General features: G+C 59.1%; 1 protein-coding gene across 7 annotated transcripts; it reads left to right on the forward strand.

Moving 5' to 3' along the window:
* The first annotated feature begins 2722 nt into the window (after positions 1-2722).
* Positions 2723-39423, forward strand: LOC139826765 (uncharacterized). 7 transcript variants are annotated; one of them, XM_071803156.1, is made up of 5 exons: positions 3100-3775; positions 5489-5565; positions 5957-6328; positions 10480-10539; positions 38784-39423. In XM_071803156.1, the coding sequence occupies exons 1-5, from the start codon at positions 3722-3724 to the stop codon at positions 38875-38877; spliced, it is 657 nt and encodes a 218-aa protein (XP_071659257.1). In that variant the 5' UTR covers positions 3100-3721; the 3' UTR covers positions 38878-39423. The 7 variants fall into 7 exon arrangements, 5 of the variants coding, with proteins under 5 accessions (XP_071659257.1, XP_071659256.1, XP_071659259.1 ...); XM_071803155.1 differs by having other exon boundaries at positions 6052-6328; XM_071803158.1 differs by lacking the exons at positions 10480-10539; positions 38784-39423 and adding an exon at positions 8925-8961.
* The last annotated feature ends 31990 nt before the right edge of the window (positions 39424-71413 follow it).

The raw sequence follows: 71413 nt of genomic DNA on the forward strand, positions 1-71413 counted from the left end.
CAAAGGGGGTCCCCAGGATGTCACAACAGGCCCTGGGGACAAAGAGGGCTCTCCTGAATGTCAAAATGGGCCCTGGGGACAAGGGGGGACCCCAGGATGCAACAACGGGCCCTGGGGACAAAGAGGGGTCCCCTGAATGTCACAAAGGGCCCTGGGGACAAGGGGGTGTCCTGGGATGTCACAATGGACCCTGGGGACAAATAGCAGTTCCCTGAATATCACAATGGGCCCTGGAGACAAGGGGTGTCCTGAGATGTCACAATGGGCCCCAGTGACAAAGGGCGTCCCTATGGTGCCAAAATGGGCCCTGGGGACAAAGGGGGTCCCCAGGAAGTCACAATGGGCCCTGGGGACAAAGGGAGGTCCCCAGGATGCCACAATGAGCCCTGGGGACAAGCAGGGTACCCACGGTGTCACAATGGGCCCTGGGGACAAAGGGGGGTCCCGAGGATGTCACAATGGGCCCTGGGGACAATTGGGGGATCCTGGGATGTCACAATGGGCCCTGGGGACAAAGAGGAGTCCCCTAAATGTCACAATGGGCCCTGGAGACAGAGGGGCTCCCCATGGTGCCACAATGGGCCCTGAGGAAAAAGCGGGGTCGCCAGGATGTCACAATGGGCTCTTGGAAAAATGGAGGGTCCTGGGACGTCACAATGGGCCCTGGGGACAACGGGGCCATTGTGGACATCACAATGGGTCCTGGGAACAAAGTGGGGTCCCCAGGATGTCACAATAGGCCCTGGGGACAAAGAGGGGTCCCCTGAATGTCACAATGGGCCCTGGGGACAAAGGGGGGTCCCCAGGATGTCACAATAAGCCCTGGAAACAATTGGGGGGTCCTGAGATGTCACAATGGGCCCTGGGGACAAAGGGGGTCCCCAGGATTTCACAATGGGCCTTGGGGACAAAGGGAGTCCCCACACTGTCACAATAGGCCCTGGGGACACAGGGGGTGCCCAGGATGTCACAATGGGTCCTGGGGACAAAGGGGGTCCTGTGATGTCACAATGGGTCCTGGGGACAAAGGGCATCCCCATGGTGCCACAATGGACCCTAGTGACAAACGGGGTCCCCAGGATGTCACAATGGGCCCTGGGGACAAGGGGGTCCCCAGGATCTCACAATGGACCCTGGGGACAAAGGGGGGTCCTGGGATGTCACAATGAGCCCTGGGCACAATTGGGGGGTCCTTAGATGTCACAACGGGCTCTGGGGACAAAGGGCGTCTCCAGGATGTCACAATGGGCCCTGGGGACAAAGTGGGGTCCTGAAATGTCACAATGGGCCCTGGGCACAAAGGGGGTTCCCAGGATGTCACAATGGGCTATGGGGACAACGGGGATTCCAACGGTGTCACAATGGGCCCTTGGGACAAAGGGGGTCCCCAGGATGTCACAATGGGCTCTGGGGACAAAGGGGGTCCCCAGGATGTCACAATGGGCTCTGGGGACAATGGGAGGTCCGGGGACGTCACAATGGGCCCTGGGGACAAAGGGGGGTCCTGGGACGTCACAATGGGCCCTGGGGACAAAGGGGGTCCCCCGGAAGTCACAATGGGCCCTGGGGACAAAGTGAGGTCCTGGGAAGTCACAATGGGCCCCAGTGACAAAGGGGGTCCCAATGGTGCCACAATGGGTCCTGGGGAAAAAGGGCGTCCCCAGGATGTCACAATGGGCTCTGGGGACAAGGGGGGGTTCTGGGACATCACAGTGGGCCCTGGGGAACAAGGGGGTCCCCAGGATGTCACAATGGGCTCTGGGGACAAGGGGGGGTCTCCATAGTGTTACAATGGGGCCCAGTGACAAGGGTTGTCCCCACGGTGCCACAGTGGGCCCTGGAGACAAGGGGGGTCCCCAGGATGTCACAATGGGCTCTGGGGACAAGGGGGGTCCCCACGGTGTCACAATGGGCCTTGGGTACAAAGTGGGGTCCTGGGATGTCACATTGGGCCACAGTGACAAAAGGGGTCCCCATGGTGTCACAACGGGCCCTGGGGACAAAGGAGGTCCCCACGGTGCCACAACGGGCCAGAGGGACAAGGCGGTCCCCATGATGTCACAATGGGCCCTGGGGACAATGGGAGGTCCTGGGATGTCACAATGAGCCCTGGGGACAAACGGGGGTCCCTATGGTGTCACAATGGGTCCCCAGTGACAAGTGGGGTCCTGAGATGTCACAATGGGTCCTTGGGACAATGGGGGGTCCTGGGATGTCACAATGGGTGCAAGGTTTCAGTTGTAGGGTTTAGGGGTGCAGAGTTTGGTAGGGCCGAATTTGGGGATGCAGGGTTTGGGGTGCAGGGTTTGGGAAGACAGGATCGGGGTGGAGGATTTGGGGGTGCAGGATTGAGGGGCAGGGTTTTGGTGCAGGGCTTGGGGTCAGGATCTGGGGTGCAGGGTTTGGGAAGAGTATTTTGGGGTGCAGGATTTTGGGTGCCGTGTCTGCGGGGCAGGTTTGGGGTGATCACTGCACCTTTTCCTTTCTCCAGGTGCAGAGCCCGTGCCTCACTTGGTTCCGTCTGCAAACAGCGCCCATCCCAGCTCGAATCCCCCTGCCCCTCTCACCCTGTGCAGCTCTTTGTGCGCTGAGCTCCGCACTCAGCACCAGCGGGTGCGGCTCCTCCCGAGGGGCTGGGGGGAGGGGGCGGGGCCAAGGGCTGGTTTGAGGGGGCGGGGCTGAGGCGGCGAGCTGCGATTGGCCGGCCGGGCCGCAGCGGCCGTTCCCGCCTGAGCCTTGGGGCGGAGCCAGAGCGGGAGTGCGGGGGGCGGCCGGGCCAGGAGCCGCCCGCAGAGCGCCCGGAGAGCGGGCTTCGGGGACTCTGCCCGGGAACGAGCGGCAGGAGGAGAGGAGACGGCCCCAGCGGTACCGGGTGAGCTTCTGGCTGGAGCCTGGGAGCTGTTCCTCCCAGCGAGGGCTGTCGGGCACTGAACGGGCTGCCCAGGGCAGGGCTGGAGCCGCCATCCCTGGAGGGGTTTCCACAGGAGCTCCTGAGGGCCGTGGGCAGTGCCGGGGGGTTGTGCTTGGACTCCAGCACCTTCAAGGTGTTTGACACCCAAAGGGATTCTGTGGCACACTCCATTTTCACATTGCCATGGAGCCCGGAGGTCCCAGCGGGGTTTGGATCAGCGTGTTCTGGAACATTCTCAGTGGTCGGGTCTGTGTGCAGAGTGTGGTGGGAACGAGAAGAGAGGAGTGGAGAGAACAGTGGGGAGGTGAAGGAGCAGGAGTGGAGGTGAATACCAGAGAGAGCGAGTGTGTGCGGATCAGCAGTGATCACCCCAAACCTCAGGGGTGAATTGGAGAAACTGCCGGTTTGACCCGGAAGGATGGAGCCAGAATTTGAGGGCAGAAATCAGTTGCCCCAGGTCCTTGGGTCTGGAGGTTGTGGTTTTGGGCTTCACCTCCCGTCCGGGTACCCCGGGGTGACAGCGGGGCCTCTCCGGTCCTTCCGCGGGCTCTACCCGGTCGGAGCAGCAAGGCCGGCGATGGGGAGGGGTTCCCGGGGAGGGCAGAGCGCGTCCCGCGGGGCTGCGGGGACGTTTCTAGGCAGGCTCCGCGCTAAACAGCCCCGTTGCTAGGGCAGCGGGGCATTTCCAGCCCGGCGCTGCGGTAGACAGCCCCGTTGCTATGGGAACGGGGGCCTTGCGGGCCGGACCCCGCGCGGCGCGGCCCCCGTTGCTATGGGAACGGGGTCCTTCCAGTGCGGGCGGCGCGCAGCATGGCGGTGCCGCCCGAGCGCGGCGCTGAGCGGCGTCCGGAGCGGGCACGGCCGGTGAGTCCCGGGCCGGGGAGCCCCGGTTCCCCTGGGCGGGCAGCGGGAGCCGCTTGGGGGGTGGCGGGGAGAGCGCTCGGGCGGCTGAATTCCTGGCGCGGCCGGCTCGGGGAGGCGGGGGTGGCTCCGGCTCTTCCCGGGCTCTCTCGGCCTCGTCTCTTGCGCTCTGGAGAAAGCGGGAACTCTCTGGCAGCGAAGAGATGGAGTGAAGAGCAGAGGCAATGCCGCTGTTCGGCGGCATTCTTTATTTCATCAGCGCTGGGCAGCACTGGTAGAGTCTTGCACCTGGGCAGGAACAAGCCCAGGTTTCAGTCTAAGCTGGGGAAGGACCTGTTGGAGAGCAGCGTAGGGGAAAGGGAGCTGGGGGTCCTGGGGACAGCAGGGTGACCATGAGCCAGCACTGGGCCCTTGTGGCCAGGAAGCCAATGGTACCTGGGGTGGGTTAGAAGGGGGTGGTCAGTGGGTCAGAGAGGTTCTCCTGCCCCTCTGCTCTGCCCTGGTGAGACCACACCTGGAATGTTGTGTCCAGTTGTGGCCCCTCAGTTCCAGAAGGACAGGGAACTGCTGGAGAGAGTCCAGCGCAGCCACCAAGATGCTGAAGGGAGTGGAGCATCTCCCGTGTGAGGAAAGGCCCCATGCCCCAGATTCTTTCCTGATTCTCCCCCATTCCTCTTTACCCCTCCAAACCCCCTCCAGCTCCGTTGCCCTCCGCAGGACTTTGCTCCTGTCCCCTGCTCAATCACCTCCATCCCCACCAAGCACCTTCAGCTCGGCTCTGGTCCCTGCGTGCTCACTCCCACCCTGTGTGACACCCCCTGCACCCTCCCATCCCTTTCCCCCTCCCCATATACACTTGGATCCTCTCCGGACCCATCTCCAAGACCCTCCCTGCGTTTCTGTGCCCCCTGCTCTGCTCCAAGCTCCTCCGGGGCCACCCAGACCCCTCTGTCCCTTCCTCTGCTCCCCGCGAGCTCGGGCAGGATGTGCCCCCCATGTCCCCCATGGATGGGACCCTGCCCCACGGTCTCACAGCGATGGATGGATGGACGGATGGATGGATGGATGGATGGACGGATGGATGGAGGGATGGATGGATGGAGGGATGGATGGATGGAGGGATGGATGGATGGAGGGATGGATGGAGGGATGGATGGAGGGATGGATGGAGGGATGGAGGGATGGATGGAGGAATGGATGGAGGAATGGATGGAGGGATGGATGGATGGAGGGATGGATGGAGGGATGGATGGATGGAGGGATGGATGGAGGGAGGGATGGAGGGATGGATGGAGGGATGGATGGAGGGAGGGATGGAGGGAGGGATGGAGGGAGGGATGGATGGAGGGATGGATGGAGGGAGGGATGGATGGACGGAGGGATGGACGGAGGGATGGACGGAGGGATGGACGGAGGGATGGACGGAGGGATGGATGGAGGATGGATGGATGGAGGATGGATGGATGGAGGATGGATGGATGGAGGATGGATGGATGGACAGATGGATGGATGGACGGATGGATGGACGGATGGACGGATCCTCCTAAAACCCTCCTAAAACCAACATGGAAATGGTGGATGTTTGCGCCTCCTTGCGTGGAAGCAGCTCCGGCTCCCTCGTCCCGCATCCCACCCTTGCAGCTCCAGCACAGACCCCACCCTGGTATTTCGGCGTGGTCAACGCTCCCATGCCAATTCTCCCATGTCCTATTTTAGGTTTCTCGCCGGCACCGGCTGCGGACGACTGTGCTGGAGCTCCTGTCCAACCTTAGACAACGTCCTCAGGGATATGGGTCAGTGCCAGGGCTGGGTTATGCTTGGCCTCCATGACCTCGAGGGTCTTTTCCAACCAAAATGAGTTCTTAGGGTTTATCCCAAATGATGGGAACCCCCGCTTCCATCTCTGCTCTTCACCAAACACCTTTTAGAGGATGAAGAGGAAGGAGACGCAACACCTCAGCATACGGAGGGTCTTCCCCAAAGGGGTGGTCTGGGGTATCCAAAACACAAGGGGTGGTTTGGTGTATCCAAAACACAAGGGGTGGTGTGGGCATCCGAAGCACAAGGGGTGGTCTGGTGTATCCAAAACACAAGGGGTGGTGTGGGCATCCGAAGCACAAGGGGTGGTCTGGGGTATCCAAAGCTCTCCTGGAGCGACTGCTGCTTCTTCTTGCTTTCCATCAGCTTCTTGATGTCTTCCCGCGTGGGGACACGCTCGTCATCTTCATCATCTTCATCATCTTCGTCATCTTCGTCATCTTCATCATCTTCGCCATCAGATTCCGAGGATTCTGGAGGAGCGAACAGAGAGAAATGGGCTGGGGAGGGTCCAGCACCGGCCCTGGCTCTTCCTGCCCAGCATCCCAGGCCCATCCCCAGCTGCTCCAGCTTCATCCAAAAGAGGTGGCGAGCTCCAAAAACTCAGTGGCTCCTCCAAGAGCGTCCAATGGGAAGAGGCCCCAGGCAGAGAAGTCGTGGGCTCAAAGGAAAGCACCACGTTGCGAGGATCTCCAGAGGATCCCTGGCCTGCTCCAGAAGATCCCCATCATCAACAAGGTAAGGTCGTCCATGTTGTTTTCAAAGGCGAGGAGGAGCTCAAGGGCCCTCAGCATCGGGGCTCGCGTGCGGTTATGAGAGGGCAAGGAAGGAAGGAAGGAGGGAAGGAAGGAAGGAAGGAAGGAAGGAACCGGGGGTTGCCATCATTTGGGATAAACCCTAAAAACTCATTAATCACTTTGGTTGGAAAAAAGCACCCACCTCCATAGGACCCCATAGGGACCCATAGAGACCATAGAGGCCCATAGGGAGCCACAGAGCCCCATGGAACCCCATAGAGACCCATAGGGACTGTAGAGCCTGTAGAGACCCATAGGGACCCATAGAGACCCATAGAGCTCCATAGGACCCCATAGGGACCCATAGAGACCATAGAGGCCCATAGGGAGCCGCAGAGCCCCATGGAACCCCATAGGGACCCATAGAGACCCAAAGGGACCCATAGGGACCCATAGAGACCCATAGGGACCCATAGGGACCGTAGAGCCTGTAGAGACCCATAGGGACCCATAGAGCTCCATAGGACCCCATAGGGACCCATAGAGACCATAGAGGCCCATAGGGAGCCACAGAGCCCCATGGAACCCCATAGGGACCCATAGAGACCCAAAGGGACCCATAGGGACCCATAGAGACCCATAGGGACCGTAGAGCCTGTAGAGACCCATAGGGACCCATAGAGCTCCATAGGACCCCAGAGGGACCCATAGAGACCATAGAGGCCCATAGGGAGCCACAGAGCCCCATGGAACCCCATAAAGAACCATAGGGACCGTAGAGCCTGTAGAGACCCATAGGGACCCATAGAGCTCCATAGGACCCCAGAGGGACCCATAGAGACCATAGAGGCCCATAGGGAGCCGCAGAGCCCCATGGAACCCCATAGGGACCCATAGAGACCCATAGACACCCATAGGGACCCATAGAGACCATAGAGACCCATAGGGACCCATAGGGACCGTAGAGCCTGTAGAGACCCATAGGGACCCATAGAGCTCCATAGGACCCCATAGGGACCCATAGAGACCATAGAGGCCCATAGGGAGCCACAGAGCCCCATGGAACCCCATAGAGACCCATAGGGACCGTAGAGCCTGTAGAGACCCATAGGGACCCATAGAGCTCCGTAGGACCCCATAGGGACCCATAGAGACCATAGAGGCCCATAGGGAGCCACAGAGCCCCATGGAACCCCATAGAGACCCATAGGGACCGTAGAGCCTGTAGAGACCCATAGGGACCCATAGAGCTCCGTAGGACCCCATAGGGACCCATAGAGACCATAGAGGCCCATAGGGAGCCACAGAGCCCCATGGAACCCCATAGAGACCCATAGGGACCCATAGAGACCCAAAGGGACCCATAGAGAGGGAGGGTTTTAGGACCCTGGGGGTTCCATAGAGACCCATAGAGCATCAAGGAGCCCCATAGGGACCCATAGAGCCTGTAGAGACCCATAGGGACCCATAGAGACCCAAGGAGCCCCATAGAGACCCATTAAGACCCATAAGGACCCATAGGGACCCATAGAGCCCCATAGAGGCCCATAGGAAACCACAGAGCCCCATGGAACCCCATAGGGACCTAGAGAGCTCCATAGGGACCCATAGGGACCCATAGAGCTCCATAGGGACCCATAGAGCCCCATAGGGACCCATAGAGAGGGAGGGTTTTAGGACCCCGGGGGTTCCTGCTGGGCTCAACTATGGCAAGAAAACCTTAATGAATAATTAACCGAATATTAATGAATGCAAAAGGCCAGGAACCAATGAGGAGTGAGCACTGAGCCCTGGGACAGCGGGGACAGGGACAGCGGGAATGCGACCCTGGGACCCATTGACCCCATTGACTCCCATTGACCCCATTGACTGACCCCATTGACCCCCATTGATCCCCATTGACCGATTGACCCCCATTGACCCATTGACCCCATTGACCCCATTGACCCATTGATCCCCATTGCCCCCCATTGATCCCCATTGACCCATTGACCCCATTGACCCATTGATCCCCATTGATCCCCATTGACCCCCATTGACCCCATTGACTCCCATTGACCCATTGACCCCACTGACCCCATTGACCCATTGATCCCCATTGACCCCCATTGAGTCATTGACTTCATTGACCCCCCATTGACCCCCCATTGACCCCCCATTGACCCCCATTGACTCCCATTGCCCCCCATTGATCACCATTGATCCCCATTGCCCCCCATTGCCCCCCATTGATCCCCATTGCCCCCATTGCCCCCATTGACCCATTGACTCCCATTGACCCCCATTGACCCCGTTGACCCATTGATCCCCATTGCCCCCCATTGACTCCCATTGCCCCCATTGACCCCATTGACCCATTGACCGCATTGACTCCCATTGCCCCCATTGACCCCATTGCCCCCATTGACCCCATTGCCCCCCATTGTCCCATTGCCCCCCATTGCCCCCCATTGCCCCCCATTGCCCCCCATTGCCCCCATTGTACCCACTGCCCCCATTGTCCCCCATTGCCCCCCACTGACCCCATTGCCCCCCACTGACCCCATTGCCCCCCATTGACCCCATTGCCCCCCATTGCCCCCATTGTCCCATTTCAGGTAAAAGAGGACATAAACAAGAGAGAAAAAACAAAACACAACACATTTGGGTACTCCTGGGTCCTTTGGGGCACTCCTGGGTCCCTCCTGAACTCCTGGGTCCTTTGGGGCACTCCTGGGTCCCTCCTGAACTCCTGGGTCCTTTGGGGCACTCCTGGGTCCCTTGGGGTACTCCTGGGTCCCTCCTGAACTCCCCATAGACCCCCATAATTTCCCCCTTAGGGACCCAGGAGTGCCCCATAGTGACCCATAAGTGACTCATGGAGCCCCCTAAGTGCGTTCGGGCCCCACTCGGGTCCCTTCGGGTGTGTTCGGGTCCCCTCGGGTCCCTTCGGGTGCGTTCGGGTCCCACTCGGGTCCCTTCGGGTGCGTTCGGGTCCCTTCGGGTGCCTTCGGGTCCCCTCGGGTGCGTTCGGGCCCCACTCGGGTCCCTTCGGGTGCGTTCGGGTCCCTTCGGGTGCGTTCGGGTCCCTTCGGGTCCCCTCGGGTCCCTTCGGCTCCCTTCGTGTATCTTCGGCTCCTCTCGGAGCCGCCTCCGCGCACGCCACGCACAGTGGGCGTGGCCACGCACCCCCCCCGCTTCCCATTGGCCGCCGCCTGAGGAAGGGGGCGTGGCCTCGCTCGCAGCCACCGCCGCGGCGGGAAACGATCGTGAGGCGGGAAAAGGGGAAGAAAGGGGGCGGGGGGAGGAAGAGGAGGGGCCGGGGGGGGAGCGGAACACGGGTTTTGGGGTAAAAAGGGGGGGATTTGGGAGTTTGGCGCCTTTTGGGGCACTTTCGGGTGGGTTCGGGCCCCTTCGGGGAGACTTCGGGTCCCTTCGGGCAGACTTCGGGCCCCTTCGGGTGGGTTCGGGCCCCTTCGGGGAGACTTCGGGTCCCTTCGGGTGCGTTCGGGTCCCTTCGGGTGCGTTCGGCTCCACTCGGACCCCTTCGGGTGCGTTCGGGTCCCTTCGGGTGCGTTCGGGTCCCTTCGGGTGCGTTCGGGTCCCTTCGGGTGCGTTCGGCTCCACTCGGGCCCCTTCGGGTGGGTTCGGGTGCGTTCGGCTCCACTCGGACCCCTTCGGGAAGACTTCGGGTCCCTTCGGGTGCGTTCGGCCCCTTCGGGTGCGTTCGGCTCCACTCGGACCCCTTCGGGAAGACTTCGGTTCCCTTCGGGTGCGTTCGGCCCCGGCCGGGACTCGGGCGCCGTTCGGCTCCGCTCGGGCGCCGCTCGGCTCCGCTCGGGCGCCGCTCGGCTCCGCTCGGGCGCCGCTCGGCTCCGCTCGGGCGCCGTTCGGCTCCGCTCGGGCGCCGTTCGGCTCCGCTCGGGCCCATTCGGCTCCGCTCGGGCCCATTCGGCTCCGCTCGGGCCCATTCGGCTCCGCTCGGCTCTTTCCGTCTCCGCTCGTTTTCCCGCGCTTTCCCTCAGAGCGCGAAACGAAGCGCGGGGACCCCCGGGGCCGCTTTTTTCGCGCTTTTCCCGAGGTGACAACAGCGGGGGCTTTGGGGACACAGCTCGGGGAGCCTCAGCGGGAGGGTTTTGGGTTGAAAAAGCGCTATTTTGGGTCAATTTTGAGGTGGTTTGTGGCCCTCCCGGCGGGGCAAGATGGCGGCTGCGGACATCGAGGGGCTGCTGGGTGAGTAATGAGGGGGAATTAGGGGTGATTAGCGCGAATTAGGGGGTAATTAGGGGGCAGCGGGGATATGGGGGGGTGGGGGGGTGTTAATTAGCGCTGCTGAGGGTGTTAATTGTTAATGAATGCAGAGGAGGAGCCGTTGCAGGAGCTGCACCCCGGGCTGGCCCCGCTGAAGGGGATTGGGGGGGTGGGAGCGGAGCTGGAGAGGGAGGTGAGACAGGTAAGGGGGCATTGGGGACAATGGGGACAGAGAGAGAGAGTGTGTGCGGATCAGCAGTGATCACCCCAAACCTGCCCCGCAGACACGGCACCCAAAATCCTGCACCCCAAAATACTCTTCCCAAACCTGCACCCCAGATCCTGACCCCAAGCCCTGCACCAAAACCCTGCCCCTCAATCCTGCACCCCCAAATCCTCCACCCCCGATCCTGTCTTCCCAAACCCTGCACCCCAGATCCTGCACCCCCAAATTCGGCCCTACCAAACTCTGCACCCCTAAACCCTACAACTGAAACCTTGCACCCCCTAATCCTGCCCTCCCTACCTTCCTGAACCCCGAAACCTGCACCCCAAACCCTGCATTCCCAAATCTTTCCGTCCTATACCCTCCACCCCTAAACCTGCCCCCAAACCCTGCACCCCAAAGAATTCCCTCCCAAACCCTGCACCTCCAAATCCTGCACCTCAAAGGCCTGGCAACCCAAACCCTTCAACCCCATCCCTGCAACACCAAATCCTGTACCCCAAACCCAGCACCCCAGAATCCTGCACCCCAAATCCTGCCTACCAAACCTTTCACTGCAAACCCCTGCACCCCAAGATTGTGCTGCCCTAAACACTGAACCCCCAAATCCTGCAGACCCGGATCCTTGCCTCCCAAGACTCTGCACCCCCAAATCCTGCACCCAAATCTCTCAGCCCCACCACCCTGCACTCCCAACCCCTGCACCCCAAAACTCCACACCTCCAAATCCTGAACCCTGAAACCCCGCACCCCCAAATCCTGTGCCCCAGTCCTGTGAACCCCACACTCTGCAACCTTAAATTTCCCCCCAAGCCCCTGCACCCCAAACGCTGCACTCTTAGACCTGACTTCTAAACCCCAAGGGCCCATTGTGACATCCCAGAACCTCCTATTGTCCCCAGGGCCCATTGTGACATCCTGGGGACCCCCATTGTCCCCAGGACCCATTGTGACATTCAGGGGACTCCTCTTTGTCCCCATGGCCCATTGTGACATCCTGGGGACCCCCCTTTGTCACTGGGGCCCATTGTGACGTCCCAGGACCCCCCGTTGTCCCCAGGGTTCATTGTGACGTCTTAGGACCCCCCATTGTCCCCAGGGCCCATTTTGACATCCTGGGGACCCCTCTTTGTCCCCAGGGCCCATTGTGACATCCTGGGGACCCCCCCTTGTCACTGGGGCCCATTGTGACGTCCCAGGATCCCTCCTTGTCCCCAGGGCCCATTGTGACGTCTTAGGACCCCCCATTGTCCCCAGGGCCCATTGTGACATTCAGGGCACCCCCTTGTCCCCAGGGCCCATTGTGACATTCCGGGGACGCCTCTTTGTCCCCAGGGTACATTGTGACATCCTGGGGACCCCCCCTTCTCACTGGGGCCCATTGTGACGTCCCAGGATCCCCCATTGTCCCCAGGGCCCATTGTGACATTCAGGGGACCACTCTTTGTCCCCAGGGCCCATTGTGACATTCCGGGGACGCCTCTTTGTCCCCAGGGCCCATTGAGACATCGTGGGGACCAACTTTGTCCCCAGGGCCCATTGTGACGTCCCAGGACCCCCCATTTTCCCCAGGACCCATTGTGACATTCAGGGGGCCCCTTTGTCACTGGGGCCCATTGTGACATCCCAGGACCCCACATTGTCCCCAGGACACATTGTGACATCGTGGGGACCCCACTTGTCCCCAGGACCCATTGTGTCACTATGGGGTCCCCCCCTTGTTTCCAGGGCCCATTGTGACACCGTGGGTACCACCCTTGTCCGCAGGGCTCATTGAGACATCCCAGGACCCCCCTTTGTCCCCAGGGCCCATTGTGACATCGAAGGACCCCCCTGGTCCCCAGGGCCCATTATGACATCCTGGGGATGCCCCCTTATCACTGGGGCCCATTGTGACGTCCCAGGACCCCCCATTGTCCCCAGGGCCCATTGTGACATCCTGGGGATCCCTGTTTGGCCCCAGGGCCCATTGTGACATCCCAGGACCCCCCCTTGTCCCCAGGGCCCATTGCGACATTCAGGGGACGCCTCTTTGTACCCAGGGCCCATTGTGACATCCTGGGGATCCCTCCTTGTCCCCAGGGCCCATTGTGACGTCCCAGGACCCCCCATTGTCTTCAGGACCCATTGTGACATTCAGGGGACCCCCTTTGTCACTGGGGCCCATTGTGACATCCCAGGACCCCACATTGTCCTCAGGGCCCATTGTGACATCCTGGGGACCCCACTTGTCCCCAGGACCCATTGTGACACTATGGGCACCCCGCCTTGTTCCCAGGGCCCATTGTGACACCGTGGGTACCACCCTTGTCCCCAGAGCCCATTGTGACATCCAGGGGACCCCCTTTGTCCCCAGGGCCCATTGTGACATCGCAGGACCCCCCCTGGTCCCCAGGGCCCATTGTGACATCCTGCGGACCCCTTTTGTCCCCACGGCCCATTGTGGCACCATGGGGACCCCCTTTGTCACTGGGGCCCATTGTGACATCCCAGGACCCCACTTTGTCCCCAGGGCTTATTGTGACACCATGGGGACCTCCCTTGTCCCCAGGGCCCATTGTGACATCCTGTGACCCCCCTTTGTCCCCAGTGCTATTGTGAAATCCTGGGGACCCCCTTTGTGCCCAGGGCCCATTGTGGCACCATGGGGAACCCCTTTGTCACTGGGGGCCATTGTGACATCCCAGGATTCCACTTTGTCCCCAAGGCTCGTTCTGACACCTTGGGGACTCCCATTGTCCCCAGGGCCCATTGTGACATCCTGGGGATCCCCCTTTGTCCCCAGGGTCCATTGTGACATCCTGGGCAACCCCATTGTCCCCAGGGCCCATTGTGACATCTGGGGGACCCCCTTGTCCCCAGGACCCATCGTGGCACCGTGGGGCCCTCCTTGTCACTTGGGCCCATTGTGACACCATGGGGATGCCCCCTTTGTCCCCAGTACCCATTGTGACATCCTGGGCAACCCCAATGTCCCCAGGGCCCATTGCGACATCTGGGGGACCCCCTTGTCCCCAGGACCCATCGTGGCACCGTGGGGACCCTCCTTGTCACTTGGGCCCATTTTGACACCATGGGGACTCCCCCTTTGTCCCCAGTGCCCATTGTGACATCCTGCGGACCCCCCCTTTGTCCCCAGGGCCCATTTTGACATTCAGAACACCCACCATTGTCCCCAGGGCCCATTGTGACCTTCAAGGGACCCCCATTGTTCCTAGGGCCCATTGTGACGTCCTGGGGACCCCCTCTGTTCCCAGGGCTCATTGTGACTTTCAGGGGACCCCCCCCTTGTCCCCAGGGCTGATTGTGACGTCCTAGGGCCCCTTTGTGTCCCCAGGGCCCATTGTGACACTTTAGAGACCCCCCCTTGTCCCCAGGGCCCATTGTGACATCCTGGGGACCCCTCTTTGTCCCCAGGGCCCATTGTGACATCCTGGGGACCCCCTCTTGTCCCCAGGGCCCATTGTGACGTCCCAGGACCCCCCATTGTCCCCAGGGCCCATTGTGACATCCTGGGGATCCCTCCTTGTCCCCAGGGCCAATTGTGACGTCCCAGGACCCCAGATTGTCCCCAGGGCCCATTGTGACATCCTGGGGACCCCCTTTGTCACTGGGGCCCATTGTGACGTCCCAGGACCCCACATTGTCCCCAGGGCCCATTGTGACATCCTGGGGACCCCCTTTGTTTCCAGGGCCCATTGTGACGTCCCAGGACCCCCCATTGTCCCCAGGGTCCATTGTTACATCCTGGGGACCCCCTTGTCCCCAGGACCCATCGTGACACCATGGGGACCCTCCTTGTCACTGGGGACCCATTCCGACACCCTGGGGAGCCCCCCTTGTCCTCAGGGCCCATTGTGACATCCTGGGCATCCCCCTTTTTTCCCCTGGACCATTGTAACACCGTGGGGACCCCCTTTGTCCCCAGGGCCCATTGTGACACTGTGGGACCCCCCCTTTGTCCCCAGGGCCTATTATTCCGTCCCGGGACCCGCATTGTCCCCAGGGCCCATTGTGACACTTGGGGACCCCCCTTGTCACTGGGGACCCATTGTGACACCATGGGGACCACCCCTTGTCCTCAGGGCCTATTGTGAACATCCTGGGGAACCTCCATTGTCCCCAGAGCCCACTGTGAGTCCTGGGGACCCCCTTGTCCCCAGGTCCCATTGTGACATGCTGGGGAGCCTCTTTGTCCCCAGGGCCCATTGTGACGTCCCAGGACCCCCCATTGTCCCCAGGGCCCATTGTGGCATCCTGGGGACCTCCTTGTCCCCAGGACCCATCGTGGCACCGTGGGGACCTCCCTTGTCACTGGGGACCCTTTGTGACACCATGGGGACCTCCCATTGTTCTCAGGGCCCATTGAGACATCCTGGGGACCCCCTTTGTCACTGCAGACCCATTGTGACATCCCAGGAACCCCATTGTGCCAAGAGCAGATTGTAACATCCTGGGGACCCCCCTTTTTCTCCAGGACGCATTGTGACACCGTGGGGACCTCATTAGTCCCCAGGGCCCATTGTGACATTGTAGGGACCTCCCTTTGTCCGCAGGGCTCATTGTGACATCCCAGGACCCCCATTGTCCCCAGGGCCCATTGTGACATTCAGGGGACCCCCCTTTGTCCCCAGGGCCCATTCTGATACCGTGGGGACCCCCTTTGTCCCCAGGGCATATTGTGACATCCTGGGGACGCCCTTTTTCCCCAGGACCCATTTTGACACCGTCGACACCCCCGTTTGTCCACAGGGCCCATTGTGACATCCTGGGGACACTCCTTGTCCCCAGAGCCCATTGTAACATCCAGGGGACCCCCTTTCTCCCCAGGGCCCATTGTGACATTGCAGTACCCCCCCTGGTCCCCACGGCCCATTGTGGCACCATGGGGACCCCCTTTTGTCACTGGGGCCCATTGTGACATCCCAACACCCCACTTTGTCCCCAGGGCTTATTGTGACACCATGGGGACCTCCCTTGTCCCCAGGGCCCACTGTGACATCCCATGACCCCCATTTGTCCCCAGTGCTATTGTCAAATCCTGGGGACCCCCTTTGTCCCCAGGGACCATTGTGGCACCATGGGGAACCCCTTTGTCACTGGGGCCCATTGTGACATCCCAGGACCCCACATTGTCCCCAGGACCCATTGTGACATCCTGGGGACCCCTCTTGTCCCCAGGACCCATTGTGACACTATGGGGACCCCACCTTGTTCCCAGGGCCCATTGTGAAACCATCGACACCCCCCTTGTCCGCAGGGGTCATTGTGACATCCTGGGGACCCCCTTTCTCCCCAGGGCCCTTTGTGACATCGCAGGACCCCCCTGGTCCCCAGGGCCCATTGTGACATCCAGGGGATCCCCCTTTGTCCCCAGGGTCCATTGTGACATCCTGGGCAACCCCATTGTCCCCAGGGCCCATTGTGACATCTGGGGGACCCCCTTGTCCCCAGGACCCATCGTGGCACCGTGGGGACCCTCCTTGTCACTCTGGCCCATTGTGACACCATGGGGACCTCCCCTTTGTCCCCAGTGCCCATTGTGACATCCTGCGGACCCCCCTTTGTCTCCAGGGCCCATTTTGACATTCAGGGGACCCACCATTGTCCCCAGGGCCCATTGTGACCTTCAAGGGACCCCCATTGTTCCCAGGGCCCATTGTGACGTCCTGGGGAGCCCCCTCTGCTCCCAAGGCTCATTGTGACTTTCAGGGGATCCCCCCATGTACCCAGGGCTGATTGTGACGTTGTAGGGCCCCTCTTTGTCCCCAGGGCCCATTGTGACATCCTGGGGAACCCCCTTGTTCCCCGGGCCCATTGTGATGTCCCGGGACCCCCCATTGTCCCTATGGCCCATTGTGACATCCTGGGGTTCCCTCCTTGTCCCCAGGGCCCATTGTGACGTCCCAGGACCCCCCATTGTCCCCAGGGCCTATTGTGACATCCTCTGCACCCCCTTGTTCCCAGGGCCCATTGTGACATTCAGGGGACACCTCTTTGTCCCCAGGGCCCATTGTGACATCCTGGGGACCCCCTCTTGTCCCCAGGGCCCATTGTGACGTCCCAGGACCCCCCATTGTCCCCAGGGCCCATTGTGACATCCTGGGGATCCCTCCTTGTCCCCAGGGCCCATTGTGACGTCCCAGGACCCCCCCATTGTCCCCAGGGCCCATTGTGACATTCAGGGCACCCCCTTTGTCACTGGGGCCCATTGTGACATCCCAGGACCCCACATTGTCCCCAGGGCCCATTGTGACATCCTGGGGACCCCTCTTTGTCCTAAGGACCCATTGTGACGTCCCAGGACCCTGCATTGTCCCCAGAGCCCATTGTGACATCCTGGAGACCCCCTTGTCCCCAGGACCCATCGTGACACCATGGGGACCCTCCTTGTCACTGGGGACCCATTGTGACACCATGGAGACCCCTCCTTGCCTCAGGGCCCATTGTGACATCCTGGGCATCCCCCTTTGTCACCCGGGACCATTGTAACACCGTGGGGACCCCCTTTGTCCCTAGGGCCTATTGTTACGTCCCAGGACCCCCCGTCGTTCCCAGGGCCCATTGTGACACCTTAGGGACCCCTTTGTCACTGGGGACCCATTGTGACACCATGGGGACCACCCATTGTCCTCAGGGCCCATTGAGACATCCTGGGGACCCCCTTTGTCACTGGGGACCCGTTGTGACATCCCAGGAACCCCATTGTCCCAAGGGCCCATTGTGACATCCTAGGGACCTCCCTTTGTCCCCAGGGCTCATTGTGGCACCATGGGGACCCCCTTTGCACTGTGTCACATTGTGATATCCAAGAACCCCACTTTGTCCCCAAGGCCCATTTTGACATCCTGGGGACCCCCTTTCTCCCCACGGCCCATTGTGACATTCAGGGGACACCCCCATTGTCCCCAGGGCCCATTGTGACATCCCAGGACCCCACATTGTCCCCAGGGCCCATTGTGACATTCAGGGGACACCCCCCTTGTCCCCAGGGCCCATTGTGACGTCCCAGGATCCCCCATTGTCCCCAGGGCCCATTGTGACATTCAGGGGACCCCCTTTCGCACTGGGGCCCATTGTGACATCCCAGGACCCCACATTGTCCCCAGGGCCCATTGTGACATTCAGGGGTCCCCCCCTTGTCCCCAGGACCCATTGTGATGTCCCAGGACCCCTCATTGTCCCCACGGCCCATTGTGACATCCTGGGTACCCCCCTTTGTCACTGGGGCTCATTGAGACATCGTGGGGACCAACTTTGTCCCCAGGGCCCATTGTGACGTCCCAGGACCTCCCGTTGTCCCCAGTGTCCATTGTGACATCCGAGGAGCCCACTTTGTCCCCAGGACCCATTTTGATATTGAGGGGAACCACGTTTGTCCCCAGGGCCCATTGTGACACCATGGGGACCCCCCCTTGTCACTGGGGACCCATTGTGACACCATGGAGACCCCTCCTTGTCCTCAGGGTCCATTGTGACATCTTGGGCACCTCCCATTGTCCCCAGGACCCATTGTGACATTCCAGGACCCCCCATTGTCCCCAGGGCCCATTGTGATATCCACTGCACCCACTTGTCCCCAGGGCCCATTGTGACATTCAGGGGACCCCTCTTTGTCCCCAGTGCCCATTGTGAAGTCTAAGGACCCCCCATTGTCCCCAGGGCCCATTGTGACATCCTGGGGATCCCTCCTTGTCCCCACGGCCCATTGTGACATCCTGGGGATCCCTCCTTGTCCCCAGAGCCCATTGTGACATCCAAGGGACCCCCTTTGTCTCCAGGGCCCATTGTGGCACCATGGGGACCCCCTTTGACACTGGGGCCCATTGTGACACCGTCGACACCCCCCTTTGTCCCCAGAGCCCATTCTGACATCCTGGGGACCCCCTCTTGTCCCCAGGGCCCATTGTGAACGTCCCAGGAGCCTCCATTGTCTCCAGGACCCATTGTGACATTCAGGGGACCCCCTTTGTTACTGGGGCCCATTGTGACATCCCAGGACCCCACATTGTCCCCAGGGCCCATTGTGACATCCTCTGCACCCCCTTGTCCCCAGGGCCCATTGTGACATTCAGGGGACCCCTCTTTGTCCCCAGGGCCCATTGTGACATCCTGGGGATCCCTCCTTGTCCCCAGGGCCCATTGTGACATCCCAGCACCCCCCATTGTCCCCAGGACCTACTGTGACATTCAGGGGAGCCCCTTTGTCACTGGGGCCCATTGTGACACCATGGAGACCCCCGCTTGTCCTCAGGGTCCATTGTGACATCCTGGGCACCCCCCATTTTCCCCAGGACCCATTGTGACATCCTGGCCACCCCCTTGCTCCCAGGGCCCGTTGTGGCACCATGGGGATACCCCCTTTGTCCCCAGGGCCCATTGTGACATCCCAGGACACCCCTTTGTCCCCAGGGCCATTGTGAAATCCTGGGGACCCCTTTTGTCCCCAGGGCCCATTGTGACACCATGGGGAACCGCTTTGTCACTGGGGACCATTGTGACATTCCAGGATTCCACTTTGTCCCCAGGGCTCGTTCTGACACCTTGGGGACTCCCATTGTCCCCAGGGCCCATTGTGACATCCCAGGACTCCACTTTGTCCCTAAGGCTTATTGTGACATCTGGGGGACGCCCTTGTCCCCAGGACCCATCGTGGCACCGTGGGGACCCTCCTTGTCACTTGGGCCCATTGTGACACCATGGGGACCCACCCTTTGTCCCCAGGGCCCATTGTGACGTCCCAGGAACCCCCATTGTCCCCAGGGCCCATTGTGACATTCAGGGGACCCCTCTTTTTCCCCAGGGCCCATTGTGACATCCTGGGGACCCCCTCTTGTCCCCAGGGCCCATTGTGACGTCCTGGGGATTCCTGCTTGTCCCCAGGGCCCATTGGGACGTCCCAGGACCTGCTATTGTCCCCAGGGCCCATTTTGACATCCTGGGGATCCCTCCTTGTCCCCAGGGCCCATTGTGACGTCCCAGGAACCCCCTTTGTCCCCAGGGCCCATTGTGACATCCCAGGACCCCCCTTTGTCCCCAGGGCCATTGTAGCACCATGGGTACCCCCTTTGACCCCAGGGCCCATTGTGGCACCATGGCAACCCCTTTTGTCCCCAGGGCCCATTGTGACATTCTTGGACCCCACTTTGTCCCCAGGGCCTATTGTGACACCATGGGGACCCCTCCTTGTCACTGGGGACCCATTGTGACACCATGGGGACCCCCCCTTGTCCTCAGGACTCATTCTCACATCCTGGACACCCCCCATTGTCCCCAGGGCCCATTGTGACATCCACTGCACCCCCTTGTCCCCAGGGCCCATTGTGACATTCAGGGGACCCCTCTTTGTCCCCAGGGCCCATTGTGACATCCTGGGGACCCCCCCTTGTCCCCAGGGCCCATTGTGACGTCCCAGGACCCCCCACTGTCCCCAGGGCCCATTGTGACATTCAGGGGACCCCCTTTGTCCCCAGGGCCCATTCTGATACCGTGGGGACCCCCCCTTGTCCCCAGGGCTCATTGAGACGTCCCAGGACCCCCCACTGTCCCCAGGGCCCATTGTGACATTCAGGGGACCCCCTTTGTCCCCAGGGCCCATTCTGATACCGTGGGGACCCCCCATTGTCCCCAGGGCCCATTGTGACATGCTGGGGACGCTCTTTGTCCACAGGGCCCATTGTGACATCCTGGGGACCCTCCTTGTCCCCAGAGCCCATTGTGACATCCAGGGGACCCCCTTTGTCCCCAGGGCCCATTGTGGCACCATGAGGACCCTCTTTATCACTGGGCCCCATTGTGACATCCCAGGACCCCCCTTTGTCCCCAGGGCCCATTGTGACATCCTGGGGACCCTCCTTGTCCCCAGAGCCCATTGTGACGTCCCAGGACCCCCCATTGTCCCCAGGGCCCATTGTGACATCCTGGGGATCCCTCCTTGTCCCCAGGGCCCATTGTGACATCCCAGGACCCCCCATTGTCCCCAGGACCCATTGTGACATTCAGGGGGCCCCTTTGTCACTGGGGCCAATTGTGACATCCCAGGACCCCACATTGTCCCCAGGACACATTGTGACATGCTGGGGACGCTCTTTGTCCCCAGGGCCCATTGTGACATCCTGGGGACCCTCCTTGTCCCCAGAGCCCACTGTGACATCCAGGGGACCCCCTTTGTCCCCAGGGCCCATTGTGGCACCATAGGGACCCCCTTTGTCACTGGGGCCCATTGTGACATCCCAGGACACCCCCTTGTCCCCAGGCCCCATTGTGACATCCTGGGGACCCCCTTTGTCCCAGGACTTCATTGTGACATCCTAGGGACCCCCCTTGTCCTCAGGGTCCATTGTGACAGCCCAGGACCTTACATTGTCCCCAGGGCCCATTGTGATATCTGGGGGACCCCCTTGTCCCCAGGGCCCATTGTGACGTCCCAGTACCCCCCATTGTCCCCAGGGGCCATTGTGACATCCTAGGGATCCCTCCTTGTCCCCAGGGCCCATTGTGACATTCAGGGCACCCCTCTTTGTCCCCAGGGCCCATTGTGACATCCTGGGGATCCCTCCTTGTCCCCAGGACCCATTGTGACGTCCCAGGATCCCCATTGTCCCCAGGACCTATTGTGACATTCAGGGGACCCCCTTTGTCACTGGGGCCCATTGTGACACCATGGAGACCCCCACTTGTCCCCAGGGCCCATTGTGACATCCCAGGACCCCCCTTTGTCCCCAGGGCCCATTGTAGCACCATGGGGACCCCCTTTTGTCCCCAGGGCCCATTGTGACATTCTTGGACCCCACTTTGTCCCCAGGACCTATTGTGACACCATGGGGACCCCTCCTTGTCACTGGGCACCCATTGTGACACCATGGGGACCCCCCCTTGTCCTCAGGACTCATTCTCACATCCTGGACACCCCCCATTGTCCCCAGGGCCCATTGTGACATCCACTGCACCCCTTTGTCCCCAGGGCCCATTGTGACATTCAGGGGACCCCTTTGTCCGCAGGGCCCATTGTGACATCCTGGGGACCCTCCTTGTCCCCAGAGCCCATTGTGACATCCAGGGGACCCCCTTTGTCCCCAGGGCCCATTGTGGCACCATGAGGACCCTCTTTGTCACTGGGCCCCATTGTGACATCCCAGGACCCCCCTTTGTCCCCAGGGCCCATTGTGACATCCCAGGACCCCACTTTGTCCCCAGGGCTTATTGTGACACCATGGGGATCTCCCTTGTCCCCAGGGCCCATTGTGACATCCCATGACCCCCCTTTGTCCCCAGTGCTATTGTGAAATCCTGGGGACCCCTTTTGTCCCCAGGGCCCATTGTGACACCATGGGGAACCCCTTTGTCACTGGGGGCCATTGTGACATTCCAGGATTCCACTTTGTCCCCAGGGCTCGTTCTGACACCTTGGGGACTCCCATTGTCCCCAGGGCCCATTGTGACATCCTGGGGACCCCCATTGTCCCCAGGGCCCATTGTGACATTCCAGGACCCCCCATTGTTTCCAAGGCCCATTGTGACATCCACTGCACCCCCTTGTCCCCAGGGCCCATTGTGACATTCAGGGGACCCCTCTTTGTCCCCAGGGCCCATTGTGACATCCTGGGGACCCCCCCTTGTCACTGGGGCCCATTGTGACATCCCAGGACCCCCCATTGTCCCCAGGGCCCATTGTGACATTCAGGGCACCCCCTTGTCCCCAGGGCCCATTGTGACATTCCGGGGACGCCTCTTTGTACCCAGGGCACACTGTGACATCCTGGGGACCCCCCCTTGTCACTGGGGCCCATTGTGACGTCCCAGGACCCCCCATTGTCGCCAGGGCCCATTGTGACATCCTGGGGATCCCTTCTTGTCCCCAGGGCCCATTGTGACGTCCCAGGACCCCCCATTGTCCCCAGGACCCATTGTGACATTCAGGTGGCCCCTTTGTCACTGGGGCCCATTGTGACATCCCAGGACCCCACATTGTCCCCAGGACACATTGTCACATCCTGGGGACCCCACTTGTCCCCAGGACCCATTGTGACACTATGGGGACCCCCCCTTGTTCCCAGGGCCCATTGTGACACCGTGGGTACCACCCTTGACCGCAGGGCTCATTGTGACATCGCAGGACCCCCCTTTGTCCCCAGGGCCTATTCTGATACCGTGGGGATCCCCTTTGTCCCCAGAGTCCATTGTGACATCCAGGGGACTCCCTTTGTCCCCAGGGCCCATTGTGACATCGCAGGACCCCCCTGGGCCCCAGGGCGCATTTTGACATCCTGGGGATGCCCCCTTGTCAACGGGGCCCATTGTGACGTCCCAGGACCCCCCATTGTGTCCAGGGCCCATTGTGACATCCTGGGGATCCCTGCTTGGCCCCAGGGCCCATTGTGACGTCTTAGGACCCCCCGTTGTCCCCAGGACTGATTGTGACGTCCTAGGGCCCCTCTGTGTCCCCAGGGCCCATTGTGACGTCCCAGGACCCCCATTGTCCCCAGGGCCCATTGTGACATCCTCGGCACCCCCTTGTCCCCAGGGCCCATTGTGACATTCAGGGGACCCCTCTTTGTCCCCAGGGCCCATTGTGACATCCTGGGGACCCCCTCTTGTCCCCAGGGCCCATTGTGACGTCCCAGGACCCCCCATTGTCCCCAGGGCCCATTGTGACATCCTGGGGATCCCTCCTTGTCCCCAGGGCCCATTGTGACGTCCCAGGAACCCCCATTGTCCCCAGGACCCATTGTGACATTCAGGGGACCCCCTTTGTCACTGGGGCCCATTGTGACATCCCAGGACCCCACATTGTCCCCAGGGCCCATTGTGACATCCTGGGGACCCCCATGTCACTGGGGCCCATTGTGACGTCCCAGGACCCCGCATTGTCCCCAGGGCCCATTGTGACACCTTGGGGACCCCCTTGTCACTGGAGACCCGTTGTGACATCATGGGGACCACCCCTTGTCCTCAGGGCTTATTGTGAACATCCTGGGGAACCTCCATTGTCCCCAGAGCCCATTGTGAGTTCCTGGAGACCCCCTTGTCCCCAGGTCCCATTGTGACATCCTGGGCAGCCTCTTTGTCCCCACGGCCCGTTGTGACATCCTGGGGACCTCCTTGTCCCCAGGACCCATCCTGGCACCGTGGAGACCTCCCTTGTTACTGGGGCCCCATTGTGACACCATGGGGACCTCCAATTGTCCTCAGGGCCCATTGAGACATCCTGGGGACCCCCTTTGTCACTGGGGACCCATTGTGACATCCCAGGAACCCCATTGTCCCAAGGGCCCATTGTGACATCCTGGGGACCCCCCTTTGTCTCCAGGACATATTGTGACACCGTGGGGACCACATTAGTCCCCAGGGCCCATTGCGACATCCTAGGGATCCCCTCTTGTCCCAAGGGCCCATTGTGACGTCCCACGACCCCCCATTGTCCCCAGGGCCCATTGTGACCTCCTCGGCACCCCCTTGTCCCTAGGGCCCATTGTGACATTCACGGGACCCACCTTTGTCCCCAGGACCCATTGTGACATCCTGGGGACCCTCCTTGTCCCCAGAGCCCATTGTGACATCCAGGGGACCCCCTTTGTCCCCAGGGCTCATTGTGACATCCTGGGGTCCCCCCTTTGTCCCCAGGGCCCATTGAAATGTCCCAGGACCACCGTTTGTCCCCAGGGTTCATTGTGACATCCTGGGGACCCCATTTGTCCCCACGGCCCATTGTGGCACCATGGGGACCCCCTTTGTCACTGGGGCCCATTGTGACATCCCAGGACCCCACTTTGTCCCCAGGGCTTATTGTGACACCATGGGGATCTCCCTTGTCCCCAGGGCCTATTGTTACGTCCCAGGACCCCCCATTGTCCCCAGGGCCCATTGTGACACCTTGGGGACCCCCTTGTCACTGGAGACCCGTTGTGACAGCATGGGGACCACCCCTTGTCCTCAGGGCCTATTGTGAACATCCTGGGGAACCTCCATTGTCCCCAGAGCCCATTGTGAGTTCCTGGAGACCCCCTTGTCCCCAGGTCCCATTGTGACATCCTGGGCAGCCTCTTTGTCCCCACGGCCCATTGCGACATCCTGGGGACCTCCTTGTCCCCAGCACCCATCCTGGCACCGTGGAGACCTCCCTTGTTACTGGGGACCCATTGTGACACCATGGGGACCTCCCATTGTCCGCAGGGCCCATTGAGACATCCTGGGGTCCCCCCTTTGTCCCCAGGGCCCATTGAAATGTCCCAGGACCACCGTTTGTCCCCAGGGTTCATTGTGACATCCTGGGGACCCCATTTCTCCCCACGGCCCATTGTGGCACCATGGGGACCCCCTTTGTCACTGGGGCCCATTGTGACATCCCAGGACCCCACTTTGTCCCCAGGGCTTATTGTGACACCATGGGGATCTCCCTTGTCCCCAGGGCCCATTGTGACATCCCATGACCCCCCTTTATCCCCAGTGCTATTGTGAAATCCTGGGGACCCCTTTTGTCCCCAGGGCCCATTGTGGCACCATGGGGAACCCCTTTGTCACTGGGGGCCATTGTGACATTCCAGGATTCCACTTTGTCCCCAGGGCTCGTTCTGACACCTTGGGGACTCCCATTGTCCCCAGGGCCCATTGTGACATCCTGGGCAACCCCATTGTCCCCAGGGCCCATTGTGACATCTGGGGGACGCCCTTGTCCCCAGGACCCATCGTGGCACTGTGGGGACCCTCCTTGTCACTTGGGCCCATTGTGACACCATGGGGATCCCCCCTTTGTCTCCAGTACCCACTGTGACATCCTGGGGATCCCTCCTTGTCCCCAGGGCCCATTGTGACGTCCCAGAACCCCCCATTGTCCCCAGGACCCATTGTGACATTCAGGGGACACCCCCTTGTCTCCAGGGCCCATTGTGACATCCTGGGAATCCCTCCTTGTCCCCAGGGCCCATTTTGACTTTCAGGGGACCCCCCATTGTCCCCAGGGCCCATTGTGACATCCTCGGCACCCCCTTGTCCACAGGACCCATTGTGACATTCAGGGGACCCCACATTGTCCCCAGGGCCCATTGTGACATCCTGGGGACCCCACTTGTCCCCAGGACCCATTGTGACACTGTGGGTACCACCCTTGTCTGCAGGGCTCATTGTTTCATCCCAGGACCCGCCATTGTCCCCAGGGCCCATTGTGACATTCAGGGGACCCTCCTTGTCCCCAGAGCTCATTGTGACATCCAGGGGACCCCCTTTGTCTCCAGGGCCCATTGTGACATCCCAGGACCCCCCCTAGTCCCCAGGGCCCATTGTGACATCCTGGGGACGCTCTTTGTCCCCAGGGACCATTGTGACACTATGGGGACCCTCCTTGTCCCCAGAGCCCATTGTGACATCCAGGGGACCCCCTTTGTCCCCAGGGCCAATTGTGGCACCATAGGGACCCCCTTTTCACTGGGGCCCATTGTGACATCCCAGGACCCCCCCTGGTCCCCAGGCCCCATTGTGACATCCTGGGGACCCCCCTTGTCCTCAGGGTCCATTGTGACAGCCCAGGACCTTACATTGTCCCCAGGGCCCATTGTGATATCTCGGGGAACCCCTTGTTCCCAAGGCCCATTGTGACATCCTGGGGACCCACCCTTGTCCCCCGGGCCCATTGTGACATCCCAGGACCCCCCATTGTCCCCAGGGCCCATTGTGACATCCTCGGCACCCCCTTGTCCCCAGGGCCCATTGAGACGTCTCACGACCCCCCATTGTCCCCAGGGCCCATTGTGACATCCTGGGGATCCCTCCTTGTCCCCAGGGCCCATTGTGATGTCCCAGGACCCCCCATTGTCCCCAGGGCCCATTGTGACATCCTCTGCACCCCCTTGTCCCCAGGGCCCATTGTGACATTCAGGGGACCCCTCTTTGTCCCCAGGGCCCATTGTGACATCCTGGGGATCCCTCCTTGTGCCCAGGGCCCATTGTGACGTCCCAGGACCCCCCATTGTCCCCAGGGCCTATTGTGACATTCAGGGCAGCCCCTTTGTCACTGGGGCCCATTGTGACACCATGGAGACCCCCGCTTGTCCTCAGGGTCCATTGTGACATCCTGGGCACCCCCCATTTTCCCCAGGACCCATTGTGACATCCTGGCCACCCCCTTGCTCCCAGGGCCCGTTGTGGCACCATGGGGACACCCCCTTTGTCCCCAGGTCCCATTGTGACATCCCAGGACCCCCTTTGTCCCCAGGGCCCATTGTAGCACCATGGGGACCCCCTTTTACCCCAGGGCCCATTGTGACATTCAGGGGACCCCTCTTTGTCCCCAGGGCCCATTGTGACGTCCCAGGTCCCCCCATTGTCCCCAGGGCCCATTGTGACATCCTGGGGATCCCTCCTTGTCCCCAGGGCCCATTGTGACATCCCAGGACCCCCCATTGTCCCCAGGACCTATTGTGACATTCAGGGGACCCCCTTTGTCACTGGGGCCCATTGTGACACCATGGAGACCTCCGCTTGTTCTCAGGCTCCATTGTGACATCCTGGGCACCCCCCATTTTCCCCAGGACCCATTGTGACATCCTGGCCACCCCCTTGCTTCCAGGGCCCGTTGTGGCACCATGGGGACACCCCCTTTGTCCCCAGGGCCCATTGTTACTTCCCAGGACCCCCCTTTGTCCCCAGGGCCCATTGGAGCACCATGGGGACCCCCTTTTACCCCAGGGCCCATTGTGGCACTATGGCAACCCCTTTTGTCCCCAGGGCCCATTGTGACATTCTTGGACCCCACTTTGTCCCCAGGGCCTATTGTGACACCATGGGGACCCCTCCTTGCCACTGGGGACCCATTGTGACACCATGGGGACCCCCTCTTGTCCTCAGGAGTCATTCTGACATCCTGGACACCCCCCATTGTCCCCAGGGCCCATTGTGACATCCACTGCACCCCCCTGTCCCCAGGGCCCATTGTGACATTCAGGGGACTCCTCTTTGTCCCCAGGGCCTATTGTGACATCCTGGGGACCCCCCCTTGTCCCCAGGGCCCATTGTGACGTCCCAGGACCCCCCATTGTCCCCAGGGCCAATTGTGACATCCTGGGGATCCCTCCTTGTCCCCAGGGCCCATTGTGACGTCCCAGGACCCCCCATTGTCCCCAGGACCTATTGTGACATTCAGGGGACCCCCTTTGTCACTGGGGCCCATTGTGACACCATGGGGACCCCTCCTTGTCACTGGGGACCCATTATGACACCATGGGGACCCCCCCTTGTCCTCAGGACTCATTCTCACATCCTGGACACCCCGCATTGTCCCCAGGGCCCATTGTGACATTCAGGGGACCCCTCTTTTTCCCCAGGGCCCATTGTGACATCCTGGGGACCCCCCCTTGTCCCCAGAGCCCATTGTGACGTCCCAGGACCCCCCATTGTCCCCAGGACCCATTGTGACACTATGGGGACCCCCTCTCTTGCCCAGGGCCCATTGTGACCCCGTGGGTACCACCCTTGTCCCCAGGGCCCATTGTGACATCCTCTGCACCCCCTTGTCCCCAGGGCCCATTGTGACATTCAGGGGACCCCTCTTTGTCCCCAGGGCCCATTGTGACATCCTGGGGACCCTCTTTGTCACTGGGGCCTATTGTGACATCCCAGGACCCCCCTTTGTCCCCAGGGCCCATTGTAGCACCATGGGGACCCCCTTTGACCCCAGGGCCCATTGTTGCACCATGGCAACCGCTTTTGTCCCCAGGGCCCATTGTGACATTCTTGGACCCCACTTTGTCCCCAGGGCCTATTGTGACATCATGGGGACCCCTCCTTGTCACTGGGGACCCATTGTGACACCATGGGGACCCCGCCTTGTCCTCAGGACTCATTCTCACATCCTGGACGCCCCCCATTGTCCCCAGGGCCCATTGTGACATCCACTGCACCCCCTTGTCCCCAGGGCCCATTGTGACATTCAGGGGACCCCTCTTTGTTCCCAGGGCCCATTGTGACATCCTGGGGACCCCCCCTTGTCCCCAGGGCCCATTGTGACTTCCCAGGACCCCCCATTGTCCCCAGGGCCCATTGTGACATCCTGTGGATCCCTCCTTGTCCCCAGGGCCCATTGTGACGTCCCAGGACCCCCCATTGTCCCCAGGGCCCATTGTGATATGTTGGGGAGCCCTCTTTGTCCCCAGGGCCCATTGTGACATTCAGGGGACCCCTCTTTGTCCCCAGGGCCCATTCTGATATCCTGGGGACACTCTTTGTCCCCAGGGCCCATTGTGACATCCTGGGGACCCCATTGTCACCAAAGCCCATTGTGATATCCTGGCGACCAGCTTTTGTCCCCAGGGCCCATTGTGATATGTTGGGGAGCCCTCTTTGTCCCCAGGGCCCATTGTGACATCCTGGGGACCCCATTGTCACCAAAGCCCATTGTGATATCCTGGCGACCACCTTTTGTCCCCAGGGCCCATTGTGACGTCCCAGGACCCCCCATTGTCCCCAGGGCCCATTGTGACATTCAGGGGCCCCCGTTTGTCATTGGGGCCCATTGTGACATCCCAGGACCCCACATTGTCCCCAGGGCCCATTGTGACTTTCAGGGGACTCCACTTGTCCCCAGGACCCATTGTGACACTATAGGGACCCCCCCTTGTGCCCAGTGCCCATTGTGACACCGTGGGTACCACCCTTGTCCCCAGGGCCCATTGTGACATTTTGGGAATCCCTCCTTGTCCCCAGGGCCCATTGTGACGTCCCAGGAGCCCCCATTGTCCCCAGGACCCATTGTGACATCCAGGGGACCCCCTTTGTCACTGGGGCCCATTGTGAAATCCCAGGACCCCACACTGTCCCCAGGGCCCATTGTGACATCCTGGGGACCCCCCCTTTGTCCCCAGTGCCCATTGTGACATCCTGCGGACCCCCCTTTGTCCCCAGGGCCCATTTTGACATTCAGGGGACCCACCATTGTCCTCAGGGCCCATTGTGAGGTCCCAGGACCCCCCATTGTCCCCAGGGCCCATTGTGACATCCTCGGCACCCCCTTGTCCCCAGGGTCCATTGTGACACTATGGGGACCCCCCCTTTGTCCCCAGGGCCCATTGTGGCACCATAGGGACCCCCTTTCTCACTGGGGCCCATTGTGACATCCCAGGACCCCCCCTGGTCCCCAGGGCCCATTGTGACATCCTGGGGACACCCCTTGTCCTCAGGGTCCATTGTGACAGCCCAGGACCTTACATTGTCCCCAGGGCCCATTGTGATATCTGGGGGACCCCCTTGTTCCCAAGGCCCATTGTGACATCCTGGGGACCCCCCCTTGTCCCCAGGGCCCATTGTGACATCCCAGGACCTTACATTGTCCCCAGGGCCCATTGTGACATCCTGGCGACCCCCCCTTGTCCCCAGGGCCCATTGTGACATCATGGGGATCCCTCCTTGTCCCCAGGGCCCATTGTGACATCCCAGGACCCCCCATTGTCCCCAGGGCCCATTGTGACATCCTCTGCACCCCCTTGTCCCCAGGGCCCATTGTGACATCCTGGGGACCCCTCTTTGTCCCCAGGGCCCATTGTGACATCCTGGGGACCCCCCCTTGTCCCCAGGGCCCATTGTGACGTCCCAGGAACCCCCATTGTCCCCAGGGCCCATTGTGACATCCTGGGGATCCCTCCTAGTCCCCAGGGCCCATTGTGACATCCCAGGACCCCACATTGTCCCTAGGGCCCATTGTGACATCCTGGGGACCCGCCCTTGTCCCCAGGGCCAATTGTGACGTCCCAGGACCCCCCATTGTTCCCAGGGCCCATTGTGATGTCCTTGGGAGCCCCCTCTCTTCCCACGGCTCATTGTGACTCTCAGGGGACCCCATCTTGTCGCCAGGGCTGATTGTGACGTCCTAGGGCCCCTCTGTGTCCCCAGGGCCCATTGTGACGTCCCAGGACCCCCATTGTCCCCAGGGCCCATTGTGACATCCTCGGCACCCCCTTGTCCCCAGGGCCCATTGTGACATTCAGGGGACCCCTCTTTGTCCCCAGGGCCCATTGTGACATCCTGGGAACCTCCTCTTGTCCCTAGGGCCCATTGTGACGTCCCAGGACCCCCCATTGTCCCCAGGGCCCATTGTGACATTCTGGGGATCCCTCCTTGTCCCCAGGGCCCATTGTGACGTCCCAGGACCCCCCATTGTCCCCAGGGCCCATTGTGACATTCAGGGGACCCCCTTTGTCACTGGGGCCCATTGTGACATCCCAGGACCCCACATTGTCCCCAGGGCCCATTGTGACATCCTGGGGACCCCCATGTCACTGGGACCCATTGTGACGTTTCAGGACCCCCCATTGTCCCCAGGGTCCATTGTTACATCCTGGGGACCCCCTTGTCCCAAGGACCCATCATGACACCATGGGGACCCTCCTTGTCACCGGGGACCCATTGTGACACCATGGGGACCCCCCCTTGTCCTCAGGGCCCATTGTGACATCCTGGGCATCCCCCTTTGTCCCCCGGGACCATTGTAACACCGTGCGGACCCCCTTTGTCCTCAGGGCCCATTGTGACACTGTGGGGAACCCCCTTGTCCCCAGGGCCTATTGTTACGTCCCAGGACCCCCCATTGTCCCCAGGGCCCATTGTGACACCTTGGGGACCCCCTTGTCACTGGAGACCCATTGTGACAGCATGGGGACCACCCCTTGTCCTCAGGGCCTATTGTGAACATCCTGGGGAACCTCCATTGTCCCCAGAGCCCATTGTGAGTTCCTGGAGACCCCCTTGTCCCCAGGTCCCATTGTGACATCCTGGGGAGCCTCTTTGTCCCCACGGCCCATTGTGACATCCTGGGGACCTCCTTGTCCCCAGGACCCATCCTGGCACTGTGGAGACCTCCCTTGTCACTGGGGACCCATTGTGACACCATGGGGACCTCCCATTGTCCTCAGGGCCCATTGAGACATCCTGGGGACCCCCTTTGTCACTGGGGACCCATTGTGACATCCCAGGAACCCCATTGTCCCAAGGTCCCATTGTGACATCCTGGGGACCCCCCTTTGTCTCCAGGACATATTGTGACACCGTGGGGACCACATTAGTCCCCAGGGCCCATTGTGACATCCTAGGAATCCCCTCTTGTCCCCAGGGCCCATTGTGACATCCCAGGACCCCCCTTTGTCCCCAGGGCTCATTGTGACATTCTAGGACCCCACTTTGTCCCCAGGGCCTATTGTGACACCATGGGGAACCCTCCTTGTCACTGGGGACCCATTGTGACACCATGGGGACCCCCCCTTTGTCCCCAGTGCCCATTGTGACATCCTGCCCACCCCGCTTTGTCCCCAGGGTCCATTGTGACATCCGGGGCAACCCCATTGTCCCCAGGGCCCATTGTGACATCTAGGGGGACGCCCTTGTCCCCAGGACCCATCGTGGCACCGTGGGGACCCCCATTATCCCCAGGGCCCATTGTGACGTCCCAGGACCCCCATTGTCCCCCGGGCCCATTGTGACATCCCAGGACCCCACTTTGTCCCCAGGGATTATTGTGACACCATGGGGATCTCCCTTGTCCCCAGGGCCCATTGTGACATCCTCGGCACCCCCTTGTCCCCAGGGCCCATTGTGACATTCAGGGGACCCCACATTGTCCCCAGGGCCCATTGTGACATCCTGGGGACCCCACTTGTCCCCAGGACCCATTGTGACACTATGGGGACCCCCCCTTGTGCCCAGGGCCCATTGTGACACCGTGGGTACCACACTTGTCTGCAGGGCTCATTGTGACATCCCAGGACCCCCCATTGTCCCCAGGGCCCATTGTGACATTCAGGGGACCCCCCTTTGTCCCCAGGGCCCATTCTGATACCGTGGGGACCCCCTTTGTCCCCAGGGCCCATTGTGACATCCTGGGGACGCTCTTTGTCCCCAGGGCCCATTGTGACATCCTGGGGACCCTCCTTGTCCCCAGAGCCCATTGTGACATCCAGGGGACCCCCTTTGTCCCCAGGGCCCATTGTGGCACCATAGGGACCCCCTTTGTCACTGGGGCCCATTGTGACATCCTGGGGACCCCCCCTGGTCCCCAGGCCCCATTGTGACATCCTGGGGACCCCCTTTGTCCCAAGATTTCATTGTGACATCCTGGGGTCCCCCCTTGTCCTCAGGGTCCATTGTGACAGCCCACGACCTTACATTGTCCCCAGGGCCCATTGTGATATCTGGGGGACCCCCTTGTCCCCAGGGCCCATTGTGACATCCCAGGACCCCCCATTGTCCCCAGAGCCCATTGTGACATCCTCGGCACCCCCTTGTCCCCAGGGCCCATTGTGACATCCTGGGGACCCCCCCTTCTTCTCAGTGCCCATTGTGACGTCCCAGGACCCCCCATTGTCCCCAGGGCCCATTGTGACATCCTCTGCACCCCCTTGTCCCCAGGGCTCATTGTGACATTCAGGGGACCCCTCTTTGTCCCCAGGGCCCATTCTGACATCCTGGGGATCCCTCCTTGTCCCCAGGGCCCATTGTGACGTCCCAGGACCCCCCATTGTCCCCAGGACCTATTGTGACATTCAGGGGACCCCCTTTGTCACTGGGGCCCATTGTGACACCATGGAGACCCCCGCTTGTCCTCAGGGTCCATTGTGACATCCTGGGCACCCCCCATTTTCCCCAGGACCCATTGTGACATCCTGGCCACCCCCTTGCTCCCAGGTCCCGTTGTGACATCCTCTGCACCCCTTTGTCCCCAGGGCCCATTGTGACATCCCAGGACCCTCCTTTGTCCCCAGGGCCCATTGTAGCACCATGGGGACCCCCTTTGTCCCCAGGGCCCATTGTGACATCCCAGGACCCCCCTCTGTCCCCAGGGCCCATTGTAGCACCATGGCAACCCCTTTTGTCCCCAGGGCCCATTGTGACATTCTTGGACCCCACTTTGTCCCCAGGGCCTATTGTGACACCATGGGGACCCCCCCTTGTCCTCAGGACTCATTGTGACGTCCCAGGACCCGACATTGTCCCGAGGGCCCATTGTGACATCCTCTGCACCCCCTTGTCCCCAGGGCCCATTGTGACATCCCAGGACCCCCCTTTGTCCCCAGGGCCCATACTGATACCGTGGGGACCCCCTTTGTCCCCAGGGCCCATTGTGACATGCTGGGGACCCTCCTTGTCCCCAGGGCCCATTGTGACATCCAGGGGACCCCCTTTGTCCCCAGGGCCCATTGTGGCACCATGAGGACCCTCTTTGTCACTGGAGCCCATTGTGACATCCCAGGACCCCCCTTTGTCCCCAGTGCTATTGTGAAATCCTGGGGACCCCTTTTGTCCCCACGGCCCATTGTGACACCATGGGGAACCCCTTTGTCACTGGGGGCCATTGTGACATCCCAGGATTCCACTTTGTCCCCAGGGCTCGTTCTGACACCTTGGGGACTCCCATTGTCCCCAGGGCCCATTGTGACATCCTGGGCAACCCCATTGTCCCCAGGGCCCATTGTGACATCTGGGGGACGCCCTTGTCCCCAGGACCCATCATGGCACCGTGGGCACCCTCCTTGTCACTTGGGCCCATTGTGACACCATGGGGACGCCCCTCTTTGTCCCCAGTGCCCATTGTGACATCCTGCGGACCCCCCTTTGTCCCCAGGGCCCATTGTGACATTCAGGGGACCCACCATTGTCCTCAGGGCCCATTGTGACATCCCAGGACCCCCCATTGTCCCCAGGGCCCATTGTGACATCCTCGGCACCCCCTTGTGCCCAGGGCCCATTGTGACATTCAGGGGACCCCTCTTTGTCCCCAGGGCCCATTGTGACGTCCTGGGGACCCCCCCTTGTCCCCAGGGCCCATTGTGACGTCCCAGGACTTGCCATTGTCCCCAGGGCCCATTGTGACATCCTGGGGATCCCTCCTTGTCCCCAGGGCCCATTGTGACGTCCCAGGACCCCCCATTGTCCCCAGGGCCCATTGTGACATTCAGGGGCCCCCGTTTGTCACTGGGGCCCATTGTGACATCCCAGGACCCCACATTGTCCCCAGGGCCCATTGTGACTTTCAGGGGACCCCACTTGTCCCCAGGACCCATTGTGACACTATAGGGACCCCCCCTTGTCCCAGTGACCATTGTGACACCGTGGGTACCACCCTTGTCCGCAGGGCCCATTGTGACATCCTGGGGACACCCCCTTGTCCCCAGGGCCCATTGTGACATCCTGGGAATCCCTCCTTGTCCCCAGGGCCCATCGTGACGTGCCAGGACCCCCATTTTCCCCAGGGCCCATTGTGACATCCTCGGCACCCCCTTGTCCCCAGGGCCCATTGTGACATTCAGGGGACCCCTCTTTGTCCCCAGGGCCCATTGTGACATCTGGGGGACCCCCCTTGTCCTCAGGGTCCATTGTGACAGCCCAGGACCTTACTTTGTCCCCAGGGCCCATTGCGATATCTGGGGGACCCCCTTGTCCCCAGGGCCCATTGTGACACCATGGGGACCCCCCTTTGTCCCCAGGGCCCATTGTGACATCCTGGGGTCCCCCCTTTGTCCCCAGGGCCCATTGAAATGTCCCAGGACCACCCTTTGTCCCCAGGGCTTATTGTGACACCATGGGGATCTCCCTTGTCCCCAGGGCCCATTGTGACATCCCACGACCCCCCTTTGTCCCCAGTGCTATTGTGAAATCCTGGGGACCCCTTTTGTCCCCAGGGCCCATTGTGGCACCATGGGGAACCCCTTTGTCACTGGGGGCCATTGTGACATTACAGGATTCCACTTTGTCCCCAGCGCTCGTTCTGAACACCTTGGGGCCTCCCATTGTCCCCAGGGCCCATTGTGACATCTGGGGGACGCCCTTGTCCCCAGGACCCATCATGGCACCGTGGGGACCCTCCTTGTCACTTGGGCCCATTGTGACACCATGGGGACCCCCCCTTTATCCCCAGTGCCCATTGTGACATCCTGCGGACCCCCCTTTCTCCCCAGGGCCCATTTTGACATTCAGGGGACCCACCATTGTCCTCAGGGCCCATTGTGAGGTCCCAGCACCCCCCATTGTCCCCAGGGCCCATTGTGACATCCTCGGCACCCCCTTGTCCCCAGGGTCCATTGTGACACTATGGGGACCCCCCCTTGTGCCCAGGGCCCATTGTGACACCGTGGGTACCACCCTTGTCTGCAGGGCTCATTGTGACATCCCAGGACCCCCCATTGTCCCCAGGGCCCATTGTAACATTCAGGGGACCCCCCTTGTCCCCAGGGCCCATTCTGACACCGTGGGGACCCCCTTTGTCCCCAGGGCCCATTGTGACATCCTGGGGACCCCCTTTGTCCCAAGATTTCATTGTGACATCCTGGGGTCCCCCCTTGTCCTCAGGGTCCATTGTGACAGCCCAGGACCTTACATTGTCCCCAGGGCCCATTGTGATATCTGGGGGACCCCCTTGTTCCCAAGGCCCATTGTGACATCCTGGGGACCCCCCCTTGTCCCCAGGGCCCATTGTGACATCCCAGGACCCCCCATTGTCCCCAGGGCCCATTGTGACATCCTCGGCACGCCCTTGTCCCCAGGGCCCATTGTGACGTCCCAGGACCCCCCATTGTCCCCAGGACCCATTGTGACATCCTGGGTATCCCTCCTTGTCCCCAGGGCCCATTGTGATGTCCCAGGACCCCCCATTGTCTCCAGGGCCCATCGTGACATCCTCCGCACCCCCTTGTCCCCAGGGCCCATTGTGACATTCAGGGGACCCCTCTTTGTCCCCAGGGCCCATTGTGATATCCTGGGGACCCCCCCTTGTCCCCAGGGCCCATTGTGACGTCCCAGGACCCCCCATTGTCCCCAGGGCCCATTGTGACATCCTGGGGATCCCTCCTTGTCCCCAGGGCCCATTGTGACGTCCCAGGACCCCCCATTGTCCCCAGGACCTATTGTGACATTCAGGGGACCCCCTTTGTCACTGGGGCCCATTGTGACACCATGGAGACCCCCGCTTGTCCTCAGGGTCCATTGTGACATCCTGGGTACCCCCCATTTTCCCCAGGACCCATTGTGACATCCTGGCCATCCCCTTCCTCCCAGGGCCCGTTGTGGCACCATGGGGACACCCCCTTTGTCCCAGGGCTCATTGTGACATCCCAGGACCCCCCTTTGTCCCCAGGGCCCATTGTAGCACCATGGGGACCCCCTTTGACCCCAGGGCCCATTGTGGCACTATGGCAACCCCTTTTGTCCCCAGGGCCCATTGTGACATTCTTGGACCCCACTTTGTCCCCAGGGCCTATTGTGACACCATGGGGACCCCTCCTTGTCACTGGGGACCCATTGTGACACCATGGGGACCCTCCCTTGTCCTCAGGACTCATTCTGACATCCTGGATGCCCCCCATTGTCCCCAGGGCCCATTGTGACATCCACTGCACCGCCCTGTCCCCAGGGCCCATTGTGACATTCAGGGGACCCCCCCTTGTCCCCAGGGCCCATTGTGACGTCCCAGGACCCCCCATTGTCTCCAGGACCCATTGTGACATTCAGGGGACCCCCTTTGTCACTGGGGCCCATTGTGAAATCCCAGGACCCCACATTGTCCCCAGGGCCCACTGTGACATCCTAGGGACCCCCCCTTTGTCCCCAGTGCCCATTGTGACATCCTGCGGACCCCCCTTTGTCCCCAGGGCCCATTTTGACATTCAGGGGACCCACCATTGTCCTCAGGGCCCATTGTGCGGTCCCAGGACCCCCCATTGTCCCCAGGGCCCATTGTGACATCCTCGGCACCCCCTTGTCCCCAGGGTCCATTGTGACACTATGGGGACCCCCCCTTGTGCCCAGGGCCCATTGTGACACTGTGGGTACCACCCTTGTCTGCAGGGCTCATTGTGACATCCCAGGACCCCCCATTGTCCCCAGGGCCCATTGTGACATTCAGGGGACCCCGCTTGTCCCCAGGGCCCATTCTGATACCGTGGGGACCCCCTTTGTCCCCAGGGCCCATTGTGACATCCTGGGGACCCTCCTTGTCCCCAGAGCCCATTGTGACATCCAGGGGACCCCCTTTGTCCCCAGGGCCCATTGTGGCACCATAGGGACCCCCTTTGTCACTGGGGCCCATTGTGAGATTCCAGGACCCCCGCTTTGTCCCCAGGGCCCATTGTGACATCCTGGGGACCCCGTTTGTCCCAAGACTTCATTGTGACATCCTGGGGACCCCCCTTGTCCTCAGGGTCCATTGTGACAGCCCAGGACCTTACATTGTCCCCAGGGCCCATTGTGATATCTGGGGGACCCCCTTGTTCCCAAGGCCCATTGTGACACCCTGGGGACTCCCATTGTCCCCAGGGCCCATTGTGACATCCCAGGACCCCCCATTGTCCCCAGGGCCCATTGTGACATCCTCTGCACCCCCTTGTCCCCAGGGTCCATTGTGACATTCAGGGGACCCCTCTTTTTCCCCAGGGCCCATTGTGACATCCTGGGGACCCCCCCTTGTCCCCAGGCCCCATTGTGACGTCTCAGGACCCCCCATTGTCCCCAGGGCCCATTGTGATATGCTGGGGAGCCCTCTTTGTCCCCAGGGCCCATTGTGAAATTCAGGGGACCCCAACTTGTCCCCAGGGCCCATTGTGACATCCTGGGGACCCCATTGTCACCAGAGCCCATTGTGATATCCTGGCGACCGCCCTTTGTCCCCAGGGCCCATTGTGACATCCTGGGTCCCCCTTTGTCCCTGTCGAGGGTTAGGATTGCGGGGTGACAATCAAACCCTGGCAGATGTGTTGTCAACCTCCTCTCCCCCCCACTTCCCCCTTTTGCCCCTCCCTCTCCCCCCTTCCCACTCAGCACAGGCGATCGGGAGGGGAAGAAGCACAGAGGGGAGAGAGCTGGAAAAGTTCAAGATGTTTTACTGATGCTACTGATGAGAACAGAGAAAATAATACAAATATACAAAACCCATCTTGTAAGTCTGAGCAACTGCAGAGCCAGCACCCAAAGTCCTGGATCAGACTCTGCAGCCAACCGGAGCTGGATTCAGTCTCTCACTGGCCTCCGTTCGCAGGGACGACCAGCAAGGTCCTCTCCTGATGTCGGCCATGAGCAGAAGGGAAGGAAAAAGGCAAAAGGGAAGGGAAAAAGGGACAAGATCCTCGTGATCTCCCACTTTTATATGAAGTATTCACGTGAATGGAATGTTATTCACCGTTGGTCAGTCTCTCGATCACCAGTTTCTCGTTGCCCCTCTCGCGAGATGTCCATCCGTGCTTGTCAATAAGTTTGCATTCCCTTGCTGGGTTTAACCAAAACATGTGTCTGGTTCTCCAGGAAAATGCAGCTGACATGAAGGCTTTGGCTGACAGGCAAATTCACTAAAAGAGAAACTTGTTTTTTAACAAAACCAGGACATTCCACCCCTTATCATATGACATTCACTGAATACTTAAACCTTATCAATACAATCTATCAATACAATCTAATTAATCACTACTACTATATATATATATACATATGTACATATATACACAGGAGTAATTAATCAGTGGACCATCCTTTGAAAAGTTCATTAAGTTCATTTTGTCACCACAGTCTCCCAGGGCAGGGAAAATGGTCCAAGTGCATCTCATGACCCCTGTTGGTGGGTTAAGGACACCAACTTCCAAGAAGGTGTCGGGCGCCACTCGAAGAAGCCAGCGCTGGTTTCATCACCATTGTCTTGATCTGAAAGACACTTATTAAACATTGTTAGTGCGGCAATTCACATCGTACAGTTCAGCATTGCACATTTTCACCTAAAATCCAATCCCCTTGAGGTGCACACCGAACTTCTCCATCCTTAAGCATCACCCACCAGGTGCTGCCAGGTCCCTGGGCAAAAACAATCCCACGAATAGGTTTGCCTGTGCCTGAGGCAGGAGGAACCCAGACTGCCTTTCCTAAGATATTTTTCATGTGTACTACAGGGACTTTATCTCCTTCCACAGTCCATAGAATTTCTGATTGGGCAGGCCCGGCTCGATTGGTTGATCCCCTGGTGTTGCCCAACCAAGTGGCTTTTGCTAAATGTGAATCCCAGTTTTTAAAGGCCCCACCACCCAGTGCCTTTAGTGTAGTTTTTAACAAACCATTGTACCTTTCAGTTTTCCCAGAGGCTGGTGCATGATATGGAATATGATATACCCACTCAATACCATGTTCTTTGGCCCAATTGTCTATAACACTGGTTTTGAAATGAGTACCATTGTCTGATTCAATTCTTTCTGGCGTACCCGGCCACCAAAGGACTTGCTTCTCAAGGCCCAAGATGGTATTTCGGGCTGTAGCAGGAGGTACGGCAGATGTTTCCAACCATCCAGTGGTTGCTTCCACCATTGTAAGTACATAACGCTTACCTTGACGTGTTTGTGGAAGTGTAATATAATCAATCTGCCAAGCTTCTCCATACTTACACTTTAACCATCGCCCCCCATACCATACAGGTTTTAACTGTTTTGCTTGTTTGATTTCGGCGCAAGTTTCACATTCATGAATAACCTGTGAAACAGTGTCCATAGTTAAATGCACCCCTCGATCACGAGCCCATTTGTATGTTGCATCTCTACCTTGATGCCCTGAAGCACCATGGGCCCACCGAGCTAGGAAAAGTTCACCTTTATGTTGCCAGCCCAAGTCCACCTCAGCTACTTTAATCTTAGCAGCTTGATCCGCTTGTTGGTTGTTTCGATGTTCCTCGGTGGCTCGACTTTTAGGCACATGAGCATCTACATGACCAACTTCCCCAGGCAGGCTCTCCAGCCGAGCAGCAATGTCTTCCCACAGCGTGGTTCCCAATGGTTTCACCTCTGCGCTGCCAGTTGCTTTTCTTCCATTGCCGTAGCCACCCCCACAAGGCATTTGCTCCCATCCCTGAGTCAGTATAGAGATAAAGCATTGGCCACTTCTCTCGTTCAGCAATGTCCAAAGCCAGCTGGATGGCTTTCACTGCTGCAAACTGACTGGATTCACCTTGTCCTTCAGTGGCTTCTGTAACTTGTCGTGTGGGACTCCACACAGCAGCTTTCACCGTCGATGTTTTCCTACAGACGACAGGATCCATCTGTGAACAGTGCATACTGCTTATCAGTCTCTGAAAGCGGATTATATGGTGGTGCTTCTTCAGCACGTTTTACTTCCTCCTCATCTGCAGACATCCCAAAGTCTTTGCTTTCTGGCCAGTCTGTAATCACTTCTAATATCCCTGGACGGTTGGGACTTCCAATTCGAGCTCGTTGCGTGATCAGTGCAATCCATTTACTCCATGTAACTTCGGTGCCATGATGTGGAGAGGGAACCGTCCCTTTGCACACCCAGCTCAGCACCGGCAGTCGAGGTGCAGGAGGAGCTGTGCTTCAGTGCCGATCACTTCTGAAGCAGCTCGAACTCCTTCATATGCTGCTAGTATCTCCTTTTCAGTTGGAGTATAGTTGGCCTCAGATCCTTTGTATCCTCGGCTCCAAAAACCTAAGGGTCGACCTCGGGTTTCTCCTGGTGCTTTCTGCTAGAGGCTCCAGGTAAGTCCATTATCTCCGGCTGCGGTGTAGAGCACATTTTTAACATCTAGTCCAGTTCGGACTGGTCCAAGGGCCACCGCATGAGTTATCTCACGCTTCATTTGTTCAAAGGCTTGGCGTTGTTCAGGGCCCCACTCAAATTGGTTCTTTTTACGAGTCACTCGATAGAGAGGCTCACAATGTGGCTGTAGTCAGGAATGTGCATTCTCCAAAAACCTACAATGCCCAAGAAAGTCTGTGTCTCCTTCTTATTAGTAGGTGGAGACATTGCTGCAATTTTGTTGATCACATCCATTGGGATCTGACGACGGCCATCTTGCCATTTTATTCCTAAAAACTGGATCTCTCGTGCAGGTCCCTTGACCTTACTTCGTTTTATGGCAAAACCAGCATCCAAAAGAATATGAATTATTCTCTCACCTTTCTCGAAGACTTCTTTTGCTGTGTCGCCCCATACGATGATGTCATCAATATATTGCAAGTGTTCTGGAGCTTCACCTTGCTCCAGCGTGGTCTGGATCAGCCCATGGCAGATGGTAGCACTGTGTTTTCACCCCTGGGGCAAGCGATTCCATGTGTACTGGATGCCCCTCCAGGTGAAAGCAAACTGCGACCTGCACTCTGCTGCTACAGGAATAGAGAAAAATGCATGAGCAATGTCAATTGTAGCATCGCACTTCACTGCCTTTGACTCCAGTTCAAATTGCAGTTCTAGCATGTCAGGCACAGCAGCACTCAGTGTGCTGTAACTTCATTCAGGCCACGATAGTCTACAGTTGGTCTCCACTCGTCACTAGACTTACGCACTGGCCAGATTGGGCTGTTGAAAGGTGAGCGGGTCTTACTGATCACACCCTGGCTTTCCAACTGACGGATCGGCTTCTGGATAGGAATCAAAGAGTCTCGATTGGTGCGATATTGCCGGCGATGCACCGTCGTGGTAGCAATTGGCACCTGCTGATCGTCAACCATCAGCAGTCCTACAACAGAAGGGTCATCTGAAAGACCCGGTAAATGAGACAGTTGTTCAATTTTCTCAGTGTCCACAGCTGCTATACCAAATGCCCACCTATACCCTTTTGGGTCCTTAAAATACCCTCTCCTGAGGTGGTCTATGCCAAGGATGCACGGAGCATCTGGACCAGTCACAATGGGATGCTTTTGCCATTTCTTTCCAGTTAGGCTCATTTCAGCCTCTACAGCAGTCAGTTCCTGGGATCCCCCAGTCACTCCAACAATATTGATGGATTGCGTTCCTTTATAATTAGAAGGAATTATTGTGCACTGAGCACCAGTGTCCACTAAAGCTTTGTACTCCTGGGGTTGTGTTGTACCAGGCCATAGTATTTGTACAGTCCAATAGACTCTGTTATCCCTTTCCTCCACCTGGTTGGAGGCAGGGCACCTCTAATTCCTGTTTTGCACAGTCTCTGGGTGTGAATTAGAGGTTCCTTCAAGAGCATCACAATCTCTTCTGCTCCTTTTGTAAACTGGAGCAGCCACCTTCCTAGGAGTTTTTCCTTTTATCTCACGTACTCGTTCCTGAAGTTCTGAGGTCGGCCTTCCATGCCACTTGTTCATGTTTTCTCCCTGCTCATGTAGGAAGAACCACAGTGAACCTCTTTTTGTGGGCTGCCTCTGCCCTCTCTCTCGAGATTGGAAACGCCTTCTCCTAACAGCTGAAACATAGGTTTGTGCAGGTCGTGAACGGTACGAGTCTGCTCTGAGCTCTTGGATTTCTTGCAACAGCTTTTCAAACCGGTCATCAGATTTTTCACACAGTTTCTCCACAGCGGAGACACAAGCCCGTAGAGAACCAGCAGGGCTGTCCTCAAAGTTCCGGAGCTGCTCAATCACTTCATTAATTTCTTGTGCACCTCTAGCCGACCAGACCATTCCTGCCAATGACTTAGCATATGCAGGTGGTGCACTTTGTACAAATCTGCGCCACATAGATTTTGTACAATTGATTCTATCTGGGTCTGTCCCCTCTTGGCTGTTTGGTCCTAGATAGATGATCTCTCGCACAGCTCATTCTCTCAGGAACTGGATACCTCTCTCCATAGTATTCCATTTCCCTAACGTGGATATACAATCTTCCTTGTAGGGAAATCTGGCTTTCATAGCTGCAGGAGTCGGGTCCAGAGAGTAGCGGCATTAGACTCTCTTGAAATTGCCCTATCAATGGTGGAATCTTTTGACAGAGATCCCAGCTGCCTGGCTTCACCACCTTCTAATTCAATTGTTTCTGCCCCGTTGTCCCAGCATCGCAGCAGCCAGGTTAAAATATTCTCACCTTCACGACGACTGAAGTCTTTTCGCAGGTCTCTCAGCTCACCTGGAGAAAAGGACCGAGTGGTGGTCACTTCATCTCCTCCCTGTCCTGATGATGATGCCCCTTGGGTTGATGTTGGCCCTGTGCCATCACCTGCTGCACGAGTGGTCTCTCTAGTGACTTTCTTACAACCAGCAACTGATGCTGATATGGGTTCACCATCATCTGATTAATTTCCAGAGTCTGAATGACTGTCACAGTGATTGCTGTGGTTACAGCAGCAACAGTGCCCAGTGTGTGAAGGCGGGGGGGCTGCCTTGTCAGCCTTTGAGGCTGGAGAAGTAACGTTATCTGCAGCGCCCTTGGCAGAGGAGCAATGCGGAGGAGCTGGAGCTTCAGCCTGCGAAGCCGCGGTTGGGGGGGCAGTGGCTGCAGCAGCAGCTTTGGCTGTTTTGCCTTTTCTCGAGCGGCCAGGAGTGCTTTTTGCTAAAGCTTCCGAAGGCGCACCGCAAATCTCAGGACTAAGAAGAGACGCAAACCTCCTATTGAACCTCATTTCTCTTAACAGTAACACAAACTGACACACATTCAGCAAACCAGATAACACCATCACAGTTCTATCAAAGCTCCAAGGGTATTCAAAGTTCTCTAAAACATTTGCAAACTGTCCCAGCGAAATCACAAAAGTATTGTTAGTCAGCCTTTCTAAAGATTCGCTTGACCAATTAGCAAATATAGAGCCATTCTGCTCTTTAATCTCTCCTGGAGGTTTTTCAAGGTAAAGCAAAATCGAGTAGAAATTCATTAGCGGCTGCAGTATAATGAAATAAACCAGTGCCAAACCACACAGTATCATCATGACCGCTGTCCAGTTTCTTGTTGTTATATAATGAATACTTCGATTCAGAAAGAAACACCAACACAGATATGGGATCAGTGAGCACAATGTAGAAAATAACTGATACAACTTATGCCATAACATCTTTAAATCAATGTAATTCACTTTGCCTTAATACCACTAAATAATATCCGAATCAAACAGATGTGCGAGTATCACAACTCTATGAGTTGGTACCGTGCCAAGAAAATTGAAAGGTACGTCAGAGCAGTAGAAAAGTCAAAAATCTCCAAATTTACTCCTTTCTCTTGCCCCACGTTGGGCGCCAATTATCTGTCGAGGGTTAATATTGCGGGGTGACAATCAAACCCTGGCAGATGTGTTGTCAACCTCCTCTCCCCCCCACTTCCCCCTTTTGCCCCTCCCTCTCCCCCCTTCCCACTCAGCACAGGCGATCGGGAGGGGAAGAAGCACAGAGGGGAGAGAGCTGGAAAAGTTCAAGATGTTTTACTGATGCTACTGATAAGAACAGAGAAAATGATACAAATATACAAAACCCATCTTGTAAGTCTGAGCAACTGCAGAGCCAGCACCCAAAGTCCTGGATCAGACTCTGCAGCCAACCGGAGCTGGATTCAGTCTCTCACTGGCCTCCGTTCGCAGGGACGACCAGCAAGGTCCTCTCCTGATGTCGGCCATGAGCAGAAGGGAAGGAAAAAGGCAAAAGGGAAGGAAAAGGGACGAGATTCTCGTGATCTCCCGCTTTTATATGAAGTATTCACGTGAACGGAATGTTATACACAGTTGCTCACCGGTTTCTCGTTGCCCCTCTCGCGAGATGTCCATCTGTGCTTATCAATAAGTTTCCATTCCATTGCTGGGTTTGCCAAAACATGTGTCTGGTTCTCCAGGAAAATGCAGCTGACATGAAGGCTTTGGCTGACAGGCAAAATTCACTAAAAGAGAAACTTGTTTTTACCAAAACCAGGACAGGTGGGGGCGCAGAGGCTGCTGAGACATGGAGATGGACTGGGACACGGGGGTGGGCTGGGACATAGAGATAGGCTGGGACATGGATGGCCTGGGTCACAGAGACTGCTGGGATGTGGAGACGGGCTGGGTCATGGGCACGAGTCAGAGCCAGCACAGGAGCAGGGAGGCTGGGGCAGCTCCATCCTGCAGACGTGCTTGTCCTGGCCATGCCAGCCATGGGATACGTGCCCCAGCACAGACACACACCCGTGGGACACACAGCTGGCCACAGGGACCCCAGAGACACACGCACGCCCCGTGCCATCATTCCAGTTCGTTGGTGGAGCCGTGGGGGTCACTGGGGTGGCGGTGGCGGTGGCCAAGGGTGGCGAGGGTGGCACCGAGGTGCTCACAGTCCAAACTGATCACTGTGTTTAAAAAGATAATCGAGGGGGAAGGGCAACCAAAGAGCCAGGAATCCATATTTCAAATAAATCAATAAGGTGAGAGGGTTGTTAATTAGATGAATGAGACAGGTAAACTGAGGCCAGCCCTGGGGAGTCTGTAACCCCTGCAGTGCCAAGCGCTGGGCAGCAGGGCAGGGAATGTGCAGCTGGGGTTGGTGGATGTGTAAGCGGGGGCTTTTTGTCCCATTCCCTGTGCTGTCTTTGGGTAGAACACCTGGTCTTGCCAAATCGTTTATAAAATACGCTTTGCTGAGAGATCCTGCCCGGGGCTGTTCTCTTGGCAAGGGGATTGTTTCCCACAGCAGGGTTTGGCAGCAGAAGTTTGGCAGGACAAGAGGGCCCATGAGGTCAGAAAGCACAGCAGAGCTGGAACGTGGGGTCACGGGCACCAAACCCAGCTCGGGTGGGAGCCAAGAGGGTCCCCTCGTGTGCAGGGCCCAAAGCGCCATCTGTGGCATCTGCCCGTCCTTCTGAGCGCCCAGAGCCTCCCTCTTGGGGCCAAATCCTCATGTTTAGGGTCCCAACGCGTCTTTCATCACCCACGGCCTTTGGTCAGGGCCCGCACCTTCATTTTCAGGTGGAGCCGCTGCCTGGCAACAACCGCCCGGAAGTCTGTGGACAGCCAGGGGATGAAATGCAGCCAATCACATTTGAGGAGGCGGGGCAAGTCATGTGATTGAAATGTAAGCAGCCAATCGAGCTTTGAGACCTGCAGGACAGTTGGCGACAGTTGGACAAACTGGGCAGCGCTCAGGGGCGGGCTGTGCTGGCTGCACCAATCACACCTGGTGGGAGTGCAGCAGAGGGATGATTGACAAATAACCTGACCAATTATTTGGTGGGGGGAGCCAGTGGGAAATCCCAGACAGCCAATCAGAGAAAAGAGCGGCTCAGGGAAGGCGGACACTGTGGGGGGAGTAACCCCTCAGGCCGCCAATCAGAGAGAGTATCACCTCAGGGCAGGGCGAGCCCCAAAGCAGGACAGAATCACTGCCCAGGCAGCCAATCAGCTGCAGGATCAGCTCAGGGGAGGAGACTGACAGCCCTCCCGACCAATGGTGGCGCAGCCCAGGCTGAGCAGGCGGTTGCTCTGCAGGCGGCCAGCGTGAGTTTTGCCATGGCGCCCGTGGAGCTGCCCGAGGCCGAGCAGCGGCCGGCCCAGCCCTGGGGCCCTTTTTCCTCCCTCTGGGGCCCTGGAGATGTCTTGCTGCCTCTGGCCCAGGTGTGTGTGGGCTGCTCTGGCCTTGTTCTCCTAGGCGGGGGAGGGGGCAGGGGGCACTTTCTGGAGAGGAGCTGCTGGGGCTGGAGCTGGAGAGAGCAGGAGAAGGGGAAGCAGCTGGAGGGTGAAGTGCAGGGGATCCCCACAGCTGCTGCTGCAGCTGCACCAGAGACAGCTGCCCCTCTGGGTGAGGAAGAGTCCCTGTGAGCAGCCTCAGCAGAGCAGATCACAAACGTGCACCGCAGGGTCTGTGTAAGTGGGGAAAATCACTGTCCGGCCGTATAGTGTGTGTGTGTGTGGGGTGCGTCTGGGGAGCCTCGTGCTGTGAGAGCTGTCAGACACCCATGTGTTCTCTTAGGTGCGGGATGGACAAACGGCTGGAGCTACAGAATAGGAGGGGAGGGAAAGACAGGCAGACAGAAGGGCCTGAACTCCACAGCTTGCCTGGCAGTGCAGAGAGCAGGAACTGTGGTGAGTCCTGGGCCCTTGGGCTCATTTCGTCCTGTTTTTTGCTCCCCTCCCTCCCTCCCTGCTCCCTCCTCTTTCCTACCGTGTCCTTCTCCCTCTTCATCTCTTCTCTCTCTGCCCCTCTCTGCTTCTTCCTCACCGTTTCCTCCACCCGTCTCCACCTCTGTGCAGGGTTTCTCGTATCTCCCTCTCTGTCTCCGCTGCTCTGTGCTTCTCATCATCCCTGGTTTCTCTTTGTCACCATTCTGCTCTGTTGCTGTGTCCTGCTCCCTGCCCCATCATTTCTCACTGTATCCCTCTGTCCTGCTCCCTGCACCTATTCCTGCCCCTCTTCTTTTTTACTCCCTCTCCATCTTGCTGCCCGCCCCAGGATTTTTTCCCCAATCTCTGTCCTGCCCCCAACCCTTGTTGTTCTTTTTCTCTCCTGCTCCCCTTCTGTCTTTCTGCCTGTCTTCCCTTTCCCGGCTGCTTCTTTCTCCAGCTCTGTCCAGATTACTGCCCCTCTTCCTTTTGATGTCTTTCTGTCCTGGTTTTCTTTCTGTCTCCCATCGCTGTTCCCAGTGCCATCCCTTCTCACTATATCACCCCTGTCCAGCTGGCTCTGCCTTTTCGTTGTCTTCTCTTCCTCTTTCCTGCTCCTCAGCCCTCTTTTCCTCTTTCTCCAGCTCCTTGCTGCATGTTTCCCCTTTCCAGTCTCTTCATTTGGATCCCAACTTTGCTTTATTTCTCACTCCCTTTGTTCTGTTCCCTGTCTTTCTTTTTGTCTCTCCATCTGTGCATCCCCCTCCCTGTCTTTCTCCAGCCCCTTCCTGCTTCTCCTCCTCCCCCCTCCCCATCCCTCTGTCCTGCTCATCAGCCCTGCTGGTTCTTCCTCCCTGTCTCATCCCAGCTCATTGTGCCTTTTTGCCTTCATCTCTCCGTCCTTTTCCCTGTGTGTTTGTTTCTCTCTCAGCTCCTCTGTCTTCTCTCTTGTCTGATTTGTCTCTTGCTAGTCCTCTGTCCTTCTCCCCAGCAGCTTCAACTGAATGGCCAGGTGTCCCTGCACTCTGGTGGTTCCTCATCACTGCCCTGGGCTGTGTCTGTAGGGCTGGGGATCATTTAGGAGCTGCTCTCCTTCTGCAGACAGCAGAGCCTGGTGCAGCTACAGCAGAGGTTGTTCTCAGCTGCTGCTTATGCAGCTCGTTGGAAGAGCAGCTGTGGGCCTTCTTTGGAAGGGAGGTTTCTTGTTCTGTGCTTACTGCTCCTGGGGACCCTGCACAGGAGCGGTGTTGGGGTCTGCAGGGACGGGTGGGACCTGCTGTGATTCCTGGTGAACGTGAACTGAACTTGTCCTGATGTACTCGAATGAAAACAGACTGACTGGAGATGGTTTACTGCCCTGTTTCAGTTCCAAACTACATGCTTGGCACTGGAGAACATGAGACTTTGTGCTGCTTTCCAGATGTCAGCTGAGAACATCACTGCCTTTGGTACCAGGGCAGGTGGTCTGTGATCAGGGGTGCGGACTTGCATGGCAGTGCTTTAATGAACATTTTATGGTCTTGCCACTTCAAAGCCCTTCATTTTCCTAGAAATTTGAAGATGGCATTTCTCATTCGGAGGTTCAGACTTCGGTTGGACTTGATGTTGAATGGTCCATACAATGGGGTGCATAAAAGAAGAATCTCGCTTCCTTGTTGTTGTTGTTTTCTAACGCTGTCTGAATTTGGTAAGCAAGAGGAAGAGTGGCTTGCAGTGTCTGCTTTTGAGAGGAACGTATTCCTGACTGTCTCCATCTCTGTATGGTGAAGCTTTCTGCCTGCACTATGATTTTGCTGGGCTGTGAGGCTGTGTTGGAGCAGCAGAGGTCAGAAGTGGTGGCTTTAAAGGCGTTGAAGCTGTGGTCAAACTAGCAGGAAAAGCTGGTTTCTTCCCAGAGAGCTGCCTGACAAATATAGCTACAAGTAAAGACCCTTGAAGTTGGCTTTTTTTATTTAAATTTACTATTAATATGTAGCTTTTGGGATTGATTGATTGATTGATTTCTGGGAAGCAAGAAGTGAGAGCCTGTGCACTCCCACAGGCAGAGCTGCCTCCCAAAATAGGTGCCCCCTTCTCCACTTCTGTTCCTTCCATGCTGGTGTAGCACAAGGCCATGCAGCAGTGTGCAGATGTGGTGATTCCAATGTGACTGTGAGGTCAGAGCCCCTCGGTGACGTGCTGTGCTGTGTCTTGGCAGCAGCAGCATCATGGGGCGAGCGTGGGGGCCATGGTCCTCACCCTGTTCCTCCTCCTGGTGTCCCTGCCAGCCCGGGACGCCCAGGCTGCTCCAGCCGAGCGCAGGGAGCAGGTGGGCGAGCAGGGGCAGCACCCAGCCCCGAGCAGCTCAGCAGGGCAGCAGTGGGGCCAGGGCTGGGGCTGGGGCCGGGAGAGCAGCCGGGCTGGGCCGGGCAGGGCGAGCCAGGCAGCACCAGGGTGTGGGCAGGGGGCAGACACCCGCAGGGAGGGGAGAGGGGCTGCGGCTGCTTCAGGGGCAGGTTCTGGGCAAGCAGGGGCTGGGAGTGCTGGCACAGGGCAGAAACCAGCACTGAGTCCCTGTGGGGCCCTCCCTGCCCCCCAGCCTCGTGCCACACGGCCCCATCCCAGGGCGCGCTTTGAGCCTTTGGGCCCGTTGCAAATCAAAGCTGGGATTGCTTTGGCACTTTGGGCCACTTTAGAGCTAAACCTGGGCACATTTGTGCCCTTTGGGATCGTTTCTGCCTATATCTGGGAGTTCTTTGGTTTTCCAGTTTTGTTTATACCCAAATCTGGGGGTGTTTGGGCCATTTTTGGCCATTTTTTTACCCAAATCTGGGCATACTTCGACTCTTTGGTCCAGTTTCACCCTGAATCTGGGGATGTTATACCCCTTTTTGGCCAGTTTTGCTCAAATCTAGTGGTGCTTTGGTTTTTTCTGCCTCTCTTGACCCGATATACTCAGGTGCTTTTGCCCATTTTTTCCCCTGATATGGGCACTGTGATCCCAAATATGGGATGTTTTCATGTTTGCCGACAGCTTTGCACCCAAGTGTGGATGTTTTTGCCTCTTTGGGCCACTTTTTGCCCAAATACTCAGATTGTTTTGCCTGTGTTGACCAATTTAGCCCCCAAATATTTGGAATATTTTGTCGTTTTGCCAGTTTTTTCCCCAAATACGGCTATTTTTCTGCAAGATATGGGCACTGTTGTCCTAAATATGTTGTGTTGTGTTTTGTTTTTTCTCTCTTGTCTATGTCCTCTTTTCCCTGGAATGCAGGAGTGTTGCTCGGTGAGCCTGGAAACCTCTCTGATCTGTGCTTGACTCCAGGACATGGCATTGGCAGAGTTGATCGAGCTTCTCAGCTGGGTCCTGGTTAGGAGCCTTGGGCTGTCCCAGAGGTGAGTTGTCACTGTCTGTCTGCTTGAGCGAATAAACACTCGTGTTTTAATAGGTTATTCGTGTGTGATTGTACCCAAGATCCTCTCAGAGGCTTTCCAAAAGCTTTTTGTGCCTTGGTGGTATTACACAGACAAGTCATGAATGTTCAATTTGCCTGAAAACCTGCTAGGTCTCAGCAAAAAGGTCACCCGTGCTCTGTTTCTAGCTGTGGGAACACACACCTCTGTATGTGTCTCGTGTCATTATCTCACCCTCTCCCATCACAGCAGGTGACTGAGGAAGCAGGAGATCACAACGTGCCATGGAAGCTCCCCACCCGTGTTTGACTCCCTGTTTGGTTCCTGCAGTCCATGCTGATCAAGCCTCTTGGTGTAATCCTGTTCCTGAGCCTGAGGGGAATCGCAGGGGTAAGTGTTCAGTGTTCATTGGTTACTGGCCTTTTGCGTTTGTTAGTATTTGGTTTATTATTTGTGAACGTTTTCTTGCAATAGTTGAGCCTTGCAGTAGCCAGCAGGCTCTGATTTAGGAGAAACATGGATGATCATTTTTTGCCCTGGTGCTCCATGCTCCCACGTTAGTGTGGGTTTCCTTTTGTGTGTGTGAGAGGTCTCCTGGTCAGAAGGCCCTGAGAGGCCCCGTGTTGGTCCATCTGGTCCTTGAGGGGTGTTGCATGTGGCCTGGACACAGTAGTTTGGAAGCTGCCAGGTCCCAGACAAGGGGTCTGCAGCCCCTCTGCAGCTTTGGCAATTTCAGCATGCGTCTGGGTCCCGTGTTGTTGCCTGACCCCCGTCCAGGCGCTGCAGGTCATTTCACAACGTGAAATGGAAACGCTTTTCCTTTCTGCTCGATTCCAGCCGTCCCTGTAGGCAGCGGCTCCTTGACTGCTTCACCTGAGTGTGTCCGTGAGCCTCGGGGCCATCCCACAGGTACGACCTGGGAACAAATGAGCGTTTCCATGTTAATTTTCCGTTCCTGTGAAATTTAGCTTGCTGCTTTCTTGGCTGACGCTCGGTCACGCAGAGGGGAAGTGGGTCCAGCTCAGTGCTGTGCCCCAGAGGGCTCTGCCTTGCAAAGCTCTTTGCCAACTGCTCCATCTCTGCGCCGCTCGCAGTGCCGGCTGCCGAGGCAGCAGCAGGTTGGGGCTGAGTTTAGAGCTGGGTGAGCTCCAGGGAGTCCTTTCTCCTGACAGCTCCAGGCCTGCTTAGTGGCCACTGAGTTTGGGTTTGGGTTAGGGTTAGGCTTAGGTTTTGGAGTTTGGGTTAGGGTTAGGCTTAGGAGTTTGGGTTAGGCTTAGTCTTAAGCTTAGGAGTTTGGTTTAGGCTTAGACTTAGGGTTAGGAGTTTGAGTTAGGATTTAGGGTTAGTCTTAAGGCTAGGAGTTTGGGTTAGGGTTAGGAGTTTCCGTTAGGGTTAGGCTTAGTGTTAGGAGTTTGGCTTAGGCGTCTGGGTTGGGCTTAGGCGTCTGGGTTGGGCTTAGGCTTAGAGTTAGGAGTTTGGGTTAGGGTTAAGGGATTGGGATAAGGGTTAAGAGATTGGGTTAGGGTTAAGGGATTGGGTTAGGATTGGGTTTAGGGTTAGGAATTAGGCTTAGGTTTAGGATTAGGATTAGCGTTATGGTCTGGGTTAGGAGTTGGGGTTAGGAGTTGGGGTTAGGAATCTTAACCCTCGACAGGGACAAAGGGGGTCCCCAGGATGTCACAATGGGCCCTGGGGACAACATGGGGCCCTGGGAATTCACAATGGGCCCTGGGGACAAAGAGGGGTCCTCTGAATGTCACAATGGGCCCTGGGGACAAATGGGGGTCCCGATGGTGTCACAATGGGCCCTGGGGACAAAGTAAGGTCCTGGAATGTCACATTGGGACCCAGTAACAAAGGGGGTCCCCATGGTGCGAAAATGGGCCCTGGGGACAAAGGGGGTCCCTAGGATGTCACAATGGGCTCTGGGGACAATGGGGGGTCCTGGGATGTCACAATGGGCCCTGGGGACAAGGGGGTCCCCCGAATATCACAATGGGCCCTGGGGACAAAGGGGGTCCCCACGGTGTCCCAATGATCCCTGGGGACAATGGGGGGTCCTAGGAAGTCACAATGCGCCCAGGGGAGAAAGTGGGGTCCTCTGGATGTCACAATGGGCCCTGGGGACAAGGGGGAGTCATGGGACGTCCAATGGGCCCTGGGGACAAAGGGGGTCCCCAGGATGTCACAATGGGCTCTGGGGACAAGGCGGGGTCCCCATGGTGTCACAAAACACCGTCCTCAGGGATACGGGTCAGTGCCAGGGGTGGGTTATGCTTGGCCTCCATGACCTCGAGGGTCTTTTCCAACCAAAATGAGTTCTTAGGGTTTATCCCAAATGATGGGAACCCCCGCTTCCAGCTCTGCTCTTCACCAAACACCTTTTAGAGGATGAAGAGGAAGGAGACGCAACACCTCAGCATACGGAGGGTCTTCCCCAAAGGGGTGGTCTGGGGTATCCAAAACACAAGGGGTGGTGTGGGCATCCGAAGCACAAGGGGTGGTCTGGGGTATCCAAAACACAAGGGGTGGTGTGGGCATCCGAAGCACAAGGGGTGGTCTGGGGTATCCAAAGCTCTCCTGGAGCGACTGCTGCTTCTTCTTGCTTTCCATCAGCTTCTTGATGTCTTCCCGCGTGGGGACACGCTCGTCATCTTCATCATCTTCGTCATCTTCGTCATCTTCGTCATCTTCGCCATCAGATTCCGAGGATTCTGGAGGAGCGAACAGAGAGAAATGGGCTGGGGAGGGTCCAGCACCGGCCCTGGCTCTTCCTGCCCAGCATCCCAGGCCCATCCCCAGCTGCTCCAGCTTCATCCAAAAGAGGTGGCGAGCTCCAAAAACTCAGTGGCTCCTCCAAGAGCGTCCAATGGGAAGAGGCCCCAGGCAGAGAAGTCGTGGGCTCAAAGGAAAGCACCACGTTGCGAGGATCTCCAGAGGATCCCTGGCCTGCTCCAGAAGATCCCCATCATCAACAAGGTGAGGTCGTCCATGTTGTTTTCAAAGGCGATGAGGAGCTCAAGGGCCCTCAGCATCGGGGCTCGCGTTCGGTTATGAGAGGGCAAGGAGGGAAGGAAGGAGGGAAGGAAGGAAGGAAGGAAGGAAGGAAGGAAGGAAGGAAGGAAGGAAGGAAGGAAGGAAGGAAGGAAGGAAGGAAGGAAGGAAGGAAGGAACGAACCGGGGGTTCCCATCATTTGGGATAAACCCTAAAAACTCATTAATCACTTTGGTTGGAAAAAAGCACCCACCTCCATAGGACCCCATAGGGACCCATAGAGACCATAGAGGCCCATAGGGACCCACAGAGCCCCATGGAACCCCATAGAGACCCATAGGGACCGTAAAGCCTGTAGAGACCCATAGGGACCCATAGAGACCCATAGAGCTCCATAGGACCCCATAGGGACCCATAGAGACCATAGAGGCCCATAGGGAGCCGCAGAGCCCCATGGAACCCCATAGGGACCCATAGAGACCCAAAGGGACCCATAGGGACCCATAGAGACCATAGAGACCCATAGGGACCCATAGGGACCGTAGAGCCTGTAGAGACCCATAGGGACCCATAGAGCTCCATAGGACCCCATAGGGACCCATAGAGACCATAGAGGCCCATAGGGAGCCACAGAGCCCCATGGAACCCCATAGGGACCCATAGAGACCCAAAGGGACCCATAGGGACCCATAGAGACCATAGAGACCCATAGGGACCCATAGGGACCGTAGAGCCTGTAGAGACCCATAGGGACCCATAGAGCTCCATAGGACCCCAGAGGGACCCATAGAGACCATAGAGGCCCATAGGGAGCCACAGAGCCCCATGGAACCCCATAGAGACCCATAGGGACCGTAGAGCCTGTAGAGACCCATAGGGACCCATAGAGCTCCGTAGGACCCCATAGGGACCCATAGAGACCATAGAGGCCCATAGGGAGCCACAGAGCCCCATGGAACCCCATAGAGACCCATAGGGACCGTAGAGCCTGTAGAGACCCATAGGGACCCATAGAGCTCCGTAGGACCCCATAGGGACCCATAGAGACCATAGAGGCCCATAGGGAGCCACAGAGCCCCATGGAACCCCATAGAGACCCATAGGGACCCATAGAGACCCAAAGGGACCCATAGAGAGGGAGGGTTTTAGGACCCTGGGGGTTCCATAGAGACCCATAGAGCATCAAGGAGCCCCATAGGGACCCATAGAGCCTGTAGAGACCCATAGAGACCCATAGGGACCCGTAGAGACCCATAGAGACCCATAGGGACCCATAGAGACCCAAGGAGCCCCATAGAGACCCATTAAGACCCATAAGGACCCATAGGGACCCATAGGGACCCATAGAGCCCCATAGAGGCCCATAGGAAACCACAGAGCCCCATGGAACCCCATAGGGACCTAGAGAGCTCCATAGGGACCCATAGGGACCCATAGAGCTCCATAGGGACCCATAGAGCCCCATAGGGACCCATAGAGAGGGAGGGTTTTAGGACCCCGGGGGTTCCTGCTGGGCTCAACTATGGCAAGAAAACCTTAACGAATAATTAACCGAATATTAATGAATGCAAAAGGCCAGGAACCAATGAGGAGTGAGCACTGAGCCCTGGGACAGCGGGGACAGGGACAGCGGGAATGCGACCCTGGGACCCATTGACCCCATTGACTCCCATTGACCCCATTGACCCCATTGACTGACCCCATTGACCCCCATTGATCCCCATTGACCGATTGACCCCCATTGACCCATTGACCCCATTGACCCATTGATCCCCATTGCCCCCCATTGATCCCCATTGACCCATTGACCCCATTGACCCATTGATCCCCATTGACCCCATTGACCCATTGACCCCATTGACTCCCATTGACCCATTGATCCCCATTGACCCCATTGACCCCCATTGACCCCATTGACTCCCATTGACCCATTGACCCCACTGACCCCATTGACCCATTGATCCCCATTGACCCCCATTGAGTCATTGAGTCATTGACTTCATTGACCCCCCATTGACCCCCATTGCCCCCCATTGATCACCATTGATCCCCATTGCCCCCCATTGCCCCCCATTGATCCCCATTGCCCCCATTGACCCATTGACCCCCATTGACCCCCATTGACCCCGTTGACCCATTGATCCCCATTGCCCCCCATTGACTTCCATTGCCCCCATTGACCGCATTGACTCCCATTGCCCCCATTGACCCCATTGCCCCCCATTGTCCCATTGCCCCCCATTGCCCCCCACTGCCCCCATTGCCCCCCATTGCCCCCCATTGCCCCCATTGCCCCCCATTGCCCCCATTGTACCCACTGCCCCCATTGTCCCCCATTGTCCCCCATTGCCCCCCACTGACCCCATTGCCCCCCACTGACCCCATTGCCCCCCATTGACCCCATTGCCCCCCATTGACCCCATTGTCCCATTTCAGGTAAAAGAGGACATAAACAAGAGAGAAAAAACAAAACACAACACATTTGGGTACTCCTGGGTCCTTTGGGGCACTCCTGGGTCCCTCCTGAACTCCTGGGTCCTTTGGGGCACTCCTGGGTCCCTCCTGAACTCCTGGGTCCTTTGGGGCACTCCTGGGTCCCTTGGGGTACTCCTGGGTCCCTCCTGAACTCCCCATAGACCCCCATAATTTCCCCCTTAGGGACCCAGGAGTGCCCCATAGTGACCCATAAGTGACTCATGGAGCCCCCTAAGTGTGTTCGGGTCCCTTCGGGTCCCTTCGGGTGAGTGCGGGCCCCACTCGGGTCCCTTCGGGTCCCTTCGGGTGTGTTCGGGTCCCACTCGGGTCCCTTCGGGTGCGTTCGGGTCCCTTCGGGTGCGTTCGGGTCCCTTCGGGTGCCTTCGGGTGCCTTCGGGTCCCCTCGGGTGCGTTCGGGCCCCACTCGGGTCCCTTCGGGTGCGTTCGGGTCCCTTCGGGTCCCCTCGGGTCCCTTCGGCTCCCTTCGTGTATCTTCGGCTCCTCTCGGAGCCGCCTCCGCGCACGCCACGCACAGTGGGCGTGGCCACGCACCCCCCCCGCTTCCCATTGGCCGCCGCCTGAGGAAGGGGGCGTGGCCTCGCTCGCAGCAACCGCCGGGGCGGGAAACGATCGTGAGGCGGGAAAAGGGGAAGAAAGGGGGCGGGGGGAGGAAGAGGAGGGGCCGGGGGGGGAGCGGAACACGGGTTTTGGGGTAAAAAGGGGGGGATTTGGGAGTTTGGTGCCTTTTGGGGCACTTTCGGGTGGGTTCGGGTCCCTTCGGGGAGACTTCGGGCCCCTTCGGGGAGACTTCGGGCCCCTTCGGGTGGGTTCGGGCCCCTTCGGGGAGACTTCGGGTCCCTTCGGGTGCGTTCGGGTCCCTTCGGGTGCGTTCGGCTCCACTCGGACCCCTTCGGGTGCGTTCGGGTCCCTTCGGGTGGGTTCGGGTCCCTTAGGGTTTGTTCGGCTCCACTCGGGCCCCTTCGGGTGGGTTCGGGTCCCTTCGGGTGCGTTCGGCTCCACTCGGACCCCTTCGGGAAGACTTCGGGTCCCTTCGGGTGCGTTCGGCCCCTTCGGGTGCGTTCGGCTCCACTCGGACCCCTTCGGGAAGACTTCGGGTCCCTTCGGGTGCGTTCGGCCCCGGCCGGGACTCGGGCGCCGCTCGGCTCCGCTCGGGCGCCGCTCGGCTCCGCTCGGGCGCCGCTCGGGCCCATTCGGCTCCGCTCGGCTCTTTCCGTCTCCGCTGGTTTTCCCGCGCTTTCCCTCAGAGCGCGAAGCGAAGCGCGGGGACCCCCGGGGCCGCTTTTTTCGCGCTTTTCCCGAGGTGACAACAGCGGGGGCTTTGGGGACACAGCTCGGGGAGCCTCAGCGGGAGGGTTTTGGGTTGAAAAAGCGCTATTTTGGGTCAATTTTGAGGTGGTTTGTGGCCCTCCCGGCGGGGCAAGATGGCGGCTCCGGACATCGAGGGGCTGCTGGGTGAGTAATGAGGGGGAATTAGGGGTGATTAGCGCGAATTAGGGGGTAATTAGGGGGCAGCGGGGATACGGGGGGGTGGGGGGGGTGTTAATTAGCGCTGCTGAGGGTGTTAGTTGTTAATGAATGCAGAGGAGGAGCCGTTGCAGGAGCTGCACCACGGGCTGGCCCCGCTGAGGGGGATTGGGGGGGTGGGAGCGGAGCTGGAGAGGGAGGTGAGACAGGTAAGGGGGCATTGGGGACAATGGGGACAGAGAGAGAGAGTGTGTGCGGATCAGCAGTGATCACCCCAAACCTGCCCCGCAGACACGGCACCCAAAATCCTGCACCCCAAAATACTCTTCCCAAACCTGCACCCCAGATCCTGACCCCAAGCCCTGCACCAAAACCCTGCCCCTCAATCCTGCATCCCCAAATCCTCCACCCCCGATCCTGTCTTCCCAAACCCTGCACCCCAGATCCTGCACCCCCAAATTCGGCCCTACCAAACTCTGCACCCCTAAACCCTACAACTGAAACCTTGCACCCCCTAATCCTGCCCTCCCTACCTTCCTGAACCCCGAAACCTGCACCCCAAACCCTGCATTCCCAAATCTTTCCGTCCTATACCCTCCACCCCTAAACCCTGCCCCCAAACCCTGTACCCCAAAGAATTCCCTCCCAAACCCTGCACCTCCAAATCCTGCACCTCAAAGGCCTGGCAACCCAAACCCTTCAACCCCATCCCTGCAACACCAAATCCTGTACCCCAAACCCAGCACCCCAGAATCCTGCACCCCAAATCCTGCCTACCAAACCTTTCACTGCAAACCCCTGCACCCCGAGATTGTGCTGCCCTAAACACTGAACCCCCAAATCCTGAAGACCCAGATCCTTGCCTCCCAAGACTCTGCACCCCCAAATCCTGCACCCAAATCTCTCAGCCCCACCACCCTGCACTCCCAACCCCTGCACCCCAAAACTCCACACCTCCAAATCCTGAACCCTGAAACCCCGCACCCCCAAATCCTGTGCCCCAGTCCTGTGCACCCCACACTCTGCAACCTTAAATTTCCCCCCAAGCCCCTGCACCCCAAACGCTGCACTCTTAGACCTGACTTCTAAACCCCAAGGGCCCATTGTGACATCCCAGAACCTCCTATTGTCCCCAGGGCCCATTGTGACATCCTGGGGACCCCCATTGTCCCCAGGGCCCATTGTGACATTCAGGGGACTCCTCTTTGTCCCCAGGGCCCATTGTGACATCCTGGGGACCCCCCCTTGTCACTGGGGCCCATTGTGACGTCCCAGGACCCCCCGTTGTCCCCAGGGTTCATTGTGACGTCTTAGGAACCCCCATTGTCCCCAGGGCCCATTTTGACATCCTGGGGACCCCTCTTTGTCCCCAGGGCCCATTGTGACATCCTGGGGACCCCCCCTTGTCACTGGGGCCCATTGTGACGTCCCAGGATCCCCCATTGTCCCCAGGGCCCGTTGTGACATTCAGGGGACTCCTCTTTGTCCCCAGGGCCCATTGTGACATTCCGGGGACGCCTCTTTGTCCCCAGGGCCCATTGTGACATCCTGGGGATCCCTCCTTTTCCCCAGGGCCCATTGTGACGTCCCAGGACCCCCCATTGTCCCCAGGACCCATTGTGACATTCAGGGGGCCCCTTTGTCACTGGGGCCCATTGTGACATCCCAGGACCCCACATTGTCCCCAGGACACATTGTGACATCGTGGGGACCCCACTTGTCCCCAGGACCCATTGTGACACTATGGGGTCCCCCCCTTGTTCCCAGGGCCCATTGTGACACCGTGGGTACCACCCTTGTCCGCAGGGCTCATTGAGACATCCCAGGACCCCCCTTTGTCCCCAGGGCCCATTGTGACATCCAGGGGACCCCCTCTTGTCCCCAGGGCCCATTGTGACATCCCAGGACCCCCCATTGTCCCCAGGGCCCATTGTGACATCCTGGGGATCCCTCCTTGTCCCCAGGGCCCATTGTGACGTCCCAAGACCCCCCCATTGTCCCCAGGGCCCATTGTGACATTCAGGGCACCCCCTTTGTCACTGGGGCCCATTGTGACATCCCAGGACCCCCCATTGTCCCCAGGGCCCATTGTGACATCCTGGGGATCCCTCCTTGTCCCCAGGGCCCATTGTGACGTCCCAAGACCCCCCCATTGTCCCCAGGGCCCATTGTGACATTCAGGGCACCCCCTTTGTCACTGGGGCCCATTGTGACATCCCAGGACCCCACATTGTCCCCAGGGCCCATTGTGACATCCTGGGGACCCCTCTTTCTCCTAAGGACCCATTGTGACGTCCCAGGACCCTGCATTGTCCCCAGAGCCCATTGTGACATCCTGGAGACACCCTTTGTCCCCAGGACCCATTGTGACGTCCCAGGACCCCCCATTGTCCCCAGGGTTCATTCTTACATCCTGGAGACCCCCTTGTCCCCAGGACCCATCGTGACACCATGGGGACCCTCCTTGTCACTGGGGACCCATTGTGACACCATGGAGACCCCTCCTTGCCTCAGGGCCCATTGTGACATCCTGGGCATCCCCCTTTGTCACCCGGGACCATTGTAACACCGTGGGGACCCCCTTTGTCCCTAGGGCCTATTGTTACGTCCCAGGACCCCCCGTTGTTCCCAGGGCCCATTGTGACACCTTGGGGACCCCCTTGTCACTGGGGACCCATTGTGACACCATGGGGACCACCCCTTGTCCTCAGGGCCTATTGTGAACATCCTGGGGAACCTCCATTGTCCCCAGAGCCCATTGTGAGTTCCTGGGGACCCCCTTGTCCCCAGATCCCATTGTGACATCCTGGGGAGTCTCTTTGTCCCCAGGGCCCATCGTGACATCCTGGGGACCTCCTTGTCCGCAGGACCCATCCTGGCACCGTGGGGACCTCCCTTGTCACTGGGGACCCTTTGTGACACCATGGGGACCTCCCATTGTCCTCAGGGCCCATTGAGACATCCTGGGGACCCCCTTTGTCACTGGGGACCCGTTGTGACATCCCAGGAACCCCATTGTCCCAAGGGCCCATTGTGACATCCTAGGGACCTCCCTTTGTCCCCAGGGCTCATTGTGGCACCATGGGGACCCCCTTTGCACTGTGTCACATTGTGATATCCAAGAACCCCACTTTGTCCCCAAGGCCCATTTTGACATCCTGGGGACCCCCTTTCTCCCCAGGGCCCATTGTGACATTCAGGGGACACGCCCCTTGTCCCCAGGGCCCATTGTGACTTCCCAGGACCCCCCATTGTCCCTAGAGCCCATTGTGACATTCAGGGGACCCCCTTTGTCACTGGGGCCCATTGTGACATCCCAGGACCCCACATTGTCCCCAGGGCCCATTGTGACATTCAGGGGACAGCCCCCTTGTCCCCAGGGCCCATTGTGACGTCCCAGGATCCCCCATTGTCCCCAGGGCCCATTGTGACATTCAGGGGACCCCCTTTGGCACTGGGGCCCATTGTGACATCCCAGGACCCCACATTGTCCCCAGGGCCCATTGTGACATTCAGGGGTCCCCCCCTTGTCCCCAGGACCCATTGTGATGTCCCAGGACCCCTCATTGTCCCCACGGCCCATTGTGACATCCTGGGGACCCCCCTTTGTCACTGGGGCTCATTGAGACATCGTGGGGACCAACTTTGTCCCCAGGGCCCATTGTGACATTCAGGACCTCCCGTTGTCCCCAGTGTCCATTGTGACATCCGAGGAGCCCACTTTGTCCCCAGGACCCATTTTGATATTGAGGGGAACCACGTTTGTCCCCAGGGCCCATTGTGACACCATGGGGACCCCCCCTTGTCACTGGGGACCCATTGTGACACCATGGAGACCCCTGCTTGTCCTCAGGGTCCATTGTGACATCTTGGGCACCTCCCATTGTCCCCAGGACCCATTGTGACATGCTGGGGACCCCCTTGCTCCCAGGGCCCATTGTGGCACCATGTGGACATCCCCTTTGTCCCCAGGGCCCATTGTGACATTCCAGGACCCCCCATTGTCCCCAGGGCCCATTGTGACATCCACTGCACCCCCTTGTCCCCAGGGCCCATTGTGACATTCAGGGGACCCCTCTTTGTCCCCAGGGCCCATTGTGACATCCTGGGGACCCCCCCTTGTCACTGGGGCACATTGTGACGTCCCAGGACCCCCCATTGTCCCCAGGGCCCATTGTGACATCCTGGGGATCCCTCCTTGTCCTCAGGGCCCATTGTGACGTCTTAGGACCCCCCATTGTCCCCAGGGCCCATTGTGACATTCAGGGGACGCCTCTTTGAAACCCAGGGCACATTGTGACATCCTGGGGACCCCCCCTTGTCCCCACAGCCCATTGTGACGTCCCAGGACCCCCCATTGTTCCCAGGGCCCATTGTGACATCCTGGGGATCCCTCCTTGTCCCCAGGGCCCATTGTGACACTATGGGGACCCCCCCTTGTTCCCAGGGCCCATTGTGACATCCTGGGTACCACCCTTGTCCGCAGGGCTCATTGTGACGTCCCAGGACCCCCCATTGTCCCCAGGGCCCATTGTGACATCCTCTGCACCCCCTTGTCCCCAGGGCCCATTGTGACATCCTGGGGACCCCCCCTTGTCCCCAGGGCCCATTGTGACATCCTCGGCACCCCCTTGTCCCCAGGGCCCATTGTGACATTCAGGGGACCCCTCTTTGTCCCCAGGGCCCATTGTGACATCCTGGGGACCCCCTCTTGTCCCCAGGGCCCATTGTGACGTCCCAGGACCCCAGATTGTCCCCAGGGTCATTGTGACATCCTGGGGACCCCCTTTGTCTCCAGGGCCCATTGTGACGTCCCAGGACCCCCCATTGTCCCCAGGGTCCATTGTTACATCCTGGGGACCCCCTTGTCCCCAGGACCCATCGTGACACCATGGGGACCCTCCTTGTCACTGGGGACCCATTCCGACACCCTGGGGAGCCCCCCTTGTCCTCAGGGCCCATTGTGACATCCTGGGCATCCCCCTTTTTCCCCCTGGACCATTGTAACACCGTGGGGACCCCCTTTGTCCCCAGGGCCCATTGTGACACTGTGGGACCCCCCCTTTGTCCCCAGGGCCTATTATTCCGTCCCGGGACCCCCGTTGTCCCCAGGGCCCATTGTGACACTTGGGGACCCCCCTTGTCACTGGGGACCCATTGTGACACCATGGGGACCACCCCTTGTCCTCAGGGCCTATTGTGAACATCCTGGGGAACCTCCATTGTCCCCAGAGCCCACTGTGAGTCCTGGGGACCCCCTTGTCCCCAGGTCCCATTGTGACATCCTGGGGAGCCTCTTTGTCCCCAGGGCCCATTGTGACGTCCCAGGACCCCCCATTGTCCCCAGGGCCCATTGTGGCATCCTGGGGACCTCCTTGTCCCCAGGACCCATCGTGGCACCGTGGGGACCTCCCTTGTCACTGGGGACCCTTTGTGACACCATGGGGACCTCCCATTGTCCTCAGGGCCCATTGAGACATCCTGGGGACCCCCTTTGTCACTGGGGACCCATTGTGACATCCCAGGAACCCCATTGTGCCAAGAGCAGATTGTAACATCCTGGGGACCCCCCTTTTTCTCCAGGACGCATTGTGACACCGTGGGGACCTCATTAGTCCCCAGGGCCCATTGTGACATTGTAGGGACCTCCCTTTGTCCGCAGGGCTCATTGTGACATCCCAGGACCCCCATTGTCCCCAGGGCCCATTGTGACATTCAGGGGACCCCCCTTTGTCCCCAGGGCCCATTCTGATACCGTGGGGACCCCCTTTGTCCCCAGGGCATATTGTGACATCCTGGGGACGCCCTTTGTCCCCAGGACCCATTTTGACACCGTCGACACCCCCGTTTGTCCACAGGGCCCATTGTGACATCCTGGGGACACTCCTTGTCCCCAGAGCCCATTGTAACATCCAGGGGACCCCCTTTCTCCCCAGGGCCCATTGTGACATTGCAGTACCCCCCCTGGTCCCCACGGCCCATTGTGGCACCATGGGGACCCCCTTTTGTCACTGGGGCCCATTGTGACATCCCAACACCCCACTTTGTCCCCAGGGCTTATTGTGACACCATGGGGACCTCCCTTGTCCCCAGGGCCCACTGTGACATCCCATGACCCCCATTTGTCCCCAGTGCTATTGTCAAATCCTGGGGACCCCCTTTGTCCCCAGGGACCATTGTGGCACCATGGGGAACCCCTTTGTCACTGGGGCCCATTGTGACATCCCAGGACCCCACATTGTCCCCAGGACCCATTGTGACATCCTGGGGACCCCACTTGTCCCCAGGACCCATTGTGACACTATGGGGACCCCACCTTGTTCCCAGGGCCCATTGTGAAACCATCGACACCCCCCTTGTCCGCAGGGGTCATTGTGACATCCTGGGGACCCCCTTTCTCCCCAGGGCCCATTGTGACATCGCAGGACCCCCCTGGTCCCCAGGGCCCATTGTGACATCCAGGGGATCCCCCTTTGTCCCCAGGGTCCATTGTGACATCCTGGGCAACCCCATTGTCCCCAGGGCCCATTGTGATATCTGGGGGACCCCCTTGTCCCCAGGACCCATCGTGGCACCGTGGGGACCCTCCTTGTCACTTGGGCCCATTGTGACACCATGGGGACCTCCCCTTTGTCCCCAGTGCCCATTGTGACATCCTGCGGACCCCCCTTTGTCCCCAGGGCCCATTTTGACATTCAGGGGACCCACCATTGTCCCCAGGGCCCATTGTGACCTTCAAGGGACCCCCATTGTTCCCAGGGCCCATTGTGACGTCCTGGGGAGCCCCCTCTGCTCCCAAGGCTCATTGTGACTTTCAGGGGATCCCCCCATGTACCCAGGGCTGATTGTGACGTTGTAGGGCCCCTCTTTGTCCCCAGGGCCCATTGTGACATCCTGGGGAACCCCCTTGTTCCCCGGGCCCATTGTGATGTCCCGGGACCCCCCATTGTCCCTATGGCCCATTGTGACATCCTGGGGTTCCCTCCTTGTCCCCAGGGCCCATTGTGACGTCCCAGGACCCCCCATTGTCCCCAGGGCCTATTGTGACATCCTCTGCACCCCCTTGTTCCCAGGGCCCATTGTGACATTCAGGGGACACCTCTTTGTCCCCAGGGCCCATTGTGACATCCTGGGGACCCCCTCTTGTCCCCAGGGCCCATTGTGACGTCCCAGGACCCCCCATTGTCCCCAGGGCCCATTGTGACATCCTGGGGATCCCTCCTTGTCCCCAGGGCCCATTGTGACGTCCCAGGACCCCCCCATTGTCCCCAGGGCCCATTGTGACATTCAGGGCACCCCCTTTGTCACTGGGGCCCATTGTGACATCCCAGGACCCCACATTGTCCCCAGGGCCCATTGTGACATCCTGGGGACCCCTCTTTCTCCTAAGGACCCATTGTGACGTCCCAGGACCCTGCATTGTCCCCAGAGCCCATTGTGACATCCTGGAGACACCCTTTGTCCCCAGGACCCATTGTGACGTCCCAGGACCCCCCATTGTCCCCAGGGTTCATTCTTACATCCTGGGGACCCCCTTGTCCCCAGGACCCATCGTGACACCATGGGGACCCTCCTTGTCACTGGGGACCCATTGTGACACCATGGAGACCCCTCCTTGCCTCAGGGCCCATTGTGACATCCTGGGCATCCCCCTTTGTCACCCGGGACCATTGTAACACCGTGGGGATCCCCTTTGTCCCTAGGGCCTATTGTTACGTCCCAGGACCCCCCGTCGTTCCCAGGGCCCATTGTGACACCTTGGGGACCCCCTTGTCACTGGGGACCCATTGTGACACCATGGGGACCACCCATTGTCCTCAGGGCCCATTGAGACATCCTGGGGACCCCCTTTGTCACTGGGGACCCGTTGTGACATCCCAGGAACCCCATTGTCCCAAGGGCCCATTGTGACATCCTAGGGACCTCCCTTTGTCCCCAGGGCTCATTGTGGCACTATGGGGACCCCCTTTGCACTGTGTCACATTGTGATATCCAAGAACCCCACTTTGTCCCCAAGGCCCATTTTGACATCCTGGGGACCCCCTTTCTCCCCACGGCCCATTGTGACATTCAGGGGACACCCCCCTTGTCCCCAGGGCCCATTGTGACTTCCCAGGACCCCCCATTGTCCCTAGAGCCCATTGTGACATTCAGGGGACCCCCTTTGTCACTGGGGCCCATTGTGACATCCCAGGACCCCACATTGTCCCCAGGGCCCATTGTGACATTCAGGGGACACCCCCCTTGTCCCCAGGGCCCATTGTGACGTCCCAGGATCCCCCATTGTCCCCAGGGCCCATTGTGACATTCAGGGGACCCCCTTTGGCACTGGGGCCCATTGTGACATCCCAGGACCCCACATTGTCCCCAGGGCCCATTGTGACATTCAGGGGTCCCCCCCTTGTCCCCAGGACCTATTGTGATGTCCCAGGACCCCTCATTGTCCCCACGGCCCATTGTGACATCCTGGGGACCCCCCTTTGTCACTGGGGCTCATTGAGACATCGTGGGGACCAACTTTGTCCCCAGGGCCCATTGTGACGTCCCAGGACCTCCCGTTGTCCCCAGTGTCCATTGTGACATCCGAGGAGCCCACTTTGTCCCCAGGACCCATTTTGATATTGAGGGGAACCACGTTTGTCCCCAGGGCCCATTGTGACACCATGGGGACCCCCCCCTTGTCACTGGGGACCCATTGTGACACCATGGAGACCCCTGCTTGTCCTCAGGGTCCATTGTGACATCTTGGGCACCTCTCATTGTCCCCAGGACCCATTGTGACATCCTGGGGACCCCCTTGCTCCCAGGGCCCATTGTGGCACCATGTGGACATCCCCCTTTGTCCCCAGGGCCCATTGTGACATTCCAGGACCCCCCATTGTCCCCAGGGCCCATTGTGACATCCACTGCACCCACTTGTCCCCAGGGCCCATTGTGACATCCTGGGGACCCCCCCTTGTCACTGGGGCACATTGTAACATCCCAGGACCCCCCATTGTTCCCAGGGCCCATAGTGACATCCTGGGGATCCCTGCTTGTCCCCAGGGCCCATTGTGACACTATGGGGACCCCCCCTTGTGCCCAGGGCCCATTGTGACATCCTGGGTACCACCCTTGTCCGCAGGGCTCATTGTGACGTCCCAGGACCCCCCATTGTCCCCAGGGCCCATTGTGACATCCTGGGGATCCCTCCTTGTCCGCAGGGCCCATTGTGACGTCCCAGGACCCCCCATTGTCCCCAGGGCCCATTGTGACATCCTCTGCACCCCCTTCTCCCCAGGGCCCATTGTGACATTCGGGGGACCCCTGTTTGTTCCCAGGGCCCATTGTGACATCCGGGGGACCCCCTCTTGTCACTGGGGCCCATTGTGACGTCCCAGGACCCCCCATTGTCCCCAGGGCCCATTGTGACATTCAGGGGACCCCTCTTTGTCCCCAGGGCCCATTGTGAAGTCTAAGGACCCCCCATTGTCCCCAGGGCCCATTGTGACATCCTGGGGATCCCTCCTTGTCCCCACGGCCCATTGTGACATCCTGGGGATCCCTCCTTGTCCCCAGAGCCCATTGTGACATCCAAGGGACCCCCTTTGTCTCCAGGGCCCATTGTGGCACCATGGGGACCCCCTTTGACACTGGGGCCCATTGTGACACCGTCGACACCCCCCTTTGTCCCCAGGGCCCATTGTGACGTCCTGGGGACCCCCCTTGTCCCCAGAGCCCATTCTGACATCCTGGGGACCCCCTCTTGTCCCCAGGGCCCATTGTGAACGTCCCAGGACCCTCCATTGTCCCCAGGACCCATTGTGACATTCAGGGGACCCCCTTTGTCACTGGGGCCCATTGTGACATCCCAGGACCCCACATTGTCCCCAGGGCCCATTGTGACATCCTCTGCACCCCCTTGTCCCCAGGGCCCATTGTGACATTCAGGGGACCCCTCTTTGTCCCCAGGACCCATTGTGACATCCTGGGGATCCCTCGTTGTCCCCAGGGCCCATTGTGACATCCCAGCACCCCCCATTGTCCCCAGGACCTACTGTGACATTCAGGGGAGCCCCTTTGTCACTGGGGCCCATTGTGACACCATGGAGACCCCCGCTTGTCCTCAGGGTCCATTGTGACATCCTGGGCACCCCCCATTTTCCCCAGGACCCATTGTGACATCCTGGCCACCCCCTTGCTCCCAGGGCCCGTTGTGGCACCATGGGGATACCCCCTTTGTCCCCAGGGCCCATTGTGACATCCCAGGACCCCCCTTTGTCCCCAGGGCCCATTGTGAAATCCTGGGGACCCCTTTTGTCCCCAGGGCCCATTGTGGCACCATGGGGAACCCCTTTGTCACTGGGGACCATTGTGACATTCCAGGATTCCACTTTGTCCCCAGGGCTCGTTCTGACACCTTGGGGACTCCCATTGTCCCCAGGGCCCATTGTGACATCCCAGGACCCCACTTTGTCCCCAGGGCTTATTGTGACATCTGGGGGACGCCCTTGTCCCCAGGACCCATCCTGGCACCGTGGGGACCCTCCTTGTCACTTGGGCCCATTGTGACACCATGGGGACCCACCCTTTGTCCCCAGTGCCCATTGTGACATCGTGGGGACCCCCCGTTGTCCCCAGGGCCCATTGTGACATTCAGGGGACCCCTCTTTTTCCCCAGGGCCCATTGTGACATCCTGGGGACCCCCTCTTGTCCCCAGGGCCCATTGTGACGTCCTGGGGATCCCTGCTTGTCCCCAGGGCCCATTGGGACGTCCCAGGACCTGCTATTGTCCCCAGGGCCCATTTTGACATCCTGGGGATCCCTCCTTGTCCCCAGGGCCCATTGGGACGTCCCAGGACCCCCATTGTCCCCAGGGCCCATTGAGACATTCAGGGGCCCCCGTTTGTCACTGGGGCCCATTGTGACATCCCAGGACCCCACATTGTCCCCAGGGCCCTTGTGACATCCTGGGGATCCCACTTGTCCCCAGGACCCATTGTGACACTATAGGGACCCCCCCTTGTGCCCAGTGACCATTGTGACACCATGGGGACGCCCCCCTTTGTCCCCAGTGCCCATTGTGACATCCTGCGGACCCCCCTTTGTCCCCAGGGCCCATTGTGACATTCAGGGGACCCACCATTGTCCTCAGGGCCCATTGTGACATCCCAGGACCCCCCATTGTCCCCGGGGCCCATTGTGACATCCTCTGCACCCCCTTGTCCCCAGGGCCCATTGTGACATTCAGGGGACCCCTCTTTGTCCCCAGGACCCATTGTGACATCCTGGGGATCCCTCGTTGTCCCCAGGGCCCACTGTGACATCCCAGGACCTCCCATTGTCCCCAGGACCTATTGTGACATTCAGGGGAGCCCCTTTGTCACTGGGGCCCATTGTGACACCATGGAGACCCCCGCTTGTCCTCTAGGGTCCATTGTGACATCCTGGGCACCCCCCATTTTCCCCAGGACCCACTGTGACATCCTGGCCACCCCCTTGCTCCCAGGGCCCGTTGTGGCACCATGGGGACACCCCCTTTGTCCCCAGGGCCCATTGTGACATCCCAGGACCCCCCTTTGTCCCCAGGGCCATTGTAGCACCATGGGTACCCCCTTTGACCCCAGGGCCCATTGTGGCACCATGGCAACCCCTTTTGTCCCCAGGGCCTATTGTGACACCATGGGGACCCCTCCTTGTCACTGGGGACCCATTGTGACACCATGGGGACCCCCCCTTGTCCTCAGGACTCATTCTCACATCCTGGACACCCCCCATTGTCCCCAGGGCCCATTGTGACATCCACTGCACCCCCTTGTCCCCAGGGCCCATTGTGACATTCAGGGGACCCCTCTTTATCCCCAGGGCCCATTGTGACATCCTGGGGACCCCCCCTTGTCCCCAGGGCTCATTGAGACTTCCCAGGGCCGCCCACTGTCCCCAGGGCCCATTGTGACATTCAGGGGACCCCCTTTGTCCCCAGGGCCCATTCTGATACCGTGGGGACCCCCCATTGTCCCCAGGGCCCATTGTGACATGCTGGGGACGCTCTTTGTCCACAGTGCCCATTGTGACATCCTGGGGACCCTCCTTGTCCCCAGAGCCCATTGTGACATCCCAGGACCCCACTTTGTCCCCAGGGCTTATTGTGACACCATGGGGATCTCCCTTGTCCCCAGGGCCCATTGTGACATCCCATGACCCCCCTTTGTCCCCAGTGCTATTGTGAAATCCTGGGGACCCCTTTTGTCCCCAGGGCCCATTGTGACACCGTGGGGAACCCCTTTGTCACTGGGGGCCATTGTGACATTCCAGGATTTCACTTTGTCTCCAGGGCTCGTTCTGACACCTTGGGGACTCCCATTGTCCCCAGGGCCCATTGTGACATCCTGGGCAACCCCATTGTCCCCAGGGCCCATTGTGACATCCTGGGGACCCCCATTGTCCCCAAGGCCCATTGTGATATTCCAGGACCCCCCGTTTTCCCCAAGGCCCATTGTGACATCCACTGCACCCCCTTGTCCCCAGAGCCCATTGTGACATCCTGGGGACCCCCCTTCTCACTGGGGCCCATTGTGACGTCCCAGGACCCCCCATTGTCCCCAGGGCCCATTGTGACATCCTGGGGATCCCTCCTAGTCCCCAGGGCCCATTGTGACATCCCAGGACCCCCCATTGTCCCCAGGACCCATTGTGACATGCTGGGGACGCTCTTTGTCCCCAGGGCCCATTGTGACATCCTGGGGACCCTCCTAGTCCCCAGAGCCCATTGTGACATCCAGGGGACCCCCTTTGTCCCCAGGGCCCATTGTGGCACCATAGGGACCCCCTTTTCACTGGGGCCCATTGTGACATCCCAGGACCCCCCCTGGTCCCCAGGCCCCATTGTGACATCCTGGGGACCCCCCTTGTCCTCAGGGTCCATTGTGACAGCCCAGGACCTTACATTGTCCCCAGGGCCCATTGTGATATCTCGGGGAACCCCTTGTTCCCAAGGCCCATTGTGACATCCTGGGGACCCCCCCTTGTCCCCAGGGCCCATTGTGACATCCCAGGACCCCCCATTGTCCCCAGGGCCCATTGTGACATCCTCGGCACCCCCTTGTCCCCAGGGCCCATTGTGACGTCTCACGACCCCCCATTGTCCCCAGGGCCCATTGTGACATCCTGGGGATCCCTCCTTGTCCTCAGGGCCCATTGTGATGTCCCAGGACCCCCCATTGTCCCCAGGGCCCATTGTGACATCCTCTGCACCCCCTTGTCCCCAGGGCCCATTGTGACATTCAGGGGACCCCTCTTTGTCCCCAGGGCCCATTGTGACATCCTGGGGATCCCTCGTTGTCCCCAGGGCCCATTGTGACGTCCCAGGACCCCCCATTGTCCCCAGGACCTATTGTGACATTCAGGGCAGCCCCTTTGTCACTGGGGCCCATTGTGACACCATGGAGACCCCCGCTTGTCCTCAGGCTCCATTGTGACATCCTGGGCACCCCCCATTTTCCCCAGGACCCATTGTGACATCCTGGCCACCCCCTTGCTCCCAGGGCCCGTTGTGGC

This window comes from Patagioenas fasciata, unplaced genomic scaffold (genome assembly GCF_037038585.1).
Source record: "Patagioenas fasciata isolate bPatFas1 unplaced genomic scaffold, bPatFas1.hap1 Unplaced_15, whole genome shotgun sequence".
Lineage (NCBI taxonomy): Eukaryota > Metazoa > Chordata > Aves > Columbiformes > Columbidae > Patagioenas > Patagioenas fasciata.

What these genes read in the sequence shown, in the direction of transcription:
- LOC139826765 (XM_071803155.1), top strand. Translation starts at nt 3,722, where the DNA reads ATGGCGGTGCCGCCCGAGCGCGGCGCTGAGCGGCGTCCGGAGCGGGCA. An exon ending in CAACGTCCTCAGGGATATGG is followed by an intron (nt 5,566 to 6,051) that starts GTCAGTGCCAGG and finishes CTTCGCCATCAG; the next exon opens with ATTCCGAGGATTCTGGAGGA. An exon ending in AGATCCCCATCATCAACAAG is followed by an intron (nt 6,329 to 10,479) that starts GTAAGGTCGTCC and finishes GTCAATTTTGAG; the next exon opens with GTGGTTTGTGGCCCTCCCGG.